A 72,089-nucleotide genomic window follows, 5' to 3' on the forward strand; every position below is an offset into this window, starting at 1 on the left:
ATGTTGCAACTTGAAATCTGGGGCTGCCTCACTGATGAACACTGTCAGCTAATTTCATTCCTTGATTTATATAATAAATGATTCCTGAGCATTTAGCCCACATTGGACATTTTTGTAGGAGAAAACTGCATAGCATAAATAAGATACATTAAAAAAGCAGGTGTTCATGTGTTTTTATTCTCCTGGAAGAGAAAACAAGGTAAAAACTCAGTGGATTTAAGAGGAATCAGGAAGAGTTCTAGAATTTTCATAAATTCTCATAAATTTACTTAAAAATTACAGAGAAAGTATGACATGCTGATGGGTATAAATCATCTTCAGCTTCCTCTTTAAAATGAGAGACACCAAAAGGGCAGAAAATGGATAACTTAGAGTTATCCTAAGTCTGACTTAAAAGAAAGTCACATAACATTAAACAGGATCCAGTTAAAAATATCATGGAAATCTTTTGAAAAATGACTTTATTTCAACTGGAAAGCTTTACAAGTCTCTCAAACTTGTGAGTTCATTGATCTCAGGGTCCTTTATCAATGAGGAAAGATTGCAGTGTTATCTGTCAAGAGTGAATCTATAAACACTTGTAAATCCTTGAAAAAAAAAAAAAAAGAAGTCTGTTTTTCTTTTTTCTCTATAGTTTCAAGGTCAGAATATTTTGATGTCCCTGAATCAAGTTTATGGCTTAGTGAGCTATGAGAGCTCTGAGTTGGTTTTCTCAAGTGTCTTTAAACACAAATACAGTCATCCATTCATTCAATATTCTTGAGCCAACTTTATGCCAGGCGCCAACTATATGCTAGATCAAGAGGAAAGACAATTTTAAAATGTGTTCCATAATCTATCATCAGATTGCATTCAGCTAAATTCCATATCCTGATTCAGATCCTTCCATACCATTAAAGCTCACAAATTAAATGTTAGCAATGTGTTCCAGAGGCATATTGTCACACCGTATCCACAAATTGCTATCTGGTGAAAGAAACACACAATACTTCTCATATGTAGAAATTATGAAAGAATTACTTTTAAATAGTTTTCCAATCTTAAAACTATTATAGAAAACAAAACATACATTTCTTCTGCAAGACTAGCATTGTGGTGGGGGGTGGGGTATGTATAATCCAGTGGTAGAGTGCATGCTTAGCATACACAGGGTCCAGGGTTCCATCCCTGGTACCTCCATTAAAACAAACAAACCTAATTGCCTCTCACCGCCCCCCTCCAGAAAAATTTAAAAACAACCCAAAGACTAGCATTGTGAGAGAACACATGACTCAAATAGTAAAAGTCACTGGTACCTTTCAGCAGCCAGTGCTTTAGCAGGCTGGCATGTGTTTTCTAGATTGTATGAGGAGAATTTTGGGGAGAACTTCTGTTTTTTTGTCACTCACAGACCACAGGGGGAAAAATGCTCATGTTACTTGTTCTGTATAGTACAGATTAGATAGGCGTAAGACTGAATGAGGTGCAATGACAGGGCTGAAATTAACTTTTATATGTGGCTGTTCTCAATGGAATATTCATTTAATACTGCCTAAGCTATTTAACTCTTTCTTTAAACATATTTAATTTATTCTTTCCTGTTTTTAGTTGGACTCTGATAACCCTTTAGTATTCAACAATGTGTAACAGCACCCCACACAGGATAATTAAATTTCATTTATATATACACATACATGCAAAAACTGTGATAGAAAATATAAATTGGCATAAAACTTTCAGAGAACAATTTGGCATTATATAATACAATTAGTAAGAAATTTATGATGACTTGACTCAAAAAAATTACTTGAAAGAACATATGTATTAGTTTGCCAGGGCTGCTGGAAAAAAGTACACAGAGTGGCTTAAAAACCAGAAATGTATCATCTCACAGTTCTGGGGGCTAGAAGTCGGTTAAATCAAGGTGTCTGCAGGTTTGTTTCCTTCTGAGGGCTGTGATGAAACAGCATGTTCCAGGCCTCCCTCCTGAGCCTGTAGATGACCATTTTCTCCTCGTTGTCTCTTCATGTTCTTTACATCCTCTTGCCTCTGAGCACGTGTTTGTGTCCAAATTCCTCTTTTTCTAAGAACACCAGTCATAATGGACTAGGGCTCACCCTAATCACCTCACTCTAACTTGCATACCTCCATCAGGTTCAATCTTATTTCCAAATAAGGTTACGTCTGAGGTATGGAGGGTTAGGGCTTCAACATATGGATTGGGGAGGGAGGGACACAATTCAACCTATAATAAGGCATAAATATATATGCCTAAATATTATTAATTTAGTATCTTTTGTGTAGCAAAATCTTGTAGGTAAAAAAGGCAAAAAAAAAAAAAAAACCACCCCAAAACAACACTTACATAGTGTTAAAAACAGATGGTTATAGTGTGATATATTTATGCAAAGCATTGCTGTCAATTCATTAAAAAGACTTAGGTAAATGTGCATATAAATATAGATAGTTATGCCCATTAAAAATTAAAAAGCAAATTGCAAAAGGATTTTACAAAAGAGGTATATATATTACACATATGTGTATACTATCTGTGTGTGTGTATATATACATATATTTTTATAATGACACACAAAATAGTATTAGTTGTAACTGCCTCTAAGGGGTAGCATTAGGAATTTAAAGGATCATGGAAACTTTACATCAATAACATCAACATATTTAAAACAAATAAGTAAATAATTTGTGAAGTACTATGAAGGGGAAAACCAATGCCTAAAGAAAGACATCAAATAAAATTTAACTTCTCCAGTTAATCAATATGTGAATATGCGGAAAGCATTCTCTCTCTGCTGGGATTTCTTTATATATCACAGGACAATAATAATGTTTCTTTCATAAAGTTGTTTATGAATGAGATGCAATGGCTTGTGCGCACACACACTCACACTTAAGTTGTGTTGAGCTTCCGGGAGTCAAGGTGGTCGATTTGGACAATGAGCCAAACTGAAAGAACAATCAAGCCTTTGCGCACTTCCCATGCTAGTGCAGGTAAAAGGCAAAAGTAAATGGCACCAGCAACACATTTTTCTGTTTTTCTCCACATTATGACCCAAAATGAGGGTCAGACATCATGAGACAGGCAGAACTCTCAGTCCCTGGGAGCGCCAGAAAAAAGGCTCCTGACTTTTTGAGGACCTGGGGGCCAGGGAGCAGGATATGTGGAAGGGCTAGGAGTGGTAGGACTGAGCCAGAGCCAGGAAAAGTGCCTTGGGCCCTGCTAGGAGGTCTCGGAATGGAGGTAGCTGGGCTAGGACTGTAGGACTGTGCACAAGCAGGCTGGCCCCAGGGCCTGATCCATGTCAGAAACTCTCCCTGAAAAACTAGTCTGCACCAGCTGTGCACGGCATCTGATACAGGAATGGCAGACTTCTGCCATGGGGCCTGCCAGGTATAGGCTTGGAATTGCCTGTGGTTGGGCCTGAAAAAACACACACAAGATTTTAGCCTGAAGTTGTATTTCTTGTAAGATAATTAAAAGAGGGATTGGTGCAAATATAGTGCACAAATGCAGAGGTTTATGTGCATTAGCAGGAAAATGGCTAGAAAAGATGGGAATCTCAAAGCTCACCTTGCATTCATAAAAGTTGCTTTATAAAAAGGAGAGGGTCAAACTTGGGGAACAGTTACTTGAGGATCATAGATGAAGGAAGAGGATACTTGAGGGGGTTATAGCAGTTTTGAATATATTTTCAAACTACAAATCTTAACCTAAATCTTTGACTTAAATACTTGTAAATTGAGATCTTGGAGAGTAAGATTACTTTGTGTCTACTTTAGAGAGCAAGACAATGCATTCGAAATTAGAGCTCCTGAAGCCTAAACTTAATATTTATCTGATAGAATTTCACTTTGTTGAAATATGAGTTGCACCTTATTAAAATTATACTTTATTTGAATCATAAATGATTTTTTAATATTCCTAGAAAGTAACTCAAAACATATCTGTAAGTAAGCAATGCACCTTTGTGTAAGTAGTGTGATCTCTCAAAATTCTCTTTAGACCAGTAAATGGAATGCACTAGTTTTCATATACACAGTAATTCTCTGCTAAATTTTGCACGTTTCCCCACTAGATTCAGAGTAATCTAGAATAAAAAAGTCAATGAATAGACAAGTATGTATGATTGGTGTGAGTTGAGTCCAAAAATAAACTTTAAGTCAATAATATATTAATTATAACAAAGAGGAAAATATCCATGAAAATACAGCTTTTTTTTTTTATTCTACAGTGTTGTTCAAATCCAATTACATACTGACTCAGATCATTTTGAATCTTCTAATTTTCTTTCCATCAAAAGTTTTTCTGGTATTTTTCCAATAGGAAAATCTACTGTCTGTCTAAAGTCATGGTTCTCCCACTATGTTCTTTGCAACTTTTTTAATGTGTTTCCTCAGTCTACTTCATTAAAGTACAGGAGATGAGCCTCAGTGAATAACAGGGTGATATAGCTTGAGGCAATATTAATTTAGGATGACTAAAGACGGTTGTGGTTTATTTGAGATCCATGAAATTGAACATAGGATAGAGCAATGTATATTTTACAGTAAAAAGTGTAAGACGAAAACTTCAAGGAGTGTTGTTTATAGAAATATTTCAGTAATGACTTTAAGCATATAAAGTTTTCCAAAGATCTTTGAGGAATTTGTCATTTAGTCAATTTTTAATAGAGTTTATATAATACCAATGGTTTTAATGATCTTAAGAGAAGACAGATAGGATGAATATGAACTGATGCACCAATTTCAAAAGATCTGTCACTAGAAATGTGATTAGCATCATTAGAATATTTTGCAACTGACATTGTAGGGAATTGGTGGCAAATATACATGGCATCTTTTCCATATTTTAATTTTTTTTAATATGCTAAAAAACTCTCTTACATAGACAAAGATAGTTAATAGTCTATGTTGAACAAAGATGTAAAATCGCATTTGATGGATATTAATTAAACATTACTCCGTGTTTCATTTTGAACAGGTTTTGAAATGAAGATATTTGCATTTTTACTTTTCAAACACACTTTATCTTTTCTAATGTAGTGAATAACTGGGTTTTATTAGCATGAAATAAGAAGTTATTTTAAGAAGGCATAGTAGTAATTGACTTGCATTTTAGTAACATCAGAGGGTTTAAAAGATTACATTTTGCTTCTGTACTAAAAGCACAATTTCATAGAGAGTAAAGAATCAGATTTTTCCTAACAATCATACTGAATTGTTTGAAAACATTATTGTTATGAAAATTAGTTCTACATTATGTACAAAGAATTTGAATCTCTGATTTTCACAAATGTATACTTATCTAGATCTTGGATAATATCTACAAAAGCAGAACAAAAAACAGGGAAAAGTCCTGTGTGGTTGAGCATCGATGTTTACATATATCCAGCAAATTATGGGGAACATATTGTTTTGTGTTTTGTGTTCAAAACTTCAGTCAAAATAGTTTCTTATTCCTAATGTTATTGTAGAAGTGTCTCTAGAATTGAGTGTGATGACTGCAGATAATTTCATTACGTGAAACTCATAGTATAAGTAACACGTAGTTGCTGATGTTACTTCCAAGCATTATACAGTTTTCTACATCATGGGGTCTATTTTGGGGGGAAGAGTTGCCCATGAGTAATAATGTGTTATACCATTAGATAATATTCTTTGTGTTAAATAGATCAAGGTTCACATTTCAGCAAAGTCCCTTGCTAACTTTGTGACTGTCCTCTGAAAATCATTATGTTATTTGTGAAATTAGAATAATAATATCTACTTAACAACTTATTTGAGGACCACTTAAAAGTATTTTTAAGAAAAGTATGAAAATGGAATGGACACATAATAAATAATATCCATAACATAGAGTAATTGTCACATCCTTCCCAGATGGCAAATATCATATTTCCTGCTTTCTAGAAAATAATCTTAACTAATTAAATGCAGAGATAAGTGGCATATATATGTATCAGCTCAAAAGTTTGCTTTTGAATCCTCATGCTTGTTCAATGATTATAAAAGAGGTAGGACGTCTTAGCTGTAAGGAAGCGTTCAGAGAATTACTTCATTATTTCATTTGACGTAAACATTTCCTTCTAAATGTATGAGATATAACGAAGGCAGGTAGCATCAGGCCACTTTTTTTTTCACCTGTTGGAACCGTATTTTACATTTTAAAATATTTATATTCGCTTTCACATAGTATTTCTTTTCTGTAATCTGGGAAAATACATTATGATTATTTTTAATTTGGGGTCATGGAACTAAAAAGAGAGAAATTTTCCTCATTTGAGATAGAAATCAATACAGTGTATGTGTGTGTGTGTATATATATACATATATGAATTTAGTCTTGCTTCCCATTCTCAAAATCTACCAAATTCAGCTGAGGATGGGCACCTATACTATGCCATCATTATCAAAGACTGCTCTTGAGCAGTTGGACTAGAGGACATTTTCAAGGCAGCAAATTGATCAAAGCAGTTATTTTCCCCAGATTCTAACACAAAGCAACATCAAATAACTTTGCTTTGCAGGTTTGGTTTTCTTGCATGCTTTGAACTAGAAGTATAATATACTGACTAAGGCTTTGTGTCCTCGAGTAAAATTATGAGTCTTTCCTCCAGAATCCACTTGAAGAAACTCATGAATAGTTGAAGGAAACATAGATGAAAGTATTTTTCTTGCTTCTCTACTTAGTGACATTTTTGTAATCTTGAATTTTTATAGCTCTAGCCAGATAATCAAAATATCTCTGGCCTATCCCTGTATGGCTGGGCTATAATTTATATATTTATTCACACAATGTGAGTTTCACATAAGATAAACTTAAATGCTCATTAGTTTAGTTCATTATAGCAAAAGGCTCAACCAATAAAGAGCATGTAGATTTAAAAATATATCAGAAATATTCCAGAGATCATCTGAGTTTTTCACTTAGCTGTTCATATGTAGAGACATAACTTCTTAGGATTTTATTTTTCTTTGTGCAAAGTATTGTCAGTTATCTGATTTAAGAAATGTTATGACTATGAGTGGCTATTATTAAAATTACGAACCTATTAACACAAAATGGTTAATATCATTACTTATAGTGTTAAAATCCAATTTTTTCATGAAAGAGACAGCAGAATTTTACTTCTCTAATAATAATGAAGGGAAGTGTCATGGACTCATTGGATTGATTATTATTATTTTCCATGCAATTTTAAGTACTGTGATAATGAAAATCAGCAATTAAATTTGCTTTTTTACTGTGACTCTTCTAAAATAGCCTGAATATATCTTCTTACACTGGTTGTGGGTGTTGCATGTGTTGAATTCTAGGCAACAGGTTGTGTGGGGACAACAGAATACAGAGGAGTATGTACATTTACTCTCTTCATTCCCAATTGCAGTCACTTACTTAGGGATTGTTGTGGTGACAACAGAAAGAGCTAAAATGATGTGTGAGACGGGCATTGCCTTATGGGTGTCAGGAGCTTGTCCTCATGTATGCAGTTGTGGCAAGCATGGTTTTGTTAGGTAGTTAGAAAAGCAGGGGCTCGGGGCAGAGAGGTGGAGGAGAGGGAGGATGATCTGGAAGATGGCGCTGCGCCCACCTCCAGCATAAAGGGACTTTACTTCTAAATGAGTGCCAGCAAGAAACTGGTTAGAACCCGACAGCTGCAACTGCGCGGTAGCAGAAAGGATTTAACTGGACATGATCCAATGCTCATTGTAATATAATTAACATTGCAATTTAGGCCCCCTCGCCATAGGTTTTTCTGTGTATATCATGGGTAAGGGTATGTGCAAAGGAAACAAACGTGACTAGGCATTCCAAGGGCAAGAGCCATCAATCAATCAAAAGACACCTCTAAGCAAGGGTATAACAGAAAGGGCAGACAAAGACCACTGCTTCTTCTTTGTTGGATTAACCTGCCTCCCATTCTTGGAGGTGTACTTTTCTTTTCCTAAATAAATCCTTTAAAATCTTTCACTACACAATGTACTCTGTCTCCCGTCTGTAATCTTGCCTTTCGGGCGAGACAAGGACTGGGGTCTTTTCCCTTTTTTGGGGGTTAACATCTTTTTTTGCTAGAACATATGCTCAGCCATCTTGTGCCCCTAAAAATATTTCTTCAACTGTTTTTATAGTCTTTCTAAGAAAAATTCAACATATCTCATGAATATATAATATCATCATTTACATGCTATGTTTTAGGAGAAAAATTAAGTGTCTTGGTGCATAATAAATCTGATAATGTCTAGATTAAATAAAATGATCAGAATCTCTCATGAAGTCAGTAATTGGATAAAAACATGAATCAATTTTCAAACTGATAATCTACATCATTAAATAGCACTGACCAATGTCTTATGACTTGGGTGAAAATCACACTCTCAGTGAACTTTGTTATGAGATTGTATTGAATTCCCATGTATTTTTCATTTAACATTTTATTTGCATACAAATTATTTATGATTCCAAGTAAGTTACTAATGTTTAAAAACCATTGACCAATAACAATGTTTACTTAATTATTACAGTGACATAATTTTTCAGTTTTTAAAAAGAGATAGAACTAGAAATTTTTACTTTTATTTATTATTTCTGACAGACTAACATGCAGATACTGAAAAAATAATGTTAGATCAAGCTACCTATTCCTTCATTACTTGTTCCACAATGAAATGGTGATTTTAAGTGCCTAGAATGAGCAATGAATAGAATACAAAAATCCATCCCAATATAGAACCTACATTCTAGAATGAGGAAACAGGCAATAAAAGAGGAAGTGAGTAATTATACATGAAGTAAATGGTAATAAGAGGCTTGGGAGTAAAGAGTTTGGAGACTGCCTGGAAAGGGTGGAAAAAGTTATACTTTTTCTAGTGACCATTGAAAGCAGGATATTTGAGGAAAGAACTAGAAGTGAGGGAGTTATCCAAGAAGGCAGCCGGAGTAAAGACATTACAAAAGATAAAAGCAGACTCCAAGTCTCAGGCCCAAAGCATTAGAAGAATAATGAACCTGTAATAGAAAGGAACAAATATGACTCCACATTAGATCCATTCCTTTGGCTTTAACACTGCACCCGGTTTTCTAGGCTTAGTCTTCACGTAAAGGTAACAAGTTGCAGAATAGAAAATAACATTTGTTTTGTTGGAGGTTTTGCAGGAGCACCATGAGCTGGCCCACGTGGACAGCTGCAAGAACAAAGAATTCCTACACCAAGAAGTTTGCAACAACCAACCACACCCCCTCCCCTTTTTCATTATAAAAGGAGCCTGTATTCTGACTAGGGGAGGATGGTTCTCTAAGACATTAGTCTGCCCTCCTCTCGGTCTGCCAGCTTTCTGAAGCAAGTCGCTATTCCTTGTCCCAGTAACTCATCTCCCCATTTACTGGCCTGTTGTGCGGCGAGCAGAATGAGTCTGGACTCGGTAACAAAGCCAGTGTCCGAAGCTGAGTAAGCTTAGTCAATAAGGGTAGGAGATGGAAGTGATGGGCAGATCCTTTGGGTTTAATTGCCTTTGTAAGGACAATGGTTTTTATTTGGAAAGTGTTGTGAAGTTAGTGGAAGCTAGTGGTGAGTTTTAAACTGTTGAGTAATAAGATTTTGTTATATTTTTAAAATATTGCCTTGTCTGCTGTATTGTCTATAGACTGATCACTGGCAAGGCAGGTTTAGAAACAGGAAGTGCAGTTAGACAGTTCTTTTGAAATTCTATGCAAGATATGATGGCAACTAGAATGTGAACTAGGTGGGTTCTGGCTGTGTGTTCAGGGTTTGATGTACATTAGATGTAGAGACGTGCAATAACACTGAAGACAAAAACAACTTCAAGATTTGGGCAGAACAACTAAAAAATAGAAGGTTGGTTGAGTTCAGATTTGAAAGAAGAGAAGAAATTAGCTGCTTGGTTTTGGGCATGTTAAGTGTGGGATGCCTGTTATATATTTTGCAAGTGGAGTGTCAAGACTGCATTTGGGATTCAGTCTGAAGTTCAAAAGAGAGGTACAAGCTGAGGATGTAATTTACTTTTCATCAAGGCATTGATGCTGTTTAAAGCATGTGACCAAATGAGATCATCTGGACAGTTAGTTGAACCACAAAAGAAAAGAGATCCAAGGACACCTTTGGGATCAGGGGATGAAAATGACTGGCCATATAACTGTAACTGCAACAAATATAGAGACTGAGAAAAATTACTAGAGAGACTGTAGGAGAATCAGAATGAACCAGGGTAACTGAGCCACATTTTACTTTAATGGAAAGATTAAATCCATTAATCTGAGTAATCATTTCTTTCGACATAAAGTAGCTCAACTTAAAATACAGTCTGAGAAAACACTGCAAAAACCAATGTTTCCATGAAAATGAGACTTTTTTTGGTCTTTATTAGAATACACATAGTTCCATTTCAAATATTTTTGAGGAAAATTCTCTAAAGATTTTCTCAAGTTAAGTAATGGTAAGTGCTAAACTTACTCAAAAAGAAAAACAAAACAGTAACTGGGGACACTTAGCAACTCACAGGGTATGCAGGAAGGCTTAAAAATTGACATACTTAAAAACAGGAGAAATATTTAATTAGTTTTTCTTGAATCACACGCCTAACCCTAACCTAGGGTGAAGGGGCATGTCATCATGATTAATAGTCACAATAGACTCTTGCAAAGGAAAATCAGGTCGCCATGACCAAAAAGAAAAAAACTACCAATTGGGCATTGAGATTATTCTTAATTATATCCTTGATAATTTCCTCCCTTGAATTGTGCTTATCCTCTAGTTCTAGCACAGTTATAAATTGAAAATCATCACCTTCTAAACTAGAATCCAATTTTTCTCAAATAGTTTCCATCTCACTCATTTTTGGGCTCTACAATAAAAAATTAATCAATTTTACCTTCTTATAAAATCCTAAGTCTATAGCCAATTTCAATTCCTAATATAATATTTTAAATTTCCAATAAAAATGTTAAGTTTTCTGATTATTTCATTTTCATAGCAAGCGTGTTCTGTGCTAAGAACTGAAATCTCCGCTGCAAACTCTCTGAGCGTAACCACGGGATGTTTCCACATTGTCAGATTTTTTTTTCCTCATCTGTTTTTCTCTTTAATGCTATTATCTCTTTCATGCTGTTATCCTTAAACATCTCCTGATGCTTAGTAGTTTGATCACAATTTTAAAATATAGGACTAGTTGGAAGCATCAGTTGAATGTTTCTTCTAAATTTGTATAGTTTGCATCAGACCTTTGTCTTGAATGTAGAGATCTGAGTATATTTACACATTAATTTCCATTCATATGCAGGTGTGATGAGCAGGGAAAAGGACTCAAGTAGTCCAACCATTTATAAATATCTGGTTTCAAACTACAGTATCTCTGGTATTTATCTATCAATCATTTTTCACTCACATTTATATAAACATTAAGCTAAACATTAAATGCATACAAACTATTTATAAAATGTCTATATATTGTTTTTACTGTATAAAAAACATGCACACCTATGTACTGAAAATATAACCTTACAAAAGGAACATTTCCAATGATGTAAGCATCTTCCAGGTGCCACTTGTGAATATAACTGCTTTCCCCTCTTCAGAGGTAAGCTTTGCTTTAAATTTTGTGTTTACCATATATGCCTTTTTAAAAGACATATAACATATATTTATGAAATCCTAAGCAATATTTTGTCTTTATTTCTGAACTTCAAATATAATAATATTAATTATTATACAATAGAATATTTATAATCTTATATACAATGTATCCAATATGATGCAATATTTATTCTGACATCACTTGCTTGCTTTTTTTGTTTTCTCAGTGCATATTTGTGAGATTCACTTTTGTATCTTTAGTGCTCAGCAAACTATGGCCAATGGAAAAATCTGGAACCCACTTTTTTTTTTAGCCCATTAGCTAAAAAACCTTTTTGTTTTTTAATATATTTTAAAGTTTTGGGGAAAAAAAGTGTATACAACAGAGAACATATGTAGTTCTCAAAGTCTAAAATATTTCCCATTTGGCCTTTTACAGAAAAAGTTTGCTCACACCTGCTCTGGTTCATTCATTTTTCAGAGTTGTGTAATAACCATTTTATCAAACTACATAAATTATTTATTCTATGATTTTGGTGGACATTTAATTATTTACAGGAGTTTTAAAAATGTTGCTTGTGTTGTTTTACTATTGTGACATCTTAAATATTTCTTAATATACATGTAAATAATATTTTAAAATATTGAGTATTTATTTAACATGTATTTTCATTTTTATTAGATTCCAATGTGACTGAACAAATTATACTCTACTAGCAATGCATAAATGTTTACACTCCTGCATATCCCCGCCAGCACTTGGAATTGAGATGCTCTAAATACATACTTCATTGTGGTTTTTATTTGTACTTTACAGATTAATAATGAGATGAAATGTCTTTTCATATATATAGGCCTGCCCTGCTCACATGTTGCTAAAGCACCTATTTCTCTTGCCCATGACTTTATTAGGTGGTTTGTCTCTCTTGATTTATTGTTCTTCATACAAATTGAATATTAGTCCTTTGTGAATTATTTTTCTTTCAAATATCCTCTTTATTTTATGACTTGTCTTTATGAGTTTATTATATTTTATTGATAAACATATTTTTAATTTGAATGTGTAGAATTCACCAATCTTTTTTAATGGTTTTACATTTTTTGCATTTTAATTAAAAAACATTTTCCAACCTAAGTTAAGAGATATTTACCTATTTCGATTTTCTCATTTAAATTTTAATTGAGTTTTGCATCTGGTATGAGGTAGGAATCCAATTTAATGTGATTCTTTATGGATAACCAGTTCCCACAGGCTATCAGTAGTCACTGATTTCCCAACTTAGATGCAATACTAGTTCTGTCTCAGAAATTTTCCATATGGTCATGTTTCTTTATTTTTATGTTCTATTAGTATATTTTTATGTTCATATACCAATGTCCCTTTGTAGTAATGTCTATAATTTTATTTTCAGCTTTCGATATCCTAAAATACATATCATCATTTGTTTATCTTTTCAAGTATGTTGACTTTGCATCTATTTTGTTCTTCCATATAAATTTTAGAATCAGCTTGTCAAATTTTTCAGAACTTTTAAGATCTATATTAAAATTCAATCAAATCTATTTATCAAATTATATATACAGTGCTTACTTCATTATAGTATTTATTTTTCCTATCTGTAACATATCTCTCAATTTTATGTACTTTTATATATGTTACATCTTTCTCTTTATCACCAAGCATCCAAGATACAGCATGTCCACATCCACATTGGCTCTCTGTCTTTCAAATAATCTCTTCCTCAGTTGAGATGGTCAGGGAATCATGCTGATACAATTTCAAAATTTATCTAAAATCTGACCACTTCTCTGCTGCTACCAAAATTTATATCTAAACTGGATTGTAGCCCAGACTGTTAAATGACCTCTCTGCTTTCATTTTTGCCTGTGTATGTTAAAATATAATTTAGAGTGTGCCACTTCGTTGTTTTAAATTCTGTAATGGCTTTCCTCCTCATCTGGAGTAAAACTTGAAGCTGCTAAAATGGCCTACAATTTCCTCTACATTCTGTTATCATTCTGATCTTTTATTGATTATTTGCCACCATGCTCCTTCTAGCATTCTGACCTCCTTGGATAGTTTTGCCTCAGGACCTTTGCACATACAAGTCTTGCTGCCTTGAATGTTCTCACCCTTACAATCTCCAGTCCTTATTGATATTTCACCTTATCCATGAGGTGATCTCATTTAATTTACAAAACTCTCACAAATGCTATTTTTTACTGCTGATCTATCTTTCTCCACAGAACTTATTGGTATTTATATATAATGTTTGATTGACTTATTTTTGAGTGAATGAATAAATGAATGAACTCAAACACTCACAAATAATACAGAAATAAATGGCTATTTTAAATATTTCTAAATCCTATCAATAAGTGATTATCATGACAAAGAGCTTAAGTATGGCATTACCATTTTCATCAAGATTTTTATATGCAGTCAATAAATAATATAATTAAATGAACAGCAAAGCTTCTGTACAATCTACACAGTAAATTCTGCCCAAGAAGATGTGATGTGGTCACAATGTGCATCCTTCTATATTTTATTTTAACCCATGCTTTCACTTAATCTACTAAAGTAGCTGTGTATTTCTGGCCATAAAAATTTGTTCCTATGCTTCTATACAGCTTACTTTTTTAAAATTTCTTCTTTCAGACTCATCTGTCTCTTTTGAAATATTCTACTTCATCTGTTTACCTCATAGCAAAAAACAGTGAGCTCCACTGATATCTTTACTATTAATCCAAATCCTAATCTCTCTTTTTTATCTTTCTAAATTTAATATTTGCCCCTAATAGTTATCCTGATACATTCATTTTTTCCCACAAAATATTTTAAAGACATTGAAAGTTGCATTAAACATAAAACCATCTCAGGTTACCCCGTAAGGTAATAAACAGCAAAACCCAAGAGGTATGATTCTACACATAAAATGGTAGAATCACTAACTTTTGCACAGTGGACAAGGCTTTCCGTCTCTATCATCCTGGAAGTTTTTGTTCTGAAAAAAAGGGAGCAAAGGCAGTATATGGGCACAGTGCGTTTTCCAAAATGCACGGTTGTCAATATTCCTTTTTCAGAAAGTTCATACGAAGAGAAGGTACATCTTTAAGAGCTGACATTTCAAAAGCCTGTCTAAAGTTAGACAGTAGTTAAAACGATAGCTAGCTCTATATTTTGAAATATTGGTCTGTAAGTAAAATTAAAAACTTTGTTTGCATAAAAGTTTTTATTATAAGAATGACTATAATAAGCAGCTAACATTTATAGGACACTTGCTTTGTGCCAGCAAAGTCCAAAGCATCTTAAATATATTAGTTTTTAATCACACACTTTTTAAACCAAACTAATAATGTCCTTATTTTTTCCCCACAAATGAAGAAAGAAACTGAACCTTAAAGAGATTAAATGGATTACTGAGGGTTGCCCAACTAGTAAATGGAAGAGCTAGAAATTGAAGCAAAGTTTTTTTCTGCTGTTCATAAAATCAATACATAGGGTCTCTGATATAAAGACTCAGCTATTAAGAAAAGAAAAATATGAGGAATGAGACACCATAAGACCAATTTTTGCAGATACTAATATATATATAAAATAGATAAACAAGTTCATACTTGTATAGCACAGAGAACTATATTCAATATCTTGTAGTAACTTATGGTGAAAAAGAATATGAAAATTAATATATGTATGTCCATGTATGACTGAAGCATTGTGCTGTACACCAGAAATTGACACAACATTGTAAACTGACTACACTTAAATTTAAAAATATATATATACACACACAGATATATACACAAAAAAACCCCAAAGATAACATAATAATGTACAAGAAAATAAATAAAAGTCTGGAAAAACCAGGATTGTAACATTTCTCTTATTCCTACCATACTTATGGTTTAACCAATTCCTCAGTGAAAGGGACTGAATTTAATATTAAGACTACAGAGTACATTACTGAAAGACACACATTTGGAAAACTATAGTTAGAAATGTGGGCTTAGTCACAATTTGCTTTTACAAACACCTGAGTCAAAGCAACTTTCTCTAGTATTTTACTTATAAACTAAGCTTATACTTGTAGTCAAGAGTGCACAGGTTAGAAGAGAAGCAGCTTTCTGAGCATTGTTCTGGAGAGCCGATCTTAATTCTGCTGTGTCATATTAAATTATTTAGATCGAACAAAAAGAGAACACTGGGCTAATCAAAAATTACCAATTTACACTGGCTTAAAGGGTTATAAGTTGGAACATAAATGTATAGAACTATTAGAGATTAATATAAAATGTTGAATATTTTATGAATATAAAAGCAATTTTGCTAATATAGATAATTTTCCTAAGGTAAGTGATTTTTCTATTGGTCTAGTTTAGTACTAACAGCTGAGGGTGATTTTACCCCCAGGACAGAGAAAGGGTAGGAAAGTGGGTACATGCTACTCACATCTAGTAAACAGAGGCCACACATCCTACCAGGTACAACATACAGACAGCACAGCCTCCCACAACACAGAATAATTTGGCCCCAAATTTCAGTAGTTCTGAGGTTAAGAAATCCTGGTCTAGTTTTAAAAACAATATTTTTCTTGAAATATGATTCATCTAGGCTAAAAGAATCATATGTATAAATATATATAAAATATATCAGATATGAAATTTTGTAATTATATTGTCTCTTACTGAGAACACTTCCATTTCAAGAACCAGAACAGAATCATGAAAGGCTTAGAAGCCTAACACGCTAGGCTTAAATAGTAGAAGGTATTTATAGTCAAGATAAAATTGTTTTATGATATAGACAATAAAATGATTTAGGACTGAATAATACATGCTTTTAAAAATTAACTTTAAAAAAAATTGACATAAGAGACAAAAACAGTCTAGTAAGAGTAGGATTTGCCACAAAGCATTAGCAACAGAATTTTGATGTATTAATTCCTACACAAAAGTTTTCAACTTCTATGCTCTTAGCAAATTTATATCATAATGAATCTAACCCTTTACATATGCTTCTAGTGCACTACATAGTTTTGTCTCATCAACTTTTCAGCTATTTTAAAGCCTGAGCAGACAATTTCCATCCTTTGCTGCCAGCAACAGAAAGTACTGTATCAGAAAATTAGATTTAGTGTACTAAAAGCATATGGTCATTAAAGTTTTATTAAAAAATACTAGGTACAAACACATACTGTTTGTTTTATTGCTGCCTCTTGTACTATGATGTCCCCTAATTCAGGGACTAAAGACACTTCAGATATCATTGCAGCAAGCAACTAAAAACTGACTTTTGCCTTGTTATCAACATTCACCCACAGAGATAGTAATACACTTACAATTAGCAATTATTTTGAAAAATGTGCAATGAATGACTCATCTATCTTATCTTGAGGAGTCCAGAGTTCAGTGGGTCACACCATACTGAAGAATTGAAGACTGAGCATGTAGGGTCAGGGTCTTTGAATCCTGCTCACCTAGGGATGATTTGCTTTCTACCTGTTGAGATATTTGAGTTAATATTTAAAGATAGAGTGTGGCAACTATAAAAGATGGAACACTATTATTACTGAACATTTTATCAATGCAGGGAATGGACCCAAATGATTAAGAATTTTAGCCCTGGCATTCCTTCTCTTTTGCAATTCATTTGATTCTGTCATTAACACAAGTGACTTCATTATTGAAAAATCTTTTAAAACTGAATGCAAGGAAGCATTTGTTAATTTATTCATTTCCCATATTTTGGAAGGCCATATTTTGAATACAAAGACATAAATGGTCTTGTATTTGCATATATCTTATTTAAATTTGACATGAAAGATAAGACAGGAATACAATAAATTTAATGAAAGGAAAGAATAAAGAATGCCATGAAAGAAATGGAAAAAAATATACTCCAGGAGGACATAATATGAGCCTGGAGAATATCAGCATTATTTAGCTAGAGAAAGGTAATACCTGAATGAAACTTTGAATAATGATTAATTTTTCATAATAATGGGAGAAAGATATGGCTCTTTACAAAATTCAGAAATACAAAGGATTTAACGTATAGTGTGTAGATAAATTCTGTTGAAAATGACTGATACTTTGAAAGTTTGGTAATACAAATTTAAGGACTTGACAGTCATGTTTGTTGAAAATGAGTAATGAAATTATAAATATATTAGAACACCTACAGTTAGAATAATTGAAATTCAGTATTTCATAGGGCACACTCACTCTAATGATCACCTAGGACAACATTCTTATGAAACTTGAGATCTAGGACTTGTAGATGACTGAAAACGTGATGATTCCTATGTTAGAAATTTCAGAAAGATAGATGAGATACTTAACAGTGAGAACACCATTCATTAGGGAGCACTAATCTTGTGCTATTAAAGTTTTCATGGACAAAGAGGGCAGACAAAACCAGGAGAGCTATTGCTACATTTAACATTAAAGAGTATGTTCTAAAGAAAACACACATTTTTTTCAAGTATTACTTTTCTTAATATGAGACTCTGTAATTTTAGTTATACGTTGGAAAATGAGGAATCAATATGCAGCATCCTTTTATTTAATTCGACAGTTGATGTTTGTTTTGCTCTTCCCAGAACCTATTACTTTCTTCTGTTTGTCCAGACTCTGTACCTGGAGCTGGAGGCACAGTGAAAGTTGGAAAACCCTCACTCCCCCATCAATTAAAACATGAAAAAAAAAAAAATCAAAGCTGAGAAATTACAATCTTTCTTTTGAACCTTTAAAAATTGTTTTTGGAAAAAAAATTTGTCCCTCTATTTTTGTTTGCTAGGCAGGCAGATGAGTGATGATGTCAGTACAGTGAGAAGAAAATTGGAGAAGGTGAATGAAGCTGCCCACACGGTCAAAAGGAAAGACTAGAAATGAAGAGAGGCTCATGAGCCATACCAGTTTCCAGAAATCTGCCCTTTTTGATGCTTTGATTTTCATTGTTCTTTTGAGGCGATGAAACACTCAGCACACAGTTTATAAATCCCCATTTTTGCACTAAGCTTTACAAGTACTGATTTTCATCTCATCCTGATTCTCTCCATTAACTCAAATATGACATTTTTGACTTATCGTAGCTACGTGAGTCTCCCTTTCAGCCACAGGAAAATTATGTATGTAGAAAAATATGAAGCCAGCAAGGGTAAATCTCAATGTAAGGGAAAAAAGTTTATCATTTTTGTTATTTTTATTTTGCATGTGTGTGCTTGTGTTTTGTGAGGTTTTGCAAATAAACAGATTACAAAATCACAGAATCAAATAATATTTAAACCAAAGGCAACATATGGGAGCATTTACTCTAAGTTCATAATTTTAAGTGAATGATAAAATACTTGAACAAGATTTTCTAGGCTACATCTGATTGAGTAACAGAGAAAAGGGGCAGAAAAAAGTATCATTCAAAATACAGTAACCTCTGAAAAGGTGAATTAATTCATAAATTAATATCTTTTGGATTAAGGAGAAACGAGGTACAAATGGTATTTTATAGATGTAAAACATATTAAAAATTATATTCACAGCTCTAATGTTTTTACTTGACAAGTAAGTAAAATTGATTTCTTAGCATCACAAGTATCAAAATTTACCTTCTATTTTCTTTTACTTGATGTTTTTTATAAATATGATTCAGTGTCTCACTCCTCAGTCTTTAAACTTTAAAGAAGGTAGATTTTAATAAGTCACACTGTGAATTTTTAATAAGAACATTTATATACATATCTCATGTTTGATAAATTAAGACCTAATCAACAAACTAAAGTTTACTGGGAAAGGCAAAAAACCTAATGTAGCCAGCACAACAAGAAAGAACAAAGTTAGGGGACTCACTCTATCCAATTTCAAAATTTACTATAAAGTTACAGTAATCACAACACCAAGGCATTATTAAAAAAAAAAAAGAATAGATACATAGATCAATGGAACATAGTAGACAGCCCAGAAGTAGATCCACACATATACAGCAAAAAATATAGTCAAAAATATTTTTTCAAAGAAGCAAAGGTAATTTAATGGAGAAAGATTAGTCTCTTCAACAAATGGTGCTGGAAAAATTGTATGTCCACTTGCAAAAAAGAAATGAACCTAAAGACAGAACTTATAATTTTGACAAAATTAACTCTAAATGGTTCAGAGATCTAAATATAAAGACAAAACTACGAAATAGATAGAAGAAAACATAAGACAGATGCTTTGTGTCTTTGGGATTGGTGCTGACTTGTCAGATACATCAGAAGAAAGATCCATGAAAGAAAAACTTGATACGTTGGACTTTATTAAAATTAAAAGTGTCTGCTCTGTGAAGAAGAATTAAAAGATGCAGACTGCCAAAAAAAATTGTATTTTGTAAAACATATATTTGATAAAGGACTTGCATTCAAAATATACAAGAATTCTTAAAATTCAATATAAGTAAATAAACAACCCACTTAAAAAATAGGCAAAAAATATGAACAAACACCTCACCCAAGAAGATATACACATGGCAAGAAAGCATCAGAAAAGATGCTCAACATCATTTATCATTAGCAAAGCAGGTGGGACCTTCTAGGGCACATTGGATTGCATTCCAAGTTTTATTTCATTCCAAGTGATTGGAGATTATTGAGCAGAGAAATAATGTGGTGTGATGTATATTTTATGATTGTTCTAGTTTCTGTATGGAGGTTAGATTTATGGAGGTCAAAAGGGAAAACAGAGAGGCTTTTTAGGAGGCTTGTGAAATATTCAAAGGAGGGATGATGATGCTTAGGTGAGAGTAGTAACAGTGGACTTGACTAAATGTGCACAAATTTAGAATATATATAAACATATATATTTGTAAGATGGATGCTGCTGGTAAGAATAAAAGACAAAATAGAAAGGAGAGATGACACCAGATGGCAAATGGTGGTGATATTTCCTGAAGCAGAGTCCATGTGGGAGGCAGAAGAATCGGGGTGGATAGTTGCTTTAGCTAAATTTGAGATGCCTACCAAACATCCAAGGAGATGTCAAACAGATAGTTGAATAAGCAAGTCTGGCACCTGGAGGAGAGTTTGAGGCTGAAGTTATACATTTGGCATCCAGATGGAATGTTAAGCCACAGGACTGGAATATAGATAAGAGTTTATATCAGGACCTATCTCTATCCATAGACTTCCTAGGATGCTATTAAAATACTGTGCTGTCTTTGGATTCTTAATTTTACTTAATTTCAAAGATGAATGGTCAAGAGTAAATAGGTTTTTATGGTCTTTTATTTTTTTTTTTTGCATTTATTAAGTTGGCAATCTTTCTTCCCCTCTGAACATAAAAAGCTGGGCTATTTCTATCACAGCATTGCTTATTTGTGTAACGTGCCACTTCTGCATTATAGAACATCTAATTCAAGCTTTTTACTTGTAATTTCTTAAAAAAATTTTTTATTGAGTTATAGTTGCTGGGAGACTGCTGTTCAGTGTGAGGCCCAAGGGAGAAGCCTCTTCAACTTGGAGTTCAATAATGTACGGCAGAAGTTGCAACTCAAGGAATTAGGAAGCTGTTTCTGTTAGACATATTATGAATTCTCGATAAGGAGAAAAGTAAAAAGGGGAAACTGCTTGCTGGATTGGGCCTCAACTGGCAGAATCAACGTTTGATCTCTCAAGAAGCTAACGAAGGGACAGGGCTGCTGAAAATGCAAGGACTCTGTAAAAACTTTGCCAGCATCACCAGGAGTAGGAAGAAGGCCTCATCTCACTTTCTGTATCGAAAGCTTCCAAAAGTGTATCAATTGCGGAAGCCTAGTCACATCCAAAACCCAGCTGCAAGTGAACCTGAGAAAAAAATGTTTTTCCATTTTTCCCCCCTTGTTTTACATATATATATATATATACACACATGTAAATATATATATATATATTTAAATTTGTTTGCTTTGTTGTTTCTGTATTCCCTGTTCATATTTTACTGAACGGTAGATACACTAGAAGATAGGAATATGCTGGGGAAGCCATTCCACAATATCTACTACAATTTTACTTTTATTTGTATATGTATTGTTTGTTTGTAAATTCTGTTGTAAATAGGGCTATACAGCAGTGTAGGACTAACATAAATTCTCCAGTCACACTGACTTGAAAGTAAGCAGTCACATGTCATCCTTGGCCACTAACTTGTGTGTATATATGTGTTATAATTATAACAATACAGTATTGAAAATTACCATAGTATTGAAAATTTTAGAGCCTTTTTACAAAAATGATTCTAGATATTTTACTTATATACACTTTACCTATGACTAGTGTGTGTATGGATGTGTGTATATGTAAAAATATGATATTGTTTAAATTTTCCTCAGCACTTAGCACAGTATCTGACTGACACCAGACACTCAGTAAGTATTTGTGGGATAACACTTTCAATGCCATATAAACTTTTATAACAGATTGACCCATTATTCCATTTGTTATAACCTATTTTTATGTTTATAAACTCTTTAGATCTAAACAGTTAACACTATTGATTTGTGACATAGATATTAAGAAATGTGTTTAATCAAATAAATGACCCTTTTAGAAAGTTTCACCCCATACAAACATTCCAGAGCAAACTGTATGTCTCATTATTCAATTTCTTTATTTTAAAATGCTTTCCATTAACAATTTTGCATTCTAAAATCTACTAATTATGTATTGTAACTGATGATTGTGGATTTTGCTTATAGGCAGAATACTTTTCCTTTTTTCCTTGAATGGTTGCCAAGAGAAATCTAGCTCAAGTGATTATCTACGAGGAAATACTTGAGATTTCCTCTCTCTCCTAGATTTGCGTGGATGGTTATTTATAACTGGTGGTAAAGAGGAAAATTAGACTAATTCTTACCTCAATGCTACTGATATTAAATTCTTCTGAAATGAGTATTTGTTGTGCTGATTGACAGCATGATTATACAAGATCTTAAGTAGCCATGATTACATTGTGAATCCTCATGTTTAATTTTTTTCCAGTGTTTTAAACTGCTGATAGCCTTCAAAATTAGTGAATGCTTACCAAAAAAGGCACTAGAATTAATTTATATGATTGAAAGACTTTCTAGAATTTTTTCTGAAATGTATCCCAGGACAGTTAATTATTTGATTGTACTTAACTACTGAAGAACTTCTAGGAATGTTTCTCTATTGTTTCATAGTGTTTCCTAATAGAAAGAAAAATAAGTTATAACATCTTTAAACATCTCTGATGTGTATTAAATAGAACATCAAATATTCAATGGCTAATCGAAAACAATTTTAAAGATTATTTCAAAGAGCTATACTGCTGTTATTTTCAAAATAGCAATCTATTTTTTAAACTTATTTAGTGGTTTTATACTGGTCACAAACAAACCAATGAATTTACCTTGTCATTTTGCTATAACTAAGGTGCATTCATGTGAAAAAAAATTATAAAATTTTGATTTAACCAAGAAAAAATGTATTTGCTTATGTGTATATATGTGGCTTTATTTTAGTACGATTAGTGTATGTGTATATATATCCAAATATATATGTATACACACACATATGTTTCTTAGCAGCTTTCCAGAACTACTAATGTCTGTTGCAGAAATTCAGAAGAACATTGTGTCTTGGCCAAAATAAATGGTTTACTGGACTAAGGATCAACTCTAAGATATCCTGGCACCACTGAACATGCACAACCTGACAACAGTGACTTAGCTTTTCCTACAAAAATGTATTAAAGATGATTGTGGTTAGGTTGTGTGGTTTGCATTAGATCTTTTTAAAGTCTTCTTGAATTTTCACCTTTGTGTTTTCCTAACCATCCAAACACCATTTCCTTCTTTCCTCTGTTTCATTACATTTTTATTTTCACAGTTGTAAGTGCTTGATACAGTTATTTCTTTTTTCTTACTTAAAATTCTTTAGAATCAAAATAAACACATACAACTCCATGTTTGTAATATTTTTATATCTGCTCAGACTGTTTAATTTTGGGTATATGTTGATTTAATTTTATTAGATACTTCTTGAAGCCATTCTCTGACTCAGAAGGACAGAATTACTGAGGACATAAAATATATGTGCATTCCAGAGTATTCTCTCTGTTTTTGTGTTTTCCACCTATTAACAGCTATACTGAGTCTTTTCAGTGATTTTTTGAAGAATTTATTTGCAGTGGTCTGCATGTAATTATTCTTTTCTCTTACTGATTTAAATTTAGCATAACATATGCTGGTTTTGAGTAACAGGAATAAGGAGGCATTTGAGTGATGGATGGAAGATAAGCACTGTTTAGACAGGCAGAGGTGAAACAGGGAGAGAATTCCAAGTGGTGGGAAAGCAAAGGCTGAAACACAGAGGACTATTCAGATCTTAGAAAACAGGCACTAATTCTTTGGATGCTGTTGAATACATATGGTTAAAGATTTCTTTGATCAGATTTTAAATATTTTTATTTATCTTGTAGCCAATTATGAGCTAATTAAGATTTTTTTGAATGTGAGAAATGTAATCAGGTTCATGCTTTAAAATTATTAATATAAATATGAGCTAAAACACACCATATTAGGGTAAGAATCAAAACAGACAAATAGGTTAGTCAAGGAATGAAATGTTCTTGAGGAAAGTTAGGGAAGCCCTGAAATGAGGACAGTAGAGAGAATAAGAAGAGAAGGTGGAAGGTGATTCTGAAGTGTCAGGTCTAGATGACTGAGAAAACAAAATTTTTTAAATGTTTCTAGAATTCTGTGCTTCTATGATTAAATCAATAATGAGTACATTAATTTTCAAATTCAAAATGACCTAGAAATATAGATACAATATAGAACTAGAGTTAAGAAGACAAGTGAGGCCATAATTTGCAGCAACATGGATGGACCTGGAGATTGGCATTCTAAGTGAAGCAAATCAGAAAGAGAAAGAAAAATACCATATGATATCACTTATATATGGAATCTAAAGAAAAGATAAACAAACTTATTTGCAAAACAGAAACAAGCTCCTAGACACAGAGAACAAAATTGTGGTTACCAGGAGGTGGGAAGAAGGTGGGATGGGATAAATTTGGAGTTCGAGATTTGCAGATACTAACTAGTATATATAAAATTGATAAACAACAAGTCATACTGTATATAGCACAGGAAACTATATTCAATATATTGTAGTAACTTATGGTGAAAAAGAACATGAAAATGAATATATGTATGTTCATGTATGACTGAAGCATTGCGCTGTAGAACAGAAATTGACACATTGTAAACTGACTATACTTCAATAAATATACATACAAAAAATAAAATAAAATAAAAAATAAAAGCAAGAAATCATTTATTTTTTCAGCTGACAACCTTTAATGACTGCTTTTTGTTCCCCACTACACCAGAGATGAACTAGACACAGCCCCTCTCCTTGCAGCGTCTAATGGAATGGGTATCCTATTAGGCGAAACCAAAGTAATTTCAATGGAAATGTAACAAACCTAGGATGGCGACCTCATAGGGATCCCCATATGGGCTTGATTCTATCCATGGGCTCCATAACCAACAGGAAATATTTATGCAAATCATCAGATATACATTATCCTAGTGAGGAGATTCATCATTTTTGTCAGCTAATGATATTATATCATACTTCCCTCTCAAAAATTTCTAAGATAAATTAGAATTTAAAAAAATGAAAGTTTTGAAGACAGTACTTGTGGTCATCAATATATGGAATGAAAAAAATAAAGACCAAAGAAAATATCATCTGAGGCTAAAAACCCCAAATGTATTATATTTCCCTTGAAATTACTTTAGTAATAAGGCTAGCAAGCTCCTTGTCAATTTGTTCATTGATTTGAAGCTACATCAGCTCAGAGCAAGATCCACTTTCTTGCTGAAATTTTAATTTTAATTCATCCTTCCAGTGGGAGTAACTTTTTCCACACCACACTAAGGTGTTTAGGTTTCTGCTATGTTGGCATCCCAGTTCTGGGTTTCAGTTTCTGTAGTAATTGTGTATTGCTGTATACAACCACTGGAAACCTTCTGCTTTAAAATAGGCTTGATCTTGTTAGCACGACATGTGTTCTTAAGGCACTTTCAAAGTTTTTATCAAATACTAGAGAAACATTTCAGGTTTTTGAAGCTTGCAAGCCCTATTCCATATCAGCAACCCTTTGTATCTTCTGAGGGAAAAAACACAGCTTAAAATGGAGGCTCTGCAATCATTACGTCTCTGTGCTGTTCTACCTCTAATTGAAAACATCACCTTCTGTCAATAGCCTTTTTGGCATATATACCAAAATCTAAAACATACAGTTATTTTTATAGTAAAGGAGACAATTTCTCACGGGTATGTAAAATAGTGTATGCTATCCTCCCTTGGACACAACATTTATACCCTTAAGTTCAATCAAAATTTAACGACAGGAAATAAAACACCACCATCACCACAACTACCACCAGATTTACTTGACAATGGACACTGAGATGTTTTATTTGGGCTGGATTTTGTTTGGATTCTTTTGTGAATTTTTGTTTTGTTTTGTGTGCGTGTGAATCTCGATTTCCAAGGACGTCATCCTCCTTCCTCGTGAAGACATCATCACAGCCTGCTTAGCTTTTCACCTATTACCAGACTGCACTAAATAGAAGTCTTGTATATTCTTCCACGTTACAAGAGAAGTATTATTGTGATTGCTTTATTTAAGAAGTGTATTTTGATAGGGTGGGAAACATTTTCAAGACCTACTACAGTATGGGAGTGTCTCAGGAGAATGGAGGAGCATCACGCAGGAGGTGTAGCAGCTCTAAGTGCTTGGCGACTAGGGTGTGGTCAGGACCCACCTATGCGTGCGGATGTCACATAGAACAACGGCAGAATTTGCAATTGGGAAGAAGACTGTGGCGAGTGCAAAGTGTTCACTGAAAGGAAGAGGCTGAAAGGGGGTGGAGAATATGGATGAAAATGGTCACAGAAATTTGTGGCCAATGGCTGAAGCCTCTAAGAAGAAGGTTATTCCCGAATCACAAAAGGGTGGGAGAATGGTGATCTAAAGTCAGTGTGGGCAAGAGCTTGAGGTCTGTGTATGTTGATGCTACCTGAGGACCTGCATGTTTCTTCATATCACTCTGACTACAAACCACTTCCACCTACACATCCAATTTCAATCTGCCCTTTTCGTTGTTAATGTTTTAACAGCTGCTCATTTGTTTTAGAGTAAAGGACAAACACTCCATGTTTTAATTCGTTAAATAAACTAAACTAACCCTCATCTGAAGGCATTTTCATAGGTTTCCTATACTTATCACACTTTCCCACATCTTTTCTCCAATGTGTGTTTCACATCTCACTGTAAACACTTATTTTTTTTTTCAGGAGGCATTTCTTGACTTCTTAACAAGATGGGGCCCTTACGTTATCTGTCACGAATACACTGGTACTTTCCTCATCCTGACACTCATCACACTTTATGAATATTACTAGCTTAATATTTTTGTTCTCTTAAGAACTCTAAGCTCTCTGAGAGCAGAGATCATGTGAGTCTGACTCAAGATGTGCCCTCACTGCTTAGCACAAGAACTGGTACAGAGAAAAAGTGCGATAAATATTTATGAAAGAATAAATGAATTACTGATGCTGATTTAAGACACATTGGAAGACTAAAGTGCTTTCTGCTGAACAGAGGAAAAATGCATGTATGAAAATAGGAAAACAGGGTAACATTAAGGAGTAGCAGGCAGGGGGGAAGTAAAAAACTGAGTACTAAGAGAACCCCAAACTGGTGACTCAGGTTACTAAAGGGAAAAGAGTCACAAATGCTTATTCTGACATGCTTCAAAAAGTGATATGTCTCTTCTTAAATACAGGATAAACAATAACAACAAGACCAGAGAGGCTCAATCTACAGCCATAGGAGAACAATTGTTTGCAAGCCCTCAGATTGCAAACCCCTCTTCACCTTACCTGTGATTCAACAATGACTGACAATTCTCTGTAATCATAAAGATGGGCTCAGTTTTATATTTGCTGTTTCCCATTTGAACACACCTGTTTTTCACATTGTCTCTGTCCTCTGACATAAGTACCAATCACTATGTTAGACCCATATCCACTTGTCGAGCTGCTTACAGGAATTGTGGTTTGAGCCCTGGGATCACAGCAGCACTCAAATAACCTCAAGGACAATGTAGATTCCTGGTACTGACAGCACAGTTTCTTCTCTTCCTTAGCTAAATCCTCCTCTGTCTTTCCTCACAACAAAGCATGTTAATCTAAAATATTGTATTTTTTTGTAAACTGCACAATGATTTTTCCCTCCAGTGCTGATTCTTCTTTCTGGGACAGATTGAAGGCATTCAAGTGCTGAGTTGTGCTAACAGCATATCCGAAAATGGAAGATTTCATTAGTATAGAAACTGAAACTCATCAGTTTCTAAGAAAATTTCAGAAATGCGAAACGCAAAAGCTGCTTGAAAGTGAAGGAGGGGAGAGAGAAATAAAAGAACAAAGAGATCAAAATAAAAGCCAGCGGGCAGATGAGCGAACCCTGTGATCACTTATTGATCATATTGTGATTAAGATAGAAAAATAGATTTTTTTTCAGGTCCAGCAATATGCATTTGCAAATAACTTTGAAAGTCAGTACAAAAGTTAAAAAGGAAAGAGTAGTGATTCTTGATTCTCCTTACTGCTTGGTTCTGTACTCCTGATGTGTGAGAAACCTAATGGGTCCTTGGGGCAAAGGGGAGATGCTATTCTTTTTCCATTCAGGGCACTGATTCCTGGAGAATCAGTGTTGAAACCAGGTACCAAAATATTACCATCCCTCCGCATCTATAGAATCATTTCAAATGACCACTGTATGGGCGTGGTTGGGTAGAATCAGACTCAGAATCTGCACAATAAAGTGTATCTACATGAAATTATTAACCAAGGTTAAGATTTCCATTGCTTTAAGAAAATAAATCAAAAGGTCTCTAAATTTGCTAATTTTGCTATTGAGATTCATAGAAGCATAGAATTTGTGGCTGTACAGAACTTTGTAAACATCTGGTCAAGCCTTATGAGAGGACACATGACAGGTCACACCCTCAGCAGCCGAAGCTTTGGAAGACTCTGATGTTTGATCTTTAGGCTCCTGCTTTCCTGTATTATTCACATTTCCCTCCCTGGAGCTGTCACTCCCCATGCAGTCACCTCTCTTCTTTTATAGAAGCTCTTTGTTTAATGACTTTCTGCGTGGATTCCTAGTCCTTACACACATGTCTTTTTCCTCAGTAATTGAAAACTCCTCTGAAATTAGCTCACACTAGTTTTTATTTCATCAAGACTTTGGGAGTTCTCATTCAACCTGCTCCTTCCACTCCCGCAAGATCAGACACATTACTGATATATCTGGCTACCTGAACATTTCTTCATGAACCACTACTGTGTGTTATCCCCGAAAGACACAAAAGCAGATGCCCACTGAGGCTAATGGCAATGGCATTGATGAAAAGTGCCATAGAACTTACTGACGAGAAGTTAACTTCTGACTGGATGTCATCATGCTCAGGAAGAAATTTAGGAGAACCACAGATGCCCGTTAGCCTTGGGGGATGCCTACGTTTAGAGAAAAGGAATAGAAAAGAAGCAATTTCAAAAGCCCAGAAAATGCTAGAAGAGAAATGGTAAAAGGTAAATATATCATGAAGGCATTCAAAGTTGAGGGAGTGTTTGAAAACATAGTGATATTAAGTCCTATCAAAGCTTCAGAGTAAAGAAGAGAGCTCAACAATTCCATGGGTCATTTTTAGCACATTTTTGAATCTCATATGGCATAGATGTGTGCCTATTTTATCAGCTTTTAGGTCTAGAATTTTTTTTTTTTTTTTTTTTTTTTTTTTTTTTTTTTTGCTTTAGCTTCCAATTTTCCTTCTCATTATCAGCCTCCCATGTATGTTCAGCCAGCAGATTAATGTTTCTGAGACAGTTTTTTCACATTCCATCTTCCCCGGGTGCTTAAAGCTTTCGTGGAGTTCTCCAGCTGCGAACCCCAGAACACTTGTACGAGAATCTCCCAACGTGTGGTCCTGGCTGAAACATCAAGTACCTGGTATCTCCCATGATGGGGCATATCCTCGTGTCTTCTTTCAATGATATCTCTCTGAAACCTCTCCTGATCTGTCCCCCCACTGTAATTTGCATCACATTCCCTCTTCTCCTTGGGTCCATTTCAGTGATGCTGGGAAGACGCAACGTCCACTGAACGCACGCTACTTTGTCCGTAGAGCTAATCGAACGAATGTTACTCACTTCAAAGTGGAAATGCTGGGGGTTGGAGGCAGCACGTAAAGCCTCTGGCAAAGCCGATTCTCAGCAGAAGCTCAGCAGCCTACGAACTCTTTCACTCATTAGGACCAAATACAAATTGAAAATAAGAAGCTTAATTCTCCCTGTTGAAAAATAAAGGAAGAGACACACCAACTCCCTTTTCTGAAGGTATTTACTTTAGGAAACTTGTCATTATAAGTTCTTTGTCTCTTTGAAATGTATGGGAATCTTTTTTAAACGCTAAAATAAATCTCTTGCTGAATTTACAACCCAGAAAATGTCTTTCTCAAGGACCATCTCTTTGTACTGTAACCATCAAAGAAGAAAGAGCTCCTGTCTCCCACTTTCTACGGGAGGGTAAGAGCCTAACTTCAACAGGCGCCTCCCTCCAACTTGCACAGTGACCTCTTGTTATAAAGATATGAGAAGTTTATGTTTCCTTTGAATGAAGCTAATTAGCGAACACAATGGGCACCTCAAATATCAGGTGTGTCAGTGCCCAGCGGTGCTGCTACTGTCTTTAACTTGAGGTCCAGTTACTATTTATCGTAAGAACATGTGTGTAATAGGTCCTACCTGCTGGCGTCGTGTGAGACTGCTTTGTTTTGGCAGAATCAGTGGATTGCTTCTGATGAGCCTCACATTCTGGTTTAATGCTTCCTTCATAATAAAATTGTTTTCTTTCTCTTTTACCTCTGGATGTGCTTTCTAGGTTGTGAGGAGATTTTGTTTCTAATTGCATTTTCTCCACACATTACTGAAAAAAAGATCTTAGTACTTATCCTAATAAATTTAACAACAAAAACAACAACAAAAGTAGTGAAAACCAAAAGTAGGAAAGAACAACAATAAAAATAAAAGCTGAAATTAGTGAAAAAGAAAACCACTAAATGAATTTGAAAGACAAATAGATCCAAAAGTTCATTCTTTGGTGTGAAGAACAGAATAATGTCTTTTAAAATTAACAAAAAGGAAAGAGAAAAATACTAGATTAAAATGAAAATGTAACATTCAAACATATGGAAGACTATAAAATAATTAAAAGAAAATATGTTTTTTACTGTATGAAAATACATTTGAAATCTCAAGGATATCGATAGTTTCTTTAAGCATTTTACACTTGCATTGTGTCTTCCAAAACCAGGCATTTGAGGAGTAGCTTTCTTCTTCACAAATCAATTAACTTTCTTAAATTAAGATACAGACATTAATTTAATGAACATCCACTCCCACAGTTGCACTGACAGCTCCGACACTCCTAAGGTAGGGATCTAGAGTGATACCTGCCTGGGAAGCCCAAGGCGAAATGGTTCACCATCAGGCTCCCCTGGCATCGCCCTTGTGCCTAACGGAAATTACAATTCTGATTTGAGCTGGGAACTTTGTTAGCTTGAGGGAATAAGGCAAAAGGGTAAAGATATAAGCACATATTTATTAAATCTCAACTCTGTTATCAAGTGCTGTTTGATATACCCTTTCATGTAAATTAATTCATTTAATTCTCACAGCTGGATATACTATATACTTTTCATTTTTTTCAGATGCAAAATGGAGTTTGAAAGAGTATAACTTTTCAAATTACACACAAAAGGTAAAATTCTCACCTGGCATGATTCACAGCAAAGACCACTCTCTTTTCTGTTGTGAACATTACACCTTATTTGGGGAAAGGTGTTAAATTCATTCATCAGCTTCACATTTGGTTTACTTACCTTCTTGGATTTGATTGCTCCAAAGTTATTTTCAAACTGATACTGTTACCAAACATGTATTGTGTTAAGTAAAAAATCTTACACAAGGACAAAACTGGAAAAGGGAGAATTTAAGAGAAAAAAAAAAAAGTCGGGGGAGGATGTGTAAATATATATCCATTAAACAAATATTTACTGAGTACCTATTCTATCGCAAGGTAAAAGGACAGACAGGAGTCCTGAAACAATGAAACATTTATCCTGTGGTGGTAGATATAATAAACTAGCAATCAAATGAATAAAGAAAGTAATTTCAAATGCTCATACAATTTTAAAAGGAGTTGGGGGGGCACGGATAATGTAATCAACTGCAGCAAGGGTGAAGGAGGGGGTGATAATATATAGTGAAATGTCAAAGAAGATTTCTAAGATGAGTTGACCTTTGAATTAAGACCTGAATGAAGAGAAGGAATTAGTTTTGCAAATACAAGAATAGGAGGGAGTATAAAGATAAATAGGAAAGCCAGTGCAGAAGACCTGGGTCATGATCTAACAGATAAAAGCCTGTGAGGCTGGAGTAGGTTTTGTGAAGAAGCTCTGATTTTACTCAACTCTATGAAGGTGGCTAACTGATACCGGAGGGGAACTGCTGGATAGAGTAGAGAGGCGGCAGAGGTGGTGGTAACTCTTACTACCATGCAAGTGTCAGCAGAGTTATGGAAACACTCTCTTGATGTTGGATTGTGCTGGCCATACACAAGCTTCATGGGCATATTTGCTGTATGTGTGGGTCTTCAAGATTTATTTAGTGATGCCTTGACTTTTGCCTAATGATTAAGTCATTGTCTACATCTTCCACAAACTACCTCAGGTCCCCTAAGTCAAAAAATGTACGCAAATACTGGCATGCCACAGATCTGCATCTGTGTTTCTCTTATGGCTAATTTCTTCCATTGTGTTTTGAAATTATTTGGATGGATATTAAATACTCTCTAATTTTTCAGTTCCTTCAGAGTTGACAACATCTTATTCATTTGATGAGTTTAATACATACTAGATGAATATACATACTATCATAAAATACTTGTCATTTTTAGCTGATTGAACTTTCACATTTCAACCTGGAAACACTTGTGGGCTTTCTCCATAGTATTCTATTTTTGAAAGACTTCATTTAGGGCAAGAATACTCAAAATTACAAATTATGAAATAGACAGAAATACTAAGATTTTATCATTGTAACTAGACAACTCAGTCACTGGGGCATTTTCTTATTTTTTTCCCTTCTAGCTCAATTTCTAAAATCAAAATTTGTGTAAAGAAGCTACTTTCACAAGTCAAAATCCCAGTGTTACAAATTTCCACCTGGCACAAAAACTTGCAAGGGAAAAAATGCACACTGGACAATGCTGTGCATTATTAGGACTCAATGTTATAAAAAGGATGCACCAAGCAGGAAACCCCAGCATTGCACTGATGTAGATCAGTCTCTTATTTTCATTACAGTATACTTCAAAAATCTTCCAATTTCTCTGATGTTATCCCTTGAAGGGAAGCAAGTCCTCAGGGTAAAGCTCATATCATTAGATCAGGGCTTTGATGTGAGCTTTTTATTCCCTGCCACTTTGTCAACCTTTTCAGTACCTGAGTTTATAAAATTGCACATTGGGAACGGCTAAAACTTGGCTCCAGAGAGATACAACAAAATGAAACTGTTATGCTTATTGCCTTCAGGGCAGATGCTGCCTTAAAGATAACATGTTGTGTATCAGTCACAATGGGACTCAGGGTGTGGGCACTGGACAAAGAAGTTCTGTCCTGAAGTGCTGTTTCTGGATTTCCAGTTTCAGGTAAAGTCCACAGCATACTCTGTAGACTCACTTTTATCACTGCAGTAAGAATTCACCAGCTGTGGTTCAGTACAGGACATGAAATGTTATTTATTATGATGCCCACATCTAGTCAACACACTGAAGAGTATGGCAAATTATTGGCCAAGACCGTCATTGGCTATATTTGCCATTATAGACTCTTAGACTCCTTAACAGCCATTATGTGTTCAATTATGTTCTCCTTCTTGAGAAAAACGAATGCAAATAAAAAGCGCTAATGTTGGTAAGTCAGTCCCATGTAGATATGCCCCGTGTTCATATCCCTTAGAGTATAAGTTTCACATTATTGCAACAAATAAACTATGTAACCCTTGGCAACTCACAGTGATACATTTTTCTCAAAAATTGTGCGCTTGCTATTTGATGTTGCTACTAAAAGTTAGACAGGGGCATGTCTGTTATTAGTGCTGCCTCAATGGGATAATAGAATGATGATTGTATGTTGTCATTGCTAATTTATCCTATGCCAGGAGATGTTAAAAGAGGGGACAGAATCCATTGCAAGCTTGAGGGGAAAAAAACAGATTATAGGGGAAAAATCTGTGTTGACTTCCTTAAACGAAGAGGGAAGCTGATTTTCTATATTGTATAGATATATGATAAATAAATGCCAAGTGCTGTATAAATGTAATGATATATGTAATGGTGAAATATATATTATTTTTAAAGAAATGGGAATAAGCTGAGACCAATCTTGAAGACATCCGGTGTCATGAAATTTCTTCCCAGATTCTCTGGCCTCTACTTACCTCTTTCCTATTTGTTTCATGCTCTTTTCCACTTTCTTCATTCACTCTACTACAGCCTCACATATCTTTTATCTGTCAGATCATTCCCCAGGACATTTGTGTTGACTTTGCTATTTATTCTTGAGCTCTCTGCTACCCATATATTTATAAGACCAGCCCCTTCTTTTTATCCATGTCCCATCTAAAAATCTTTATTTCATTTAGAAACTCCACAATCAATAGTACATACTCTCCCACCCCAGGTGCACTCCATCTGATACTCCTGCAATGAACAAGGCAGAAAGTCCCTTAACTCATGGAGCTTTTATCATATTGAAGTAGAAACAATACATCAGTAATCAAATGAATAAGGAACATAATTTCAGGGTTTTGTGCAAACTTTAAAAAGAATGAAGCAGGATAATATGATCGAGTTCAACAGTGATGGGAAGACAGGGTGTTCATATAACATGTATTATAATTTATAAAGAAACATTTAAAAATTAATATGCAAGCAGAATAATTTCTACATAACCCTAGAGTTTTGTGTGTGACTTCTGAATGGAAGAATGATTGGATAGCAATCAGACCATTTTGTTGTGTGCCCTACCTCCTAAATGTAAGTAAGTACCTGAATATCTTTTTATAAATGCTGCTTGATGTCTCCCACCAGGAAGGAATGCCTGTGGCTCTCAATGTTCTGGGAATAGAAAGGGTGAATGGGACAGATGTGCACACCAAAGAGTATGTCAATTTCCAAATATCTCTTTTTATAGCCCCATGCTTTACCCACACAACAATGCACGTGGTTTCACCAAATGAGGATTCAAGCCCTTTTCCTCTGCAGAAAATACCAGTTCACTCTTCCCTGCCTGGAAGACAGAAGTTAGAGAGAGACCAGCTTTTGCAGCCACTCTACAGGAATACTTTTACCAAATTCTTCAAATTCAGCCTCACTACCAGTTTTCACAATAACTCTGGCCCCATTAATTTTTGTTTGTGCCTTTCAGGAATCCATTTGGGGTAACATAATTCTTCCTCAAGAACAATGATCTCTTTAGCCTATTGTGTTGCAGGTATCTAAACAGCGCTAAGTCACTCACTCATCCTCTAGCTGATTTCCGTCCTCCCCCCAAATTTATCAACATTCAATGTCTGACCATGTCTTTTTTCTCATTGCCTTTGTTCTTATGGGTTTAATCTTACCATCTTTTTTTTTCTTTTTCCTAAAAAATAATACCCTGTTACTTTTGTTTTAATGGTGTGGGGAGGATGAGTTATAAATACATGTATTTAGTTAATTTGCTCTGTTTCATAAACTTTGGTTTTTTTAATAAGTGATTAAAAACAGGATCATAATAAATTTTAAGAAAATAATATATTCCAGTGGAGACTTTCATTTATTATTATTTCCTTTGGCACAGTGATTTGCACTTAAAAAATAAATACTTGCAGAAAAACTTTCACATGCCTTACAATAATCTTGAATTAAATGGAAGATTTTATGTGTTAAAATTAAAGATGATTTTGTGTATATGATGCTTACATGTAATTCCATTTATTTGATAAAATATTTAAAGGGTGATTCATAGTAACATTCCTTAAAAAAAAATGTTTTCCAAACTATGAAGTAATGTTAACCTTGAAAATTTTGAACATATTCATTACACTTTTTCCCTAATTTTGCTCTCTAATTTATAGTTATCTCCTTTCAGTGAAGTGACATAAATTCAATAGAGATTGAGTCATTGTATCAGATAACAAGATTTTTAGATTTGGAACATAGGAGTGCCACAGCATAGTTTAGGGAAGTAAAAATGCGTATCATTTTTCCATTCTCCTTTATCAAACTGCTAACTTAATCTCATCTTTGTAAAACATACTTAATCCTGTTTTATTAATTTTGAATTTGAAAAAAATATCATTAAGCACGGTGATAAATACAGGTTAAATATTTTAGTGACTTCATTTATATAAAGTCACATATTTAGAACTGAGTAGGCATACTGGAATCTAGGAACAAAAATGCAAAGAAGCTACTGGCCTGGATGTGACATCTTTTAGAACAGAAAGGACTAATTTTACAGAAATTAATAATACTAATATTTCAGAAATCAATATTTTAAATCTGTAATTAGTGGGTAGTGATTAGCCTATGTGATATATTTCACAGTCCTATTAACCTCAATATTACCTACATACAAAACTGAGAATTATGGAGATATCATTTGTTTTCACTTTTCAAAACAAATAGAATTTTGACTAACGGGAACAATCAGTGAAGTCATTGATTTGACATCACATCTTTAAGATGCTTAATTTATTGATTTAATGCATTGTCTCTCCTAGAGCCAAACACACTCTTAGACATTAAAGAAAGAAAAATGACTAAGAGAAACAGTTTCCCCACTCTCATTTAGGGTAAAAATCTATACATGTAGGTTATGGTCACAAATTAAACCACAATATTATTCTTGTAAATATTTAAAGTTTCCTAGCTCTAGTGAAGATAATTTCTTACATCTCACAAGAATTATTATAAAATTATCATTATGAATTTCTTTTGAAAACTGGGAAACTTCTTGAAATGTGTGCTTATAATTTAATACAATACACATTTTCACATATATGAGGGATGGCTACAAGAAAATGGAAGCATTTTTAAAAGAAGTCAAGATTTTAAAATATAAAGGAGTCTATTCCTCCAAAACAGTCATCTTAAAAGAATATATAAATATTCTGATTATCCTCCTTTGTTAGTCTGGGTTCCCAAGAAAATGGGTAAGCATGGAAGAAAATGGAAATGAACCAGGGAAGGAGAAGAGTCAAAGATCAAGTGACAGTCAGTGAACTGGCCACAGCTTCACAGAACACCACCCACGTTAAGTCACGTGAGACATCTCCAGTGAGATCACTGCATCTCCAAACTTTGGTTGAAAGTAGGGAGGGCAAGAAATATATCTTCTAACTCCTTCTTTCAGAATTTGCTTCTTTTAGAATGCTCCTTCTGCATTCAGAATGCAGAATTTCACTATAAATGTCTCCACCAGGAGTTAACTTCCCCAGTTTACTAGGTTCTTAACCCTTCTTGGCAGTGATTTGCACTTAAAAAGTCAGAGCCTCCTCCAAGCCTTCACCTAGTGTCAGTGGTCCTCACAATGGTCCCTTTTATTTACCAGTATCATGTGTGGGTTCTCCTAGGTCTGCAGAACCACGGGTGAGTCCTTACACTGGTGAAATGAGCCACTCTGTAAGGAAACAGAGCCAGCTGCCCGGAGAGGGAGGGATGGAGGGAAGGGTGGAGGCCTAGTAGTTCTAGTTGGATGCAAAAACAAGGTCCAATATTTCTCCCAGCTCTCGCTCTCTCCCTTTTTTTGAAGAGTACGATTCAGATGTTTCAGATATATTTCTCTCTGGATTTAACTGCAACATACTTTTGTGTATTTTTAACATTAAATCAGTTATCATAGTGAAAATTAACATCTATAATGACATTAAAAATTGATTGCAATTGAAAATGGAAAACATTAAAAAATGACACAGTAGAGAAAAACTAGTTGATTGGTTATATCATTTCTAGTACTTTAAAATACTTCTGCCTTCTAATTTTAACATGCACACAAACACACACATACAAATTCATAAAAAAGGGAGTTACAATTCGATTGCATATATCGTTATTTTTTATTCCTCAGCAAGAGGTATATCATATTGAATCTTTTGAAATGTCTCCTTGCCCAAAATTTATTTCAACATTTTACACAAATTTGTAAATAAGAGACTTTTAGCTGCAGTAGAGTTACATGTGTAATTATGTTAGTACTTTTCTTAAAAAAAAAAAGCTTTCTCTGAAATGAAATATAATAGTGTAATTTGTAGATTGTAACGTTATTGTTCAAGAATTTATGGCAAGAGGATATAAGGTTACAAGTGAACCTATTTTTTTCTTCAGATGCCATACAAGTTGATTAATATCACTGTTCACCGAGTTTCATCTTTCACGTTTCATGTTGTTTACTCTTTAGCAACTTTCCACCTAAGTCCCCTAACTTGATTAATAAAAAATAAACAGAAGCAAAATAATGTATTATGTTTTTCATTTGTATTCTTTTTACTATTTTTATATTCCAAAAAAGATAAATTAGCAAAAGGAATATAAAATAATTCTTTACACAGTTTTACAAAACAAAGAGAAATAATTCAATATTCCTTACTTCAAGTTCATGAGTATAAGAGTTTTAGATGGATTAGGGATATTATAGTAACTGGTTACAATTCATGTGGTAGATTGAGAAACATTAAGTCAAAACATACAGTTCTATTTAATAAATTTTGGTATCTGAATCTGTAAGACTTAACTTTTTCTTTTGAATTACACTTACTCAGAAAAAAAGTTAGTGCTCTTTTAATATCTGTACACCTGGGCTATTATTACCTATTTAATCATGGTTGCTAAGTGTTTCATAAAGTAGCACTTTTATCTCTTTAAAGACATTATATAGTCGATATGTTCTGAATGTGGACATGTGGTAGACTATGATTGTCCCTTCAGGAATGAATACCTTATTACCATGGTAACTTGGGGGGCATCCATCAGATAACCCTTGACTTGGTTTCCCGAACTCAAACAACTCTGTGAGCAAATCAATTTTCTGACATCCCATAGGGTCAGTTGATATAACCAATGAAATTGTATCACAGTTCAACTTTTCTAGATGCTAATTTTTTGCTTCCGTCTTTTCACTTCACAGGATTTAATTCCAAAAGTACTCCCTAATAATTCTCCTGACTTAACCTCAGAATCTGATTCTTGGGGATTTCAATCAGTGATAGAATATCTGAAGAGCAATAAAAAGTGTGTGAGTATTACAGCCTGTAGCTTATAGTGTAGATTAAACATGGCAGCAAATTTTTATGACTCGGCTTACTGAGAGGTAGATTGTAATTTCCTTTTCTTTGTTTCCTGGCAGGAGTTTATGACTTGCTTGACCAACAGAACATGAAAGTAGGAACATTCTGGAACTTCAAAGGCTGGTAAGAAGCCCTATGGTTTTCACCTCTTAGAGTCTTAACCCATGAAATAATAAGTCTCTTTATCCCAGGATTACTACGCCTGAAAGGAAATGTGTAGATGCTTTGGCCAGTGGTCCCAGCTGGGTTTAGTCATCTGTGGTTCCCTGCCTAGGGGCCAGACATTTCAATGAAACCATCTTGGACACACTGGATGAGAACATAGGTCAGCTGAATATCATTGAGTGACCTTTGCTGATGCTGCATAAAACAGGAAAATTATACTACTGAACCCTGACCAGCATCCTAACTCATATATGTTGCTAAAAACCAATAGATTTTTACATTATAATAGAGCAAGAGAAAACAGAAATGGATTTGGGTAGCAGAAGAAGGATGCTTTGTAATAGAAACTTTAAAAATATGTGAAATTGTCTTTGGGGCCCAACAGTGGGAAAAAGCTGGAAAGTTTTGAGAGAATTGTAGGTAAAGAAGAGTATCTCAAGAAGACTGTTAGTGAAAGATAAAAAATTACCACAGACACTATTAGAAACACTGAAAGAAAAAAGACAAATGTTGATAGGAAAAAACAGTTGAATCTATAAAGAGCTGGTGGATTTGGCTAGGGAGCTATTCAAGCAGAAGGTTTAACGTATCAACTGGTTTCTTTTAGCTGTGTATGATAATGTATGAGTAGATAAAGATGAGACTAAACATTGAACAGCTCAATTTTAAATACAAGATAAATGAAATAGAACTAAATAGATTTTATGAAGAAAAACTTTCCTTTTTTCAAATTCTTTAGATGGCAAAAAGCTCTCAGAATAAGAAATAGACTCAAACTAAAATCATGTCAAAATTGTTGTTCAAAAAAGGTTAAAAAAAAAAAAGACGCTATACAAGAAAACTCTTAAGAAAGTATTCTAAGGTCATCATCCCACAATAATCTAATTCTTCATCTTATTTAAGGAGGGACCTACTTTAAAGAAATTTGTGGATGCATCATTTTCTAATATAATGAACCCTGATAAGATTGAGTAATCCTATACATTTTTAAGAGAATCATACTGGCAAAAGTGCCAGCAGCTTTTACTGAGATGGAGACATTTCAAAGTTAAAAGCAACGTTGGGGCCTCCAAACATCTCAGGACAGGAATCAATCTAAGAGGTCTACTCATCTGCAAACATAGGTTATTTCTTTTGGAAAAAAATCTTAACAAAACAGAATAAAGAGCCTTAAAAATAAATCCAAAAAACTTAAAGAATTATTCCCAGAGTACCCTAATCATCACATGCCCAACAGAATTTCAGAATGGCTGTGCATCAGTGACCTCTGTACACCTAATACTTCCCCCTTTTGAATCAGATGTCAGTGGAAGTTATCCTCTCCTGTATCTTCATTGTGTGTTGTGGCCACAGATGCAACTGAAGGAAGGATGCAAGTTAACTGGTCTCTTTACTTCAAGGTCTGAGGGTTAAGAATTGTCCTTGAGGAACTATGCTCACAGATCCTCTCATCTGTACCTGGACCTTCTTTAGATGCTTAAATATTAGACTCTGAGCAAATGCTGTAATAGAATGGACTACTCTGTGCCTTGCAAGAGGTGAAGTTTGCATGTGAGAGAAATGTAAGTATTTTATGCTGGGCGTAATAGGGTATAATACAAATATGGTAACCCCAGATTTTGATACTCCTCCCACTGAGAAGTGGCGTCTCATTCCTCTTCCCTTGAATCTCATTTGGCATAAGAGATCTGTTTTAACCAATAAAAGTATTACATATATTATGTTTTGGAACTTTAGGGTGTGTCTTAAGAAGCTTTTCATGTTCTAAATGGATTTTCTGACACTCTGAGCAGCTGATAAAAACAGATGTCCAACTAACCTGAGACTGCCATGTAGGATTGGGCATGCTTAGACACATGCCTAAATTATCCATCAACAGTTCTAGCTGAGCTAAGACAGATATATATGAAGGAGACTTAGAATTTCAGGTCAGACCATCAGCCAGTTAACATTCACAGTGTGACTTTCATTGCTGCCACAAGGAGCAATACACTCACTCCTACAGCAGAGCTTTGCCCATATTCCTGACTCATGACTCCAAATTGCAAAAGCAATTAAATATTTTTAAGCAAAGGGCATTGGTCAGTCTGTGCTCAAGAAGATTAATCAGATGATGCTCTTTAGTGTGAATTAGTATAGAAGGAAATGTAAAGAAATAATTTTTAAATTAATACAATAAGCCAAGCAATTGATTGCAAATATCCCAACCAGTGGAAATGGAAAGTCTGATGCCTTTGATATAAATCATCTGAGTGTATCTTTAATAAGCCGTAGTGCCTAAATAAAGGATATAACAAAAAGTGGGCTTTGAACTTGAGTTATCCAATGAAAGTTGATGCCATTATCAGATTTCGAGGAGTAAGTGATGAAAGTTTTAGAAAGTAGGAAATAGTTAACTTGTCCTTTTCTCTAAAATATGATAAATTGTTTTTGTCTCTGCATGCTTCCTATTCTCAAGTTATCTAGATTTAATGATAACTTGAAAAACAAATTACAGAAATTTAAGTGATTTGAAGTTAGTAATATGTTTTGAAAATTGTGAAATTTCTTTTATAAAAAAATGCTTTCCTAGTTTAACTTGAGGTTTTAAAAATCCTTTGAAATAGTTTAACATCTATATATTTTCAGGAATGTGTGCGCCTCATTCAGGCTACAATTGCTTGTATTTATAGTCTGCAGACCAGTTGCTCCTCTAATATAATAGGAAAACCATGTACAAATGGCTTTTCATTAAGTTCTGGAAGGAAGCTACAGCTTTTCCATTACTGATGAGATATTTAGCCAAAATCTCAGACAAATTATATTTCTTCTTTCATTCTTTGTATTTGTGGTGTCCTACTGATTCAAAGCCCACAATATTTTCTGCACATCTGTTTTACATTTACAAATAGAGCATGCTTCATTCAAACTACTAGTCCTTACAATCCTTCTACTTACTGCAATTACTGCATTTAAGAAGAGAATACAAGCTTAGTTGAGTGGGTAAGAAGAAAAGTGCATCCACAGCTGTATAATACTTAAACTTTATAATACATACAAATAGAGTCCTCAAGCTCCTGCAGGATGCCTCAACACCTGGTAGATGAGATGGAAATGCAAAGTAGCTTAAATATTTTAATTCACTTTGCTCAGAGAATCAGAATATGTAACTATATAGTCATAAACTGAATATATGCACTGCATAAGATATTTCCTCCTAAAATGTTCTTCCATAAACGGTCTCAAAGCAGTTCTAAATACCTGTCAGCCTAAATTTGGAGGAGCTTATCAAGGTATATCTAGAGACTGAAATCCACGCCTGTAATGGACTGGTACAAAAGGTTTATTTTTCTTCTCATTCTGTTAGAATAAAAATCTCAAGGATAGTGTGTTCGACAGAGACTTTGCAGGGAAAGTGTGCATATATATATATGTGTGTGTGTGTATGTGTGTGTGTGTATGAATGTACATTACTTGAGGGACTAGTTTTCATGAGTTCTGGGGACTACTTACAGTATCAGTTTCCTTTGCTAGGGGAAGATAGTGGTAAATATGTCACTTATTTTTTCTATTTTCTTTCTCTACATCAAATATTCAAAAGGCAGATATTGAAGGGAATGCTATCCTACAATTCCAAAGTTTGTTATCTGCTACAGTCATGTTGTTAACCCAGCTTCAGTGTGCTCTATTCATCTACTGTATCTTTCTATAAAAGCCTTCCTTCCATGAAAACTAAAACAGACAACAAATGAAAAACAGGACTAAATGCCATAGCCAACTGTGTCTCACTGAAGACGCTAGAGTCCATTTAAATATTTTTGGCTTCAATCCAATGTTAACTATTGGCACCAATACTCCAGTTGTTAGAAATATAACTGCAATTTCTTTTGGAATCTATGACCCAATATCTTCTAATCCAGAAGTGTATAAACTTCTGTCTTATTTATTCCATATGATGTACAAACAAAACAAAACATAGGTTAGGCTCCCACCACATAGTAAATATATTTTTTATTCCTACAGTTGATACTAATATATCCATTATTAAACAGTTTGCACATTATATGCTTTTTGTAATGTATGCATTAACAAATGAATGTAAAATAGACACCTAAGAATATAAAACAAACAGTCTAATACAATTTTCTGCAAATCTAGTAGATTATCATGCATAGGATTTCTTTGCAAATCATTACCCAATCTTTCACAGTCTTTCCTTGGGGAAATCATGACCTAGTAGATCATGAGAATTTCATGATCTACTCTCTGGCAATTGGATGGATCAGAAAGATCTTTTTTTTTATTGTGGATTATAATAAGATGATTTTCTTGCCATCTCACATTAAAATTCTCAATAAAATTACCCACAAAAATGGTTTTGTTTTTATTTTGGACCATCTGGTGGCTTAATCAGTATGCATATTATTTTGTGTGAATTGGTATTTTGAAGTTTACATCTCAGAATCACAAACAGATATTTGGAATATGGTATCTTTTAAATCTAATACTTATCTGTTAAAATAAACATATGTCTTATATATCAAGATTGTTCAAGCCATATCGTTAAATTTGTCAGTAAAAAATGAACCATATAATTTTGATACTCTTTAATATTAACTTTTATTTTTGAATTCTCAAAATATTACTTTTGATTAAAATTAAGCTAATATATGTCACTTTCCTACATTTTCAGAGTTTTAAGCAATGAATAATATTCAATGATGACTTTAGTGATTGTTGATATATAGGGTTAAATGAGGTAATTTTGCCATTTTGATTATTCTTTAAACAATAGGTTTATATAATGTTTAAAGAGATTTCTGGTTACTCTATGTCTATAATATTACAGGAATTTAGGAAATATTTGAAGAGTTAATGAATAGATTAATGAGTTTCATATGAAGAAATCATTTAATTAATTATTCCTGTTAAGATTCAGAGTCAGCCACAGAGGGCAAAAAGCATGAAATAAGGGAAGAATGAGTAAGTCTCTTGGTCAAGATTTGAGTTTACTTAAGCTAGGATTTCTAATTTTTTCTTTCTTAATCCTGGTTAACTAAAACAATCAAACCAAAAAAGAAAAAAAAAATTGCCAGAGACAAAGTTGATGAGGTACTACTTAATCTGGAGTAGAAGTCCAAACCTAGTGAAGTAAAATTTAATAGGAAGGAGAATGAGGCTAGAGCAGGAGCAATATGGTACATCAGTGGACTTGCCACTCTGACAAGAGAAAAAGCTGGTTCAGTGACACAAACCATCCCAGAAAGGCCCTATCAGACCACAACATTTTAGAAAAGTTGGTGAAAAAAAGGAGGAATGAGAAATGTTTTCCCTAGTGCTTCCCAGTCTCCTGTCTCCCAAATCTGTCCCAGAGGGAATGAACTCCTCAACACTTCTGAATGACACTAACAGGCCCTTCTGGACAGAATCTGAACAAAGCCAGAGTTTTTGTTTTACTAGAAAAGCCAGATCTAAGTGGGAAGCTACTATCCACCCATTGTGACAGGCCCAGGGGATGTCAAGTCAAAGCCATGCACTCACTCCTGGGAAGCTTAAACAACTGGCAGTGTTTAGTGATGAGGCATCGTATGTGGCTGTCAGACTTCACCAGCACAGGACACAGTGCAAAGCATCATGGTGGCATCAGCACCAAGGAAGTAGCACCGTGACTGAGGTCAGGGTGGGCGACTGGGGTCCAGAAGATTTGGGAGACACATAAATTACTCCTGGACTACTCTGCCTTCTTAGATCCTGGAAACTGCTCTTGCTATTGGATTAAGTTCTATCTCTTTCATCCTTGATTCTTTGAGCTTGACCTTTAGATCATGTAGAAAACCAAGCAAAGTAACAAATACCATTTGTTGAGACAATAACATAATGATAAATACTGTAGTAGAACTTCTAAAATGTTCATTAAATCACCACCACAAGCCCCCAACAGATAATTTGATGCCCTATTACAGAGATGTGACAGAGACATAAGAATTTAAATAATACACTCAAGGTTAATAATTTTGGAATTTGTGACACCAAAATTTATATCAAGAATTTCTAAATAAAAGGAAGGGTCATGTTTTAAATTCTATACCAAGATATCAAGAGTTGTCTCTGGTGTAATGCATTTGAGCCACACTAAGCAAGAAAAGAATAGCTTAGACTCAAAAGCCTTAGATCTTAGATGTAAATATACTTAGATTCAGAGACATTTTAGTAAGTTACATGGTAGCTCTACTAACAATGGCATCATCAAATAGAATGTTGTGTTATAAACAGAGGAAGATTCTAGCAACTGCCCATGCTCCAATCTAGAGGAAAATCTAGAGTCAAGGGAGAGCTCTTAATCAGTGTTTGGTATTTGATGTTATTTATATTCCCTATTAACACTGTTAAAATGCCTTTTTTTTTTTTTTTTGAAAAATGATGAGATGTATTTCAGTTTAATTCTCTGAGTGAAATTATGCTATTATGTAATAATATAAGAGTGACACTAGGCTGTTTTCATAAAATAGGTTGAGAAAGTTTTATTGCCAAATAGCTGTCTTATTTAACAATGTCTTATGACCCATTAAAATGATGAAAACAATCACCAGAAGCACAACAGAATCCATTTACTTATGAATTTGTGTTTGTGTGTTTGCATTCCAGTCTGAGAAAAACCCAAGAATAAATTCATTTAAAAAACAGATCATTTGGGTGATCAAGCAGATATATACTTTGCCTATACTGGGACAGATCTCTGAAATCAGTAGTCATTGGCCTGCACATTGGGAAATTCTAGGAGAGGATTTTCAGGGATCCAATACTTATAGAAAACAACCTGAATAATAGTAAATGCCACCAGGGAACTATATTTAATATCTTGTAATAGCCTATAATAAAGAATATAAAAGGGAATATGTACATATATGTATAACTGGATCACTATGCTGTACACAAGAAATTAACACAACATTGTAAATCTGCTATACCTCAAGAAAAAAATTTTAAGAAAATAGTAAATGCCACATCTTCTATTATATCCAGAGTAACTGCTTAAAATAGCAGAAAGTGTCCATTATAAATTTTATTCTAATAATTATTTCAGTTTTATGCATTTCTTTTGTTAAATGAAACAAATATTTCTAATAATATTGAATCCATTGAAGATAGTATGTATCTCTGACAAAGTGATGGTTAGTTATTCAGTATCCTAAAAAGCAAATAAATAAAATAAGAATTGTGGAAGTTAAATTTTAGCTCCTTGACTTAAGTCTTTTTAATGAAAAAGTAATTTTCAAAACAGTAACAAAGAAAGAAATATAAGCAAGTAATATAAGTTATTTAAAAGTCCATCTCAACATCAGTGTCCTTCTTTGTAAACAGAAAACGTCCACACCTCTGTCAGTTTCCTTAGGCACAGCACTGGGAAATCCCTGTTAGTTGAACACAACTGAAATTTTTCTTTGTTTAAATCCAAAATTGACTGACTGTGTAGAATATCAGCAATCCAAGGACATTCTTAAATTCCTTTTAAAAGCACATTCCACCTTTTATTAATGTTCAAATAAAATTTGGATTTCCTACTATAATTAAACTAATACAGCCTTCCTCATAATAAACCCTTGAGGACCAAACTGCATTTAATCCTCAAAAAATTTAGTGTGTTTATTGGGAATGAATTCAATGACCCCAACCTGAGTCAAGACTTTCTCCTGGGAGGGATGAAAACTACAAACACTCAAAATTACTTTCAAAACCACTTTGCTGACACATATATTCAGAAACCCAGTGGTATTCTGGGGACATAGAGAATGCACATGTTTCTACCTCATGCAAAGCTAGACCAAGAGTGAATAGTATATGACTTTATCAGAGTTGTGGCTTAAGATATGTACCATTAATTGGAGAAAAATAATTTTTCTGTATTATATGTGCAGAAAAAAAATAATTCTATACTTTGGTTTCAGGAATGCAGCAAAAAGAAAAGGATGAGAGGATACTGAAATGCTGAATTATAATTACTGATTATCCTGTAATTGAAGTTAAACTGTTAAACACCTATTTGAATAGTCAGTATACAAAATTATTATGAGTTCTCTGAATTTTAAATGGAGAATATAATAAATGAAACCCAATACAGATTGCCCTCAGTGGATAAAAATGTTTTTCATCTGCTATAAAATGATTGATAAACATAAATTAGTAGGAACTCTAATCATCATGTAATGTTCATAAATAAGATTTAAGATTGCTAGATTATTATTTTTTTAATTCACTTTCTCAAAGAAAAGTAACAAGAAAGCTAAAAAGAATCATTACCACATAAGTATTTCAGTATTTTCAACAAGTATATAAAGTATTTGGAATTTTATAGCAACAGGAAAGTAATGAAATGGAAATTAAAGTGGACTTTTATACATATTATGTTTAATATTTAAATTCCAGAAGAGATAAAGTGAGTTTACTATATATTTGCTTTTTTATTTCTAGCCCTGTTGTAAAACTAAAATGTTAAGTTTTTGTAATTTTTGACATAAATTTGTGCTTTTCCTAGTAAAAGCAGAGTATTAAATTTAAAGATTAGGTATTTTTATCATTGAATTGCTATATAAATATTTCTTCAAATAACTTAGTGTCCTAACAAAGTACTTTGTACTTTGCATGGTTCATTAAGGAAGAATTTGGTTAGCAATATTGTGCTCATGATTGAATATTTAATCTGCGAAAATTGTTGAAACCCTTGAGACAACGAGACTATTCTAGTAAAACAAATTGTCTTGAACTACAGTTTCAGAGAAAATGTTAATGTTTTTTAAGAATGAAAAGATGGAGTATAATATATTTGTAGATATCTCTATCCAAATGTGCCTGGAAATTCCATAATGACCTAAGACTAAACACATAAGGTCTCTCATTCAATGTCTTTCTTTCTTTTTAAAAATATTCTTATTGAAGTATAGTCAGTTTACAATGTGTCAATTTCTGGTGTACAGCATAATGCTTCAGTCATACGGGAACATACATACATTCGTTTTCATATTCTTTTTCACCATAAGTTACTATAAGATATTGAAGATAGTTCCCTGTGCTATACAGTAGAAACTTGTTATTTATCTATTTTATATATAGTAGTTAGTATCTGTAAATCTCAAACTCCCAATTTATCCCTTCTCACCCCTATCTCCCCAGGTAACCATAAGTTTGTTTACTATGTCTGTGAGTCTATTTCTGTTCTGTAAATAAGTTTGTCTTTTTTTTTTTTTTTTCAGATTCCACATATAAGTGATATAATATGGTATTTTTCTTTATGGCCCACTTCACTTAGAATGACATTCTCCAGGGCATCCATGTTGCTGCAAATGGCATTATTTTAATATTTTTTATGGCCAAGTAGGATTCCATTGTATAAATATACCACAGCTTCTTTATCCAATTATCTGTGGATGGACATTCAGGTTGTTTCCATGTCTTGGCTACTGTAAATAGTGCTGCTATGAACATTGGAGTGCATGTGTCTTTTTGAATTAAGGCTCCCTCTGGATATATGTCCAGGAGTGGGATTGTTGGATCATATGGTAAATCTATTTGGAATACCCCCTTCACACCATACACATAAGTAAACTGAAAATGGCTTAAAGAGTTAAACGTAAGACAAGACACTATAAACCTCTTAGAAGAAACCATAGGCAAAACATTATCTGACATAAATCTCAGCAATGTTCTCCTAGGGCAGTCTACTGAAGCAATAGAAATAAAAGCAAAAATAAACAAATGGGACCTAATTAAACTTAAAAGTTTTTGCATAGCAAAGGATACCATAAGCAAAACAGGAAGACAACCTACAAAATGGGAGAAAATATTTGCAAAAGATGAGACTGACAAGGGCTTAATCTTCAGAATATCTAAACAGCTCATACAAATTAATGAGAAAAAAAAAAAAACCCAATCCAAAAATGGGCAGAAAATACAAGCAATTCTCCAATGAAGACACACAAATGGCCAATAGGCACATGAAAAAAATGCTCAATATCATTAATTATCAGAGAAATGCAAATCAAAGCTACAATGAGGTATCACCTCACACCAGTCAGAATGGCCATCATTCAGAAGTCCACGAATGATAAATGCTGGAGAGGGTGTGGAGAAAAGGGAACCCTCCTACACTGTTGGTGGGAGTGTAGTTTGGTACAGCCATTATGGAAAACAGTATGCAGATTACTCAAAAAACTAAAAATAGGCTTTATTCAATTTCTTTCCATTGTGTTGGAACATACTACTTACACATCTTCTCACCATAGAGTCTTCAATATTAGGAAGACAAAATTAATGGCACACATTTATTAAAACTTTAGTTCTGCTTGTATCTAATAAAATGTTAGCCTCCTATAAAGAATTTGTTGAAGGTGAAACTCCCATATTTAAAAATTTCAAGTTACAAATGTAGAGTAGCCTGGTCAGCAACTTTCAGGATCCATCAACTTCTACTTCATACAACTAGAGAATATAAATGCATCAGAAAGGGTACACAATCTGAAATGTTTCAATGAGGCTGAATAAATTAAATTAGCATAGTGATGGGATTTTATATCCCCTGCCTATGGCACCCTGAGTTTGGGCTTAAGGAAAGGATTGAGTGCTCTGTTTATTTATGGGATACTCGTTGGAAATTTAAACAAATGGAATAAACTCATTTCTCCATTATGCTTATGATATATGGCACTCTGCCATTTGAAGGTAGATATTTAAACACAGCTTGTGTTTTCATGGACAAGGGGTAGCAAGTAGGTTTTACTCACTTGTTAGAAGAATACAAAGCAAATAAAATCTTTTCTTGGTAGGATTAATGAAATTAAATAAACCATTATATGCAGATATCTTGGACACTCTCTAAATTACACATAATGATTAAAATCATTATTATCAATATTAGCCAAGTTATTTACTAATGTAAGAAACCAGCATGAAAAATAATGCAATATATACATTTATAAAGTAGACAGAATGCTGGGGAAGAGAGTATGTGCTGGGAAGACGTACAATTTGTAGAATAACTTTGGAAAAGGCACAGGAATGTTAAATCCAAGTCACCCCTTCCTGTGGGTCATACTGAAATGGAAATTAGTAGAAAGCAGCCTTTCCTGTTCATGGAACGTGAGAGTGGTGGCGAAACAGGTGAGACAGTTTGCAAATTATTCACAATTTTATCTACCTAACTGTCTTGAGCAAAAGCTAGGTTCTTGAAGTCAGTTATAGATCTGAATGCTTTATAAACTTGGCAGACTTTCAGGCTCACCTAACCTGTACACAGCAGCTTTTCATCTGCCACTTACTCACTACTAACTCTCAGATTTTCATCAGGAACAATCTACCTGTCATGGTCATACACTTATTTAACAAACAATAGATCAATGAACACCATGTGCCAAGTATTCAGCTAAACATTGGGGAGTAAAATGATTATAAAAACCAAATAAGTATGTATGTGTTTCATGTAATAGGAGTTCATGAAATATTGGTTTTATCTTCTCTAACTGTGCTTATATTCAATAACAAGCTATTTTTCTGAATTCTAAAATTTCTTTTAGGAATGTTGCTTATGAAAATAGAGTAGTAAAATGGTAACCAACATGTGCATGAGCTCTTTATTTCTACATGAACTGAATAAATCCATAAGTCTTTCATCTCTAAGGATAGTGGCTATTTAATGTAAAATAAAAAAGTATATTTGGTTTATTACATGTTTATTTTCATTAGTGAAGAATCCCTTTACTTTGACTAGAAATTAGGTAAGAAAGCAAATATGGAAACGTAGCCACCTGCAATTTCTCAGTGATAAAACTGCGGCTTAAGTGTCAGAGTGACTTAACCAAGTTTCTTTGGAGTTATGTTCATTTTTAAATCAAAATAATCAAGTGAACCTATCTTACTCTTTATAGTAAAAAGGAACAAATAGAATATTAATATAGATCTAAATAGGATTCTTTTAATCCTATTATATTACACTAATAAGCTATGTCTCCTTGAATATAAACTTGTCTGATTAGCTACAGAATACATACCTGAACGTATTGGTCAAAATTTCACAGATCATCTGTGTTGATACAGCCCTAACATGCTAATTGTCCAATTGGACAAATCCAAACTGTCCAACTTCAAATCAATGCCATCAGAAAGACAATCATAATGTGTATTAACTACAGCTGAAATTTATAGCATGGTAACAACAGATGTTATATGATTGATTTGGTGTTCTGAATATAAAGAAAAGTGAAGGACCTTAATATATGGAGACCTGAGAAAGCAACTACTCTCAGTGCAATGAGATCCGCTGTGAGAGAGCCGCCCTGTTGGATCAGCCTGAGGTTTAACACGCTCGTCTGCGTGACAGGCCAGAGGAGAACCAGTTCCTTTCCATAGGAATGCAGGGAAAGACTCAAGCTATCAGGTTTAATCTTGAAATTATATTTGGTGTATCCTGATCTTCTTTAAAAGATGCAGATTAAACTATTCCTAAGAGATAAGAGCATATTCTGCCAGACCAACATTTTATTTTAAAAAAAATGTTCAATATCTAGTTACTTTTTGCACTACAAAAAAAAATGTATATTTGAAATGTGCATTACTGTAACTTGTCCTGGTATTCTCCCCTGGTAAGGTGCTGTTACTCTTAAATAGAAGTTTATTTAGAAATTAATCAGGTGTTTACATAAACATATCATGAACTGTTTTTCAATATAACAAGATATTGTTTACATGAACTTACCAAAGAATCACTTATCAATAAATCAGCTTGTTCTTATCCTAATCTAGCAAAAGTTTCGTTTAAAAATGTCATAAATTAAGAAAGCACTAATATCATTAGAAATTAAACTTATCTTAAAATTTTTTATTCTAAATATCTTTTAAGAAATTCTCTTTTCTGGATTCAAATATATCTCTCTAAGTATATTCTGTGGTATTTATGTTTTAACAAACATACTCAAGTTTTGTAGGAATAAAAAGCAGTTCTAGTTGCTTATTATTCTGTCATCCATATCAGTAAACTATGTGAACTTGATTATTTTGAGGGAATACAGCTAATCTCCTTAGTTTTCCCAGTAACTCAAGGCAACAGCATCCATTAGAGACCTCTTTGGAATTGCAGACACAGAGCAGAGGAAACAAGTCTCTAAGGTGTACACTTTACAGGCCACACATGATTTCAGTGATGGCAAATGTCATAGAAACATTTTAAGTACAGCAGCTTTCCAATTCTTTAGTATACTAAATTTATCTTCTTTTCCCATGTCTGGCAAAATCACCAGGAAAAAAAAATTTATAAGACAAGAACTTTAAATGACTGGATTAGATATATTAAGGACAGGAGTAATGGAAATAGTGATATTGTGAGGTATCTAAGTTTTGATGGTAGTGTGAACATCGGAGTCAGCAGGGACTGGAGACTGGTCTTTGAAAGTACGATCTAGGTACACCAGGCATGAGGTGCTGATATAATACACGAGGCTAATGGAAAAGGAAACATGGAAATTTGTACCAAAAACAGCATAGGGAAGGAAGCTACAGAATCCGGTGTCTTTCCTACTATGAATGAGATCCATGGTGGAAGAGGCAATTCCAAACATTTTGAATCTACCATTGAAATATCTCAATTTCATATATTACGCAGACACAAGAGGAGACTTTACAAATTGAGTGTTTTTACAAAAGTATATACCACTGTGATGTAGCATAAAACAGTCAGAAATAACAGAGATATCTGATATTTTCTAATAATTAATTTTTTCTGATTAACATGCTCTAATAAACATGTACAAATGTATCCTTGGTTAATATTTAATATTTGAGAGTTTAATGGTTCTGCTGTTTTCTGCTAAGAGTGGCAGAACACTGAAATAATAGCAGCTACCCAGGTAAGTTCATTTAATTACTTCAGACGAAACATGTGCCTGGATTTAGCCAGTCCTAAGAGCTGGTTATAAGGTTTGATGACCTCGGGATGCTACACTAAATATATTTGATTGTTTTGGCCTATTTTTTTGTGTAAGATGGTTGTAGCCACTTCAAAGATCTGCAGTTAAAACATAGGTTAATAATAAATAGACTAACAAAAATCAAAAACAAATAAATATGTATAATAAAACTCTCCTCTTCTCTAAAAAGTCTCTCTTTCTTGGAGGAAAATACCTTTCCCAGTTCTTTACTCCATCTGGTTACCAACACCCATTTTCTGATACTTTTTGAGGGAAACTCCTTGAGAGACTTGTCTACATTTTTTTTCCCCACTTCCTCTCCTTCAATAATTTCTTGAACTCATTCACATTTTTATTTGATCCACATCAAATAAAATGAATCCATAAATTAATTTTTAGGTCCCAAGATGATATATTCAGCAGTCAATTCATTTCATTTCCTTTCTACTTCAACAGTAGTGTCTTCTTAATCTCTTCATTGCATCCTCCATATCCTTGACCACTAGTTTATATTCAGCTTTTTATATCTTTCAAATAAAATTTAATTTCCATGAGGGTAAAGAGTTTTACATATTTTGTTTCATTTTGTTTTGTTTTTTTGGTAGCCTCAGGATTTAGAACAATTTGTAACAACTAGTACATGGTCAAGGAATATTCCTAATCTAAGGAATTAATAAAAATGTGAATAACTTGTCTTCAAGACAATGTTATATTGAAAAGAGGGTACATGTAATGGAATGTTATCCCATAGTCCCACTATTATACTCATTAATTACTGTTTATATTTTGTTTAACTAGACTATCATGTCTCCTTTGTGTTAGCAGAAAAGATTTTCCCAGAAATTAGGAATGGAATATACTATAAAATGAAATTGTATAATTTATACTTGAATTTTCTTAAACTATATTACTAGTCACTGGTATAAACTAAGTGCATAATTAAATAGCTGTGTAGACCAATTCCAGGATAACACCTATATACATTTACCTCATGGAACATAGGCTGAGGTCAGAACAAACCTGTGAACCAACAACTAAATTTTCTCATCATGTCATTATTGTTTCATTTTTAGTCATCCCTAGAATAGAACATTGTCATCTACACAACTGATTACTGAGTAGCTTTCAAAAGCAAAACAGAATAAATCAAAAAAATCTTAACATTAGAGTGAAGTCTCCCCCAAAATTAGATATTCATATATGTATAAACATTTGTACAATTCAATTTCTTGACTAACAGTGATATAAATTAGAAGTGTCATCAAAGTGATTTAGCTTCACAGGATAGAATGGTCCTGATGTTTGTATTTTCTGAGAATTTTTGAGGTTTAAACCTAATCCAATTTGCCTTTTGATTGCTGGTTTGGTAAAGCAAGATGGAAATATTTACATATTTGGTCTGTATGTTTTTGTTGCTTCACTTAAATTGCTGATTTTATCAAATATTGGCCTTTTTATGGAACTAAAAAAATTGAACAATATACGTATTTCAAAATACATATACAGTACATTTTTTTGTTCCTTTTGGGTGTTTACAACTCTTCATTTTCTTTAATATGCTATATGATAGCTAAACATGTTTTGATAGAGCACAGACAAAAACGTATCAGATTTAAGAGAGTTATTTGGATTTGCTTAGCATACCAGAATATATATATCAACTCTTCAGTTTGCAAAATATAGCAAAAAAAATGAATATGAAAATAGCATCTAAAAATTCACAATGAATAAAATTTAGCATTCAAGAAATTCCAAGAAGGCATTTTTATTGTCATATTTTAACTGCAATTAAAGTTTATTTGAGGTTAAATGCCTGCAAAGTTCTAGTCTAAATTGGGGACAGTTTATTATTTCAAAGTTTGTTACCTGTAGCTACTTCCAGAGTTCCAAGGAGCAAAGATCAGCTTGACGTAAGGTCATAGTTGACTAAGCATTAACAATGAGCTTGAGTAAAAGTGAAATGCCCTTATGGCTACAAGCAAGAATGACCCACCTTTCCTGACATTTACTGCCTTCTATGGTTTTGCAAGCCTTTCTTCTCTGCTGGATTTCTTTGCAGTACACACAGAGAAAAATTTCCCAAGTGATTATTTCTTTTTTGAACTGATACTACAAAAGAGCAACTGTCATTTTTTTTTAAGTGCCATGGATTTTTAACACACAGGTAATGCTGAAAACATAAATGTCTCTGCAGAAGTCATATTCTCATGCCCTTTATTGATATACATTGGCATCACAGGAAATGGAAATAATAGAAGGGCAGTAAAGACTTAGAGATTCTCAAAGTAAAAATGCACCCTGCTAGCAACTTGTTTTCTACATTACTTAAGAATAAGACTAAGTGGAGAAAAGGCATGTGGAGATCCAGGCACTTTTAGAATTTAATGTAGAGTAAAACCAAACTGTAAGACAAGGTGATAAAATGTCAACTGACACATGCTAGAACCTGTCATTTATTGCCTGAATGACAGTTACTTCTTTTTGATAATTTTTACCTTGATGGTAGATAACCAAAGAGAATTTCTTCCTCAACCTCACAGTCATAGTATGTATTTGTGTAGAAAGTTGCCTAAATATTTATAATGCTGATTGTAAATTATCCTGAAAAAAATAAATTTTAAGTTTGGTGTGAGATACAGCTTTTAAGACGTATTATACTCAATTGGACTATTGTCAAATTGACTATAATTGACTATTGACTACTGCATACAATTGACTACTGTAGTATATGATTTTTCACATTATTTATGTCCTATATTTAAGTTTTTAAGCAAATTGTGAATGTAATATTTAAACATTGAACATTTAGATTAGAAAACAATCATTCCCTCCCTTATTCTACTCTTAGTCTCACTCTTCAGAGGCAATCACAACTATATATTTCTGCTCTTAACACTTTGGGTTGTCATTTCATCTCTAAATAATATGAAAATCTTATTATTTTGATATATCAGAGCTGGAGACCATTGATTTTTTTTTTTTCATATCACCTCTAATTGACGAAGTCGCTATTTCTGCAATGACCACATCTGGATTGTGAGACCACATACCAAAGTTCCATTACTTATGCTAACAATCTTAAATATGCTTCATTCCTCATTTTTTAGAATAAAAATGAAGTATATTTGTCCTTCTTTCCATCTCTTTCACATTCTAGCTTTCTACCTTTAAGAAAAGAAAGGAAGGAAAGGAGGGAGGGAGGGGGAAACTTTAGTATTGTCAATGGTGTCCTATTCACATATAAGTATTTTGACATTTATCCTTAGGGTTAAAGAAGTTAAAAACCAATAAATAGCATAAAATAATTTTGATAGTGCAAATATCATTTAAATTGCACTGAGTATTTTCTTATGACAATATCTCATTATCTAATATTCTCTTTTTATTTTTAGTTTATTATGATAATCATTCATTTTTGTGCTCTAAATTTTCTATTGATTTCTTCTTGTTGTTTGTAATACTTTAATTTTTCTTCTGGAATTGGTCTCTTGTAGTAGATTTGTTTTCTTATTCTTTGAATTCAAACTCCACACAAAATTCTTTGAGGACAATAATTGGAAGTGATCTTTTGATTTGTTTGTTCATGTTAATTTTTAACATTTTCTCAATATCCAAAATGATCACCATATCAGATTTTTTTTAACTTTTTTCTTTCTTTTTCTCTTTCAATAGGTCTTTGTACGCTGCAGTCTTTCTCTAAACACTTACTGATTCTGGTTTATCCACTGATATTTGTGAATAAGACTCTGCAAATTTTAAATGCATAACAGAACAACAGAGTTGGTCAGCTAGCTGTCTTTGGCTTTGGATGAGCAGATGAGCAAATGAGCAGCCAGCAGTGACACTGAGGGACACATACATTTCAAAAACACAAAGGTCACCCTCCTGGAACCTGTGCTGGACCTTCTGTTTGCTCGTCCATCTCCTCCCTAGGCCCCTATACCTGCTGCATCAGCCACAGCTCTTGTTAGTTCCCGTCCACCTCTTTCTCCCTCCCCCTGCCCCTTCAGGCCTCCAGGTGACCAAGTGACCATTGCCTCCTGCTGTTTCTAGACCTAGGGGCTTCAATATCCTTAACTGATTTCCATTAATCCTGCCAGCACCTCTGTGAATTAGTGCCTTCAACACATTCTCCTCCGTCACTCTGGTGGAATGCGCCGTGTTTCCTGGTGGCATCCTGATGGAATATCTAACACACAGAAGACATGGCCTAGTTCCACTAAGGTACTAAGACAGCGAAGTCATTTTGTAAAGAAAAGAAAATCCAGCATTTTTTTTTTCAATTTGGGATTAAGCCATCCTACAATGCAGATATTCAACTGACTCCCCTGCCGACCTTGCACTCAGCCATTCCCAACCTCACTTTTCCCCTCCTCCCTTTAAAACATGTGTTCTCCCAGAAAGCTTCCTCTGAGTATGGCAGACAAGTCTGTTCTCTCGGCTTCAGCTCTCTCAGAACTTTCCCAGTTGGTCTTCTTCAGCTTTGTTCCCACAACAGATTTTATGGGACACAGGAGAAGAAATTATTGTATTGGTTCTATTGTCCTCACTAAACTGAAAAATCTCTTCCTTTAGCTTATTTTAAATTGAGACATAAGGTGTCATTTTTATTTTATTTAAAAAATTAAAAAAAAAACACCTATGAGGTATAAAATGTAATCTTTATACAAATCTATGCTCTGGGATTTCTTATTTCCATCCCTTTACCCTTTTGTTCTAATACCGTCCAGCTCTTACTGGTAACACTTTCTGTTCATTTTGCCTTACTCTTTACAATACTTCTTATTGTAAAATAAACAAAGACATAAGTCATATTTTATACAACCATTAACATATACACCCATGGTTGTGTCTATTTTTAAAATAAAAATCTTTGGAATCCTTTCATTTCTGTGTACAGGTCTTATTTGATTTCATCTTGTATGTTACACTCAGAATTCCACTGTGTGTAGATATACCATATTTTATGTAATCTTTTCTTTATTAATGGGCATTTGGGCTGTTTACAGTATTTTTCTATACAAAACAAATTTGCATTGGCAAGTGTGGAAATTCAAGGAAGATTAGTAGTAGGATCGCTAGGTCAAACTGTAAATTAATATACAGAGAGACAGAAAGATAATCTTGTTAGATGTCAAATTCATCTCTGCAGGAGTTGTATGATTCTGAACTCCCACAGACTCCCAACAGAATGTTCTGTCCAATTTTTGGGTTTGTGCCAATATGATAAGTGAGAACTAGATTTTCATAGTATTAATTTGCATTTCTCTTATTATGAGTGAGTTTGAGTATTTTTCATAATTTAAAGGTCATAAGAATAATACTGAATAGAAATAGGTAAGAAACAAATCATATGTAAAACAAATTATTGAAATTGGTACTTATAATATTAATTCATGTCATGGAAAGATTTTAATGATATATTAAGTGATAAATTCTTATAAAGCAGCAAACTATTCTTAGCCTTAAAAGCCTATCTTTTATGATTGTTGACCACTATAGGTCCTTCCCTAGAAGTATGCAGATGTAAGCAGAATGAATATTAGACTTTTTCTTAAAGTTATATTTAATTACAACATAAAAATAAATTTATAAAGTTTATATAAATTTAAGATATTACTGATACAATTATTGCATTTTTAAATATATACTTATACATGTATTTACCTGTGTATCAAGTCTTAAAAAATAAAAAGTTTAAATTAAAATGTTAACTATGATTATCTCTAAGATGTTAGGATCAAAAATGATTTTTAAGTACTACTCACAACTTTAAATATATACTTTTAATTTTCTTATGATGAACATATATCTCTTTTATGATTTGAAAAATAATTATTTTTATTTTAATAGAAAATCAGAAATTGTATAAATTGGTATCATTGACCCTGGCTATTTTTCTAAAGATTTGAACTTTTATATAAGCTGAGTCATATTTCAATGTTCTTCTATTAATTATTTTAAAAAGTCTTTGCATCTTTGGAAAACATAACTATAAATATTAATGAAACTAGAAAAAATTGCCCTAGAATTAATTAGCAATAGGCTAAAATTTGTACTACACATAGTCTTGTTATTTTTTCCAGTTTGTTTCTGAAGTGTTCTGAAAGGTGAATTACTTCTTCAACGGTTGTCTTTAAATTTTTCTGCTAGCTTCTTGAGGGCAGGGTCAAACTGTTTGTATTTATTTCTTCAGAGCCTAGCTAAATATGTCAAAAATAAAACATATTCAATAAATATATTTAAGATAAGAAATGGATAAATACTGAAGTGCTGGAATCAACACAATAAACATACATTAAGTATGTTAAATCATTGTATAATTCCAACTTCTTTTACCAAGTATGAACTGCCACAGATTGGATACATGTGCTTGCACATAAAAGATTTTTTAAAAAAGCAATCTCAGTGAATTACATAAAGTGCTAAACATAATTGTATCTTGTTCATTAAACAAATTTTTGACTAGTTTCTATAATCTGATTCTGTATTAGAAACTAGATACATACAATGAACAAAACAGGCATGGTCTCTACTCTTCTAGAACTTAAATTCTGTGGAAAAGATATAATGAACAAATAAACAAAAGACTAATCATGAAAAATTTAAATTGAGATGAAGAAAGCTAATTCCATAAATTAAAAAAAATAAATATATGAGTGATTTAGATTTGATGGACTGTGAAAGCTGTTGAATTTGAGGATGTTATGCTACAAAATATTTAACTGATACAGACATTATTTGAAAAGTTCACTAAAACTGGTAAATTTATTATGACCCTCCTTACAGAAAAATAAACTGAACAAATGTATACAAGTCTAAGAACGAAAACAAGACGTAACTAAAACTACAGAAGGCTTTTAATCATCTACTATGTAATATGCAGCAATTTAAAGATAATACATTCTAAAAATTAAATATAATAACTTCAAGCAAAACATATATTGTCAAAAATACCCTAATAGGAGAGTGCTTGAAAAAACTACAATAACAGAGTTTTAAAAGAGATTGAAGAACTCAATTAAAACTGGCACTAGGAACAGATGGCTTTTCTAATTTCTACTTAATTATAAAGAGCAGATAGTCCCAAAGTTATTTAGATTTTTCCTAATCAGAAGGAAGGATCAAAGTCTCCTCTATATATGTTTTTAAGTAAGCATGACTGTAATTTAAAGAAAAAAGTAGTGTAAGAGGATACAAGAAAGTCATAGGTTGGTTTCATTAATGAATATCAGCACAAAGCTCTACGTAAAGTATAATCTCTGTCACCCATCACAGAATACTAAGAATAAGCCTTTATGAACAACGAGTATTCATTCCATGAATCCAAAATATTTCAATAGTAGGAAACATCAAAATAGTCTATTATGGTAAATGTACACAGAGTCATACAAATAGATGTTAAAAATTCTTGATAAAAGTCAAACAACTATTAAAAAGTCAGTGATTCTCTGTTAATAGAGAGAAACTAAAATGGTATTTATAATGACTTATAGAAAGTTAAAGGGAAAAAATACTTAAACATTTAGTACTAAATTCAACAAGAAAGAGAAATAATATTAAGAAAATTCTAAAATCATATTTAAGGTCCTAAAAGAATTTTTTTTTAATAAAAAAAGATAACTTGCCTTAGTAATTGGACATTTAAATATAAAATTGCCAAATTTGAAAAATATATGTGTGTGCATATATTTGCTTATATGTACTTGCACTGTTGAACTAGAACCTATAACATAAGCTTTGTTCTGTTTGTTTATTTGTTTTTAATGCTGCCTTGACCCAGTTTTGAGGCCCTGGCTAAATGCAGGTCAATCCCCCTTCAGGAGCAGCTGATTAAATCCACATCCCAACTACTCCCTTTGTCAGGTTCTCATGCTCCAGGGGTCACTATGTACTGACTCTAATTGTCCAGGACCAGGTACCTAACAACTAAAGACAACCCCCAAGCCCGGAGCATCATTTTTCAAAGTAGCCAGCTGAGAGGCCGCTTTAGCCCTGACAGTGCAAACCTCATCACTGGAGGTAGACTGGGGAAGGCTCAGAAGGAGAGACAACTGTCCATCAGGCACACTACTCTGGCTCCCTGCCCTGACCCCACAGTGCATCCATTATCAAATGGAGACAAACTAAAAGCCTTGGTTTTAGGTGGCTGGAAGCCCCAAAAGAGAGGTGGGGTGGGAACACCCTGAGGGTGGGAAAAGGTGGGGCTGAAGTAGAGGATGGGTTCAATCCCAAACCTCTGGCCTGTGGGTCCAGTGACCTACAGCTACACCACTGCTGCCCCCACCTCAGGGTTAGAGGAGAAAACACCCGCGGTACCCCTGGGGCACAGTCAAGGGGTTAATTCAAACCCAACTGAAACCCGAGCTCCTTAAGGCACATATCCATTGCCACGGGGGATGTCTCTACCCTGAGACAAAATTGACGTGAGGCTATCTAGACCAAAGACATGTAAATACGATTCACAGTGAAGAGAACTTGCACCCCTACCCCAACTCGCATGTACACCCAAATATATCCAGTGACAAAAACAAGAAGAATGGAATTTAAAGACACTTGCATATAGGTTGAAGAAATTAAATAAATAAATAAATAAATAAATAAATAAATAAATAAATAAATAAATAAATAAATACACACACATATTTACATATTTTTGTTATTAAATTAAAATAAAGTTCCATAATTTGACCCAATATAAATCTAAAGTTTACTAATATAATTTATATAGTTAAAAGATTTAAAGGGTGCTGATTGGTTTGGTTTGTGTGTTACAACTTGAATCCTAAATTAACTTAAACACTTGCTAAAATGCATGAATTGTTAAAGCTTCAGTTACTTAATACTGTGGTTCAAATTACAGTTATATTTGGAATCACTAAACTTAAACACTGTACCCTTATAATCTTAGGAAAATAACATAAAATTTTTAAAAATAGATATGGTTCACCTTAGCTATAGCCTTGCCTAGATTTTCCATAGGTAGAGTGCCCACTGCCCTAAAATCTCCCATAGTGGCCATACAAACTGACACAAGGAGTAATAAATTAAATTAAAATTAAAGTCTTTGACACAACTGGCTTCACAAAATGGGGACCCCACAAACCTCCAGGTAAAATGATTAATATGATACAATATAAATTAAAACAAAATCTTCAAAAATTAGAACTTATTATTTAGGACCCAATTGATAAGCAGGAGACTTTCCCCCACTACTTCACCACAAAATGGCCCAATTTTTCCTTTCTTTAAGACCTAAAAGAAGGAATTGTGCTTCATGGTAGTTTACTATGGACTTAATACTGTGGTCTCATTCACTGAAGGTCCTGTACCTAATAATCCAGTATTATTAAAATTGCTAATTCCATCTAATCAACAACCAATAAATATTTTGTTAGTATCCATTGGCTAATGAGTTCTATTCAGTGTCTTATTTCAGCAGCCTTTTTTAGCCACAATTTGTTTTTGTCTGAAAAGACACAACACGTCTTCACTAGGCTACACTTAGGAGACCTCAAGAAGTTTGCCATCACACACAGTCTTTGCAGATAAGATTCTAACTACACTCACCTTTCTCCAGGAGCAAAGGTATGACATTACATCAATGACATTCTCCAAAAATGATTTGTCTGACTCACTAAAGACTTACAAATACAAAGTTATTTAGTCCTTTTTGGCTTCTAGAGGCAACATATTTCTCATCTACTAATTTTACTTAAATCTTACTGATGCTATTTCCAAATCAGCCCGTTTTGACTTTAAAATCAACAGACACTCCTGTTAGTGCCCTGGGAGATTCCTTCTCTGTAAAAGTTCTGGCAACCACCTCTTATGCCTCCTAGACTCTATAGATCATCTATTATATGGCCACAAGTTGACAAAAGGCTTCCAATACAAAGACCTGCCCTACTTAGCCCTGTGTGTACACATACCATTAGAGCAGCAATTACCAGCCATCTATTGGGCTCTTTTAAAAGTAGAGGCTCTCACAGACCCTGAGCCTTTGACCCTCTTTCCCCACATGCTGATTATGCTTTGGAATCATGAAAGTAACACCCCATTAGCTCGAAGGAGTTACTAAGACATTCTTGAAACAAGATAGAGCTAACTCCAGGCTGTCTGCCATATTCCATCTGTAGGGGTGGAATATTCCACTGTCCTCAGTCCCCATCAGATGCCATCATGCTAGAGAAGGTCACTCCTTCCCCAGACCCATGGCTACCTAGGGAGCACCTTGATTAACTGAGCAATAAGGAGAGTTTTTAGACCCTACAGATGGCATTGCCACCATCATACGTCATGGAACTCAGGAGAATGTTACTATTTTCCACCCCTTAAGCAGGATGTCCTTGATAAAAGGCAGGACCTGGGGTGAACACAACTGGCTAAATTTAAGACAGTTTACACTAGATGCCTTGGCCAACAAATGACCGCATCCAAACATTTTTACAAACTTGTTTCCTGCAGAGGAAAGAATTCTGGAAGTCTTTTTTTCCGCACAGATATCCAAAATATAAATTGAGGTCAAACGTCTCTACGTATTTCAAGGCTGCAACACAAGGCCTCACCAGCTTCGACTTGTTTCCGTTTGGAGCTTCAGACACTCCTGACAGTGACAGGGCACACACTTCGCATCTCAAAATATATCATGCTGTATTTTAAGAAGTGAAAGACGTTCAATAAAACATACATTTTCTTGATAAGTTCCAGGCAGCCAGTTTAATTTAGGAACAAATTGTCTCCTCAAACAACTCCTTTCTAAACTCATCTGACAAATCAACCCCTAAATGGGACTCTATTTTGCCCAAGATTTTAATTTCTCTAATTTTGAGACTCCTTGGCCAAATCACACCAATTAAAAAAAAAAAAAACAACATTTCCAATTCTCTTTCTCATATTGAAGTGGGGTATATCTCACCCCCATGTAAAAATAAATACTCATTATATATGAGGCCTGTTAATAATGCCTCCCCTATCTTTATAGATTTTTGAGACTTTTCCTATCCCACAGGACTAGAGGCCAGATGGAGGGGGAACACTTTCCTGAGATCCATTAACCATAAATTGTCCTACGGTCCTAGCACCTGCCCTTCTGGTATGGAACCCACCTGTGGGGAGTATAGGTAAAAAGTATAGTGAATTAATCTATGTTCTCCCTCTGATTTCCTCCAAAAATTAAAATTAGTACTCCAGGGCCATTCCAACACTGTGAATTACCAAATACTCAGGAAGTAAAAAAAAAAAAAAAAAAATCACAATCAAAGAGATAAAATCTTATCTGATAATAATAAACTAGACAGTTCTTCTTTGGTAATAATACATACAAGGAAAAGAATCAACATCAGACAGTGAATCCGTCAGGTGCAGCTGCACATTCTCCTGTTGATTGTTGGTCTTATTATTATCAGGCTGGATACCTTCATTAGAATTGTAATTCAGAGACTCAAATGCTTCCATAACCTATTGTTTAAACCGAACATGACAGATGCTGAGGCCCACATGCCATTTAGTTTGGCTAATACAAGTCAGCAGGCCCCAAACCTCTCCAACTTGCCCATCGGCATATAAGGGTATAGAAGAGTGTTGATGAAACATGGCACTTGAGATACTGTTGACAAATATGGCAAGATGGGCATCAATTGGCTGTTAAGGCATAAATACAATTGCAGGGGGTGGAGTAGTGAATGTAGCAGAGCATACGGAGTCAGCATATCTGGTTTACCCTTTTGAAAATTTTGTGAAGAGAAGTGGTAAAGTATTTGGAGAACAATTTGTAGTCATAAAAAGATTTTCTTATGAGACAGAATTAAATTAAATATGAATGCTGTCAGGAATGATTTCACAAATCGTGGGCACTGGTGATGCCGAAGAAACAAGGCCTAGTGGCCAGAGCAGGGTGCTACGGAGCGTGAAAAGGGATGACATGCAGGGTAATGTCCTCATGTGGGAAAAGGACTTTGGGCAAGAGGGGAAAGCTTCTCCTCCAATGAGAAAAAAGATGTCTATGTAGATGCATGTCGGTAATTAGATTTGATGATAGAAAAATGAGAAAAAATGAAGAATTTTAATTTCTCAAAGACATATAAAGTAACCCATCAGTGAGATGTGTATGTGGATGGAGTTTGGGATAAAAGGAATAGGAGACAGGAAGCAACCAAAGCATAAGGCTGTCTTTTGAAAAGCAGATAAGAAACCTAAAAAAGGTTCTAAAAAACCTGAAAGCATTAAGGACAGTTTTTTAAGTTAGCAATTCCAATGGGAAAGCATTAAGGACATATTTTTAAGTTAGCAATTCCAATGGGAATATACAAATACATATACATGTAACACACATGTCATCTCAAAATTTTTATCTTGCCTTTAGAATAATTATATGAAACTACTTAAAGATGGAGTGGGAAGTGCTTTCAGTATCAAATATTTTTTGTTGTTGAAGCAGGCATGTTATAGCTATAAGAAATAAACATAAAATTAGAAATTTGATTTTTTACATACTGTCAATGTGGCAACAAAAGTTAAGAAAAGTATATGGCAAGACTGAATAGTTTTATGTGGTTGAAGTATCTAATGTTAAGATATGTATGTGCCATATGTACAATGTAAATTTCCCAAAGTTTGAGTAAAGGAAAGTTTATGCTAAAATTTGTTGTTTTACCTTCACAAAAAAATGCTAAAATTTTCAACTCATTTTCGTTGTGAAGACTATTCTGTGTGATTTTTACTTCAGAAAGTTGAATCTTTGTACATGCATATCTAATTTGCATTAAAATACAGTTACCTGCATTGCTATTTTTGCTAGTCTTAACTGTCAAAAGTGCATTATGTTGAATGGCTATTTTTTAAAAATGAAAATTTGAGTGCAGAAACTTTGTATGATCATTACATCCCTGGTGCCTAATATCCAATACTTGATTTCATAGCAATCATGGATCAACTCATACTAATACAATTATATAGATTGATATAAACATGACTTTATAGATTTGTAGTTTATTGGCAAGTGGTAGGAAATCTATGAGAAACAATAGGAATTACTTATATTGAATAAAACACAAGATAAATTAGACTGCCAGCAAGTAGAAAGTATTTATCTTCCTATGAAGGACTTTTGAAAACATATTTGTAACTGGAATTCAGAGGATTCTGTAGGTTGAGAGCATACATGTGTAAAGTCAATAAGGCATTGACGTGCAAGGTACTGCGTTAACAAAATCATTGCTGCATAGAAAATATGTGAAAAAACACTTATTAATTGAAGTGTTCATTCTTCAAACACATTTTAAACACATGACACAAAAGGCAAATTTATTTTTTCAGGCAACAGCACCAAAGTTGATATAGTCTTTGCAATAACCTCTCTTAAAACTTGTGTGATGAAGAAATTGTCTCTGTTTCTTTAAGCATGTAGGTATTAATTCATCAAATATTTTCTGAGCACCTACCATATACCAGTAACAATAGGCACTAGGGATACAGTGGTGAACAAAAGAGACAAATAGCCTTTCTTCATGGACCTTGGAATCTAGTGTGGTGCTCAGAAATGAGCAAATGCTTCTCCCAGGTGATGACAAGTGATAGGAGAATTAAGGGAGCAACATGGGGGTACATCTGTCAAGTTCTTAACATTGTGCCAGTGAAACTGCACGAGGTTGGGAACTATTGGCAGCAAATCAGGGTTTGTCTTACATCAGAATTACTGCATTGCCTCATTAACTGAATGGTTGAACAGTGAAAAGAAGGTATGTCAAAGAAAGAACGAAACTACTGAACTAGCCGATTGTAACTGATCAATAATCAAAGATCATTCAGTCAATTCTTACAGCTAAACTTCTCCCATGACCCTGATTTTCTCAATAACTATTGTGATTTTATAATACTTAAGGGGATAAAAGCTACATATTTTGTTCAAGCCAGTTTAAATCAGGATAGAATGAAGCTGTCAGGTCTCAATGTGACATGCTAAAACACACATATCTAGAAAGCAGTTTTATGGCAATTTGGCTATTCTGTACAGCCTATGTGTTTAAAATATATCACCCTAACACACACAAATCTTCACACTTTGGCAGATGGACAAATAAGACTTGATAGTATCATGTGCATTCAGGAAAAAAAAGTTGAAATTAGCTAAATTTATGTTAAAGTAATGAAGTTTGTAAGACATTGTCATGAATTGATTATGAAACAACAATATTTCCCTTTATATTTAAAACACAAATGTATTATTATTTCTGGATAAGGAAAAAAGAAAGGGAGGAAGGAAAAGAGAGAAGGCGAGAAAGAAAAGGAAGGAGGAGGGGAGGAAAAAAGAAACAAAAAAGACAGTCATATTCCCTTTAATATTATCACAGAAAGTAATTCATATTCCTGATTCATTTTTAATCTTGAGAAATAAAATGATTTATTTGATTATAAAATAATCATCCATTAAATTCTTTGTAATTATACACTTAAGATAACTCATTATGATTTAGAAATTTTTTGTTAATTTGTTGGCAAATCTGTTGCTGACATCTGCATGTCTTTCTCATACACAGTGTAGGGTAGGCAGAAAAGCTGCCCACCAAAGATGTTCACATCTCAGTCACCCAAAACTGTGAGTGTGGTATTGCACATGGCAAAATTGCCTTTGCAGGTATGTTTAAATGAAGGAGGGAGATTGCCCTACATTATTCAAGTGGTTTTAATTTAATCACATGGGTCCTGAAAGGCTAACATTTTTGGCTGTGGTCAGAGGGACACATGACAAGGGAAAGATGGGCAGAGAGATGCAGCCTTGCTGACACTGAACATAGAAGGGAGCCAAGGAACGTAGTGGACTCTCGGTGCTAGAAAAGGCAAGAAAACAGAATGTTTCCAGTCCCTCCAGAAAAGAACATAACCCTGGACACCTTGGTTTTAGCCTAGCATGACCTGTGTCAGACTTCTAACCTTACAGGAGCTGACAAATTTGTGTTGTTTTAAGCCACTAAGTTTGTGAGAGTTTGTTACAGTAGCAATAGGAAGTTAATACATAGTGGGGAGTCACTGCCTAACAGGTTGTATAAAATGGGGACATTTTATAACTTTCTTATTGTGTCAGGAATATGGATATAAGAAATAAAACAATACTCAGGAAAAAAAAAATCACAACAGCTTTCATAGAAATAGAAACTTCTTTCCAAATCAATATTTTCCCATTACTTCATGATTATTTCCCAAATTAAAAAAAAAAATGCAATTATAACCAAATCATACCACCATGTACTTTAGTACTATTATACCAGAAAAAACAAATACATTTTCATGCAGTGTCCTAAGTAGGTAGTAGATGGTTTATAACTCTATTTCTTATAAAAGATTATCTAGGATGCAGTAATACCAGTGTGTGTTTGTTTTCTACAATTGACGGATGAGGTTAAAAATCCAATGAAATATTTGCTTGAGATGGTCCTTTCATAAACTTTTATTGTGCTATTAAATTTAATCACAAACAATAAGAATGATGGAATTTATATTAGATATGAGCAAACAAGACAAGGTGAAAAGCTGCATTGTGTGTTGAAATTCCACATATTATCTACTTTCTAGTCAATTACACAAATATATTTGTTAATCAAACTTAAAATAGACAATGATTAAATATTTAATTTCTAGCTGATATTATTTTCAATTTAGCCTATGGAAATAGGAAATTCTTATTTTAGTAAATGTTAACACTTCTCTGAAGCCATAGTCTATCTTTAATTCCTTATTATATATTAAAATATTCTCTATAGCAGGAAAAATTAATAAATTTTGATCTCCCAACCTTTATCTCCCTTGATTAACTGAGCATTAGTAACATGATGCACAAGCAAAAGTCATTTAGCTAGTGAGTGTGGGGAGGGAAAAAGGATATTTATAGAAATGGAAAGGCTGAGAGTATTTTGATTTGCTGAAGGTTGGTGGAGTATCTAGAAGAGAGTATGTAATCGGCCAGGATGCATTTTACATCATTTAAGAGACATTCACTGAACTGAACTGAACAGAACAGTAGCAAGAACATGCTAAGGCAATGAGGCGTAAAAAAAATGTTAAATGAAATTAAGAAACATAGGATAAGCAGATACTCATATGTATCCGCAAACTGAAACTGACAAATGTCAACAAAATAGAATTTGCAGACAAGCAAATTAGATTACTTACTATGGATCAGTCTGTAGTATTAAAAAATGCAAATGAGAACATTTCAACTCAAATCACTTTGATAATATCAAGTTAACCAGGAATCAGTAAGCTATAGAGTTATATCAAAATATCTCTTACCACCTTCTGCATATGACTATGGCTTGATAACATATGAATGGGACATACTGGAGGGAATTAAAGGAGAGAAAAGACTCTTCATCACCTTCTGTGATGGTGACAGGAGAGTGCTAACAGTGAGGAATGATCCTGTACAAATCTTTTGGGATACCCTACTAACTATTCTAATAATAAAGTATAATCTCAGGTAGTTGTAAACAATGCCTCAAAATCTGGTGTAAAATTATTAAATGCCTGCTTATTGTTTATGTTTTGCTCTGATTCTAGTATCCATTGATTGAGACTCAGGACTGCTTTTGAAGTTAGGCAAGTGCTGTTTGCTTTGATGTCGATAGATGTTCCAAACCTGACTCAGCTCCATAGAGGCAAGGAACAAAGAGAGAATCTGAGTAGAGACTGCAATAAAATAGGTTCTCTGCACATAAGGAAAGTGCAGATATACAGGAGAATATCAGAAATGTGAAAGAAATGTCAAACCAGATAGAACAACTTTTTGATGTAGGTGTCACAGATCAAATTTTTGTTGGGAAAAATGTTGATGAAATGTCTCTGAGTCCTCCAGAAAAAGATATCTGTTCGCTCAGAGATTTATTAATAAAAGTTTCTTTAATATCAACTGTATATATCCAACAAGCTTTCTACAGTTTGACAAACAAATTGCAGGTTTTATAACTTCTCTGGGATCAGGTTATATGGTTCTCTTGAAAATACGTATAAGCACAGTATATTTCAAACTATATTTTTTGGATTTCCTTACAATTATGTAACTCTGTAAAATATCTTTAGTTTTGGTGAGAGATACTTTAGGTGTTTACTCCATACAGCTGTGTTGAGAAGACCACAGCAGCATGTCAAAGCACAAGCTGGAGAACTGGGATGTCCTCATTTCCTTTCTTAATTAATTAGATCCCAGCCTCTCAATATAATCACTCATTGGTCCACCCTCAATTCCTTTGCTCCTCTCTGGCTTCACCATACTTTGCTGGAAAAAGACAAAAACAAATACAAAATAATTTGACTAAATCCTACCTTCTTCTCTGTGCCTGACTGGGTTTCACTTTATTCATGCTGACTGCAGTCACTTTTAATTACTTAGCAACATCTCAGGGAGATGCTTATTCCTACAACGAATGCCACTGCATTTTCTGCTTGTTTACTTCTCACACTTTTAGACAGCTGCTTTGTACCTTCTTCTCCCTCCTTAAAATTTTAATGTCTCCCACCCTCACTCTTATCCAATGAATCGGCTTCCTACTTCATTGAGAAAATGGAAGTGATCAGAAGAGAACTTCTACACTGTTACCAAGTGTATGTTCCTGTTCACGTCTCACAGTGAGGCTGAACAATACTGAAATGATCCATTTGGAGCAGAGAAAGGTTTGTTGCAGGGCCAAGCAAGGAGAACAAGTGTCTCATGCCCCTAAACCCAGAAACCTCCCTGAAAGTCTCCAGTTGAGACTTTTTTAAAGGCCAGATAAGGGAGGGGCAGCTCAGGGTATGTGATCAGCTGTGCACAGTTCTGAGTGGTTGATGGTGATCAGTCCTTAGGTGCCAGAAGTTCTGGGGGCTACGTACTCATGATCAAGTAATTAATTTCTTTCTTTTGATTCTCCTGATCATAAATGGCAGAGGAACTTGGTTTTAATCTCCAATCCTATTTCATCCTTTCCTAAATCTTTCAGGGATTAGGGTATTGTCCACTCTGGCTACTGAAACAGGGCAGAGTCCTACCTCTGTTTGGGACACTACACTGGAAATATTCCTGTGTTCTGACCCTGGATCCAAGTCTTGTACGGTCTGGACCTGGCACATTGAGGGAGACTTGTAGCCAGATAGCCAGTTGTCTACTCTTATCTGAGTAGGTTTTAAATTTTGATGTGTTATTAACGCATATTCAAGAAGAGCTACCAGCTATTAAACTTGTCTCCTTTTTTCTGCTAACATGTGATCTAAAGCAATTTTATTGTCTAAAAATTTAATAGCTACAAAAGGAGACATTGAGGTCATAAGTTTGCAGCTGCCATCAGCTGGCAGACACTGCTTTGAGAATGGCTGGTGGTGTCCCAAGTATGACACAGCTCAGAAAATCCGAGTTCTCAATAATACAGAAATGTGTCTGAAATCATGTCCACAATGGCCACCTAGTTCTACCTTAGATGTCTGAACCACAGCTACTCCATTTTGACTTTCGAATGTGTGAACGAAAACTACTGCAAGCCATATCATTAAAAGAATGCTGAAGCCATCAAGTCATCAGCCACTGCCACCACCACCACAGTGAAGATAAGCCTGCAGCTCGGCCTCTGCAGCCTGAGGGGGCCTAAAATAAGAAAGGACAAGATGCTGGCCCTAGATAGCTAGATGCTTGTCAAAGGAATGATTTCAATAAGCCCAAATGTTTGCTCCCTCCCATACATAGAATAGCGCTAAATTCTTTAACTGGAGATGTCTTGCTTTCTTCAGTTAACAAATAATCTTTTAATATTCTGATTACCTGATCTTTGTTGTAAAATTCCTATATATCCTAGCTCCTCCCCCCTCTCTTGGAGCAGTCCCTCAGAGTGATCTGAGAGGCTATCATCCTGGCTCAAGTCCTCCCGCCAAATAAAACATAACTCTTC

This window comes from Camelus bactrianus, chromosome 2 (genome assembly GCF_048773025.1).
Source record: "Camelus bactrianus isolate YW-2024 breed Bactrian camel chromosome 2, ASM4877302v1, whole genome shotgun sequence".
NCBI classification, from domain to species: Eukaryota; Metazoa; Chordata; class Mammalia; order Artiodactyla; family Camelidae; genus Camelus; species Camelus bactrianus.